The sequence below is a fragment of the Coptis chinensis genome, chromosome 8 (genome assembly GCF_015680905.1).
Source record: "Coptis chinensis isolate HL-2020 chromosome 8, ASM1568090v1, whole genome shotgun sequence".
Classification (NCBI taxonomy): domain Eukaryota; kingdom Viridiplantae; phylum Streptophyta; class Magnoliopsida; order Ranunculales; family Ranunculaceae; genus Coptis; species Coptis chinensis.
In genome coordinates this window covers 5,143,992-5,204,939 of record NC_141463.1, presented here as the reverse complement: position 1 = coordinate 5,204,939, position 60,948 = coordinate 5,143,992, and the positions used below count along the sequence as shown (strand labels likewise).

At 36.3% G+C, this 60,948-nt stretch overlaps 1 protein-coding gene, 3 long non-coding RNA genes and 1 pseudogene across 4 annotated transcripts; 3 read left to right on the top strand and 2 right to left on the bottom strand.

Moving 5' to 3' along the window:
* The first annotated feature begins 2,248 nt into the window (after window positions 1–2,248).
* LOC147479502 (uncharacterized) lies at window positions 2,249–2,688 on the top strand. The gene is made up of 2 exons (XR_015203968.1): window positions 2,249–2,502; window positions 2,610–2,688. It is a non-coding gene; the product is annotated as an uncharacterized LOC147479502 (long non-coding RNA).
* Window positions 2,689–4,997: 2,309 nt separating this feature from the next.
* On the top strand, window positions 4,998–6,638 carry LOC147479501 (uncharacterized). The gene is made up of 3 exons (XR_015205698.1): window positions 4,998–5,302; window positions 5,800–5,931; window positions 6,477–6,638. It is a non-coding gene; the product is annotated as an uncharacterized LOC147479501 (long non-coding RNA).
* Window positions 6,639–22,631: 15,993 nt separating this feature from the next.
* Window positions 22,632–33,697, bottom strand: LOC147479499 (uncharacterized). Its single transcript, XR_015206200.1, has 6 exons — window positions 33,249–33,697; window positions 32,798–33,121; window positions 30,222–30,497; window positions 23,745–23,921; window positions 23,350–23,406; window positions 22,632–23,272 (listed from the first exon to the last, which is right to left on the bottom strand). It is a non-coding gene; the product is annotated as an uncharacterized LOC147479499 (long non-coding RNA).
* Window positions 24,111–25,394, bottom strand: LOC147479500 (F-box protein At4g00755-like; annotated as a pseudogene).
* A 7,417-nt stretch (window positions 33,698–41,114) lies between the features above and the next one.
* LOC147479498 (uncharacterized) lies at window positions 41,115–43,787 on the top strand. The gene is made up of 7 exons (XM_086578430.1): window positions 41,115–41,679; window positions 41,765–42,144; window positions 42,225–42,326; window positions 42,403–42,436; window positions 42,977–43,020; window positions 43,115–43,273; window positions 43,449–43,787. The coding sequence occupies exons 1-7, from the start codon at window positions 41,130–41,132 to the stop codon at window positions 43,785–43,787; spliced, it is 1,608 nt and encodes a 535-aa protein (XP_086434556.1). The 5' UTR covers window positions 41,115–41,129.
* Window positions 43,788–60,948: the final 17,161 nt, after the last annotated feature.

Sequence of the window (60,948 nt, the reverse complement as noted above, 5' to 3'; positions counted from 1 at the left end):
TCTCTTGGCCTTTTCCTTTTTAAATAACCAAGCAAGGTAGCCAACATGGATGTGCTTCATGTTAGAATCTTCATGTGTATTTCAAATACTTGTGTGTTGTTTAGTCCCACATTGATAAACCACCACTAGCAAGTGAGGTATTTGAGGTGAACCTCTAGCATAAGGGCGTGCCCTTAGGGTACAAAGGCTTTTGTATTAGGAGGGAGGACTCACCCAAAGCCACACACGCGCCCGCACCAAGCCGAGTCGTGTCGTGGGCTTGGGCTGTTAGTCTAGTGGATTATCAATAGCCTAAACTTTTTCTTTTTGAACAAGTTTCGGCTGGAGTTCCACTTACAGTTGGATTCTGTCTCATAGCTTGAGAGTTCTACTTCAACTTGGTTTTGTGAAACCGAATTAGAGAGGTGTCCTTCTCCATCTATGATACGATCATAACTCTATATAAACACTGCTGTGTTCATAGAGAGAGATCGATCACAGAACAGAGAGAGAGAGACGCAGAGGGAGAGAACTCGTGTATACAAGAAGTCGTCCTGCTGCTGCCTCGATATTGAGAGAGACAGAAGTCGTGCTGCTATCTCTATACACCAAATAAAGTAAATGTAACTTCGTGCATACTATCCCTTCATCTCACCCTACACGAATCAGAGAAACAGATAAGTCTTTCATTGCTTTCTTTATTCTCTTCTTCCTGTCAGCCGCCAGAGAGAGTTATATTGCTGTTCTAGAGGGTAGTCTGTTCTAGTGCAAAGTCGGGCTCTTTGTTAACCATTGAATCCGTGAGGAAGAAGGCGGACCTTTGTTGCCTTTCTGCACCATTGGAAGGGGAAAAATCTTTCCTTAAGGACAGCCTAATCCGCGCCTTGGTTATTACCTGTTATTCTGTCCTTGTCTTCTATTGTTTTCTTTTATATGCATACAACACTTCATTTGTTCTCTAGCTGTAATTTATACTTTATACCCGTAAAACAATAAAGCTTGTTGGTATGAAATCATAACTTCATATATCTATTATAATAAAACACAATGGCAGGACAAAGAGAGGTCGGGATCGCGTGGGGATCTGAGTTAGATGGGAATAGGTGTACGCTCTAAATCGTTTTGAAACATCTATGAGTAGTCTTTTAAAGCACATTAATATCTAAAAATGCCAATTAAAGTTGGAATAAAGGCATAAAATAATTCTTATTTATTGAGTTTAATTTCTATAAAATAAATGACAAATGGACTAAAGATTTGGCATAACCATTGGTTCTTCTAATTTAAGAGCATTAACGCCTACCCTTTCTTCCTCTCCCTTAACCCCCCCTTCCTAACATAAGCTCCATTAATAATCTCCATTAACCAAAAAATTCCAAAAAAAACAACCCTCTATTATATCTCCTAATTCCTCCTATCATTATATCTCTCGCACATATAACTCTTCGGTGAAATACTTTTACACATATCTCATGTTCTATCTCAGACCCTTTTTTTGTTAATTTATGTTTAGTTTTTAATTTAGGTAATGCGGTTGGGATTGTTTTGAATGAATTAAATGGATCTTTTATTTACTAACTTAATGAATTGAGGGGCTTCACTATAATTGTCACTTAATAGACGATCAGAAAAAAAAACGTATTTGGGACTGGGGTGAGGCTTAACAATAGAGAGAGGAAAAAACATGAACAATTATATTCTATTGGTTTCTCAGTGAATAATTGACCCGGACTCTCTTGGTTTCTCATGCCATAAATCCCATAATTCTCGCAGCCGTTACCTCTCTCCACCATCAAGTACCACTTAAAGTTACACTACGACAATGACTCTCTAATTAAGGTATCCTCTTCAAAACATTCGCGTTCTACTTCAATTTTCCTAATATTTTGCTACTCCCACATCCAAACCATCAATACGTAACGTCTTATGCTCGAAATCTCCATTTACTAGAATTTAAGGTCTACCCATTCGATTCTTCTCCTTCAGTCCTTCTTCCATTTTACTGCCATTCCAAGCTCTATAAATATACTTATTTCACCATTCTTTTTTCTCAATAGTTTTTATTGCCACCCTATTGTTTCAACATATACAGTGATATTTTTCTTTACATATTATTACAAATTTGACCAATTCATTACGATCGATTCGTTGTTTACATTTACCAACATATTATTCCTATCAATAAACGACATCTCCTTTCTCCATGGTGTCAAGCACAATATTGTTTTCTTAGAGAAATCTTACGGTATACTCCTTGCGGCTCCACAGTTCCAATTTTGTTTTATGAGATATTTGAATGTGGGCGGCTATGTATTTGAGAATTGTTATAGTTACTCTATTTTGATGTGTTGTGTCTTCTTTTTAATCGTTATGAAAAAATATACACCCTTTTATCACAGTTATGTGGAAGACTTGACACAGTTTCACTATTTTTTTATTTGTTTGAAGTATTGCACCAATATGCATAACATTTCTCAGCAATTACAAGTGATTTGAGGCTTTTGCAAACATTTAGGAGTTCAGGTATGTGTATTTGCTTTCCTTTTTAAAAAGAAAACCCCTTTCAGATCATTACTGTGAAACTTTTCATTGAGTTGAAGCTTATGTATGATCCTGCTTATTGGCCATAGCTTGGGCGCTTTTGATGTTCGGAATTAGAATCTATAATTTTCCCGGATTATGGACGCTTGAAAGAAATGGGAAAGCCAGGGTATGTTGTATATAATATTTTGAGAAGCTGATGATGATATCTTTGGCATGGTGGTAAAACTATCATTTTGTTCTTTACTTCTCAAATTTAAACAAATTGTTATTGTTAGACTAATTTGACACGTCTTTGGTTTTAGAAAAAGAACTTGGATCCTTATTGCGGGACAAGGATATTATTGTTCTTTGGTGTTTTTTTTTTTATTGCAAATCATGGTTTATGGATTTTCAATGAGATTTTGAAGTTTGTATTTTACTTGCAAGGAAACAATCTTGATGACTATAAGAAGCTAGATTAGAAGCTTTGGGGAATATCCCTACAGAACATAAAGGTGAGTTGAATGATTGATGTCATTAATAGATAATGATGGAGAAGGAAAGAGTATGCGCATGACAGGAGGTGGAGGGTATTAAGCATCGTGGCTGGTCAAGTTGTTCCTATCTAAAGGTTATATGGTTCATGCCACTGTCAGAGACCCCAAGTACAGACTCTCTTTACCTGTACTTAGGGCTAATGATACACTACACATGCAAATTCTCTTCCTCAAATGTTAAAAGTCAATTTCTATTTTGGTTTTCAGTGTACTAAAAGATTTAGGGGTTTGGTTTTTAGATTGCCAATTCGCTTAAAATTGTGTTTTGGGTGTGTACGTATGCAAATTCTAAAGTGGATTGGATTGTGACCAATGTCCGGTAAGTTATTCTGAGTTATTGTCAGATTATATTACAATCAATAATTGTACTTTGTAGTTGTAAATTTCATTTGCATTCACAGTAGCTATAAGTTAAAATTACTTTTTTAATTTCATTATTATAGTTGGATTCATCATTGTTTGCAATTAAATTCTTAAAAGTGAGTCTAATTTTCCCAGTTACTTTGGCGAAATGTAATAGATGGGGGGACATGTACGTGTACGTTCTGGATCAGATAGTTTTGAAATGAATTAAATAATAAACTAAATTATATAAATTAAATGATTATTTTATTAACGCACTTAACTGACTTTAGCTGTAAGTTTTAATTTCTTTTTTAATTTCATTATTATAGTTGGATTCATCATTGTTTGCAATTAAATTCTTAAAAGTGAGTCTAATTTTCCAGTTACTTTGGCTTAAATGTAATAGGATGAGGGATACACGCGGATAGTTTTGAAATGAATTAAATAATAAACTAAATTCTGTAAATTAAATGATTCTTTTATTAACACACTTAATTGACTTTCAAGGGTTTCACTTAAAATTTGTACATATTGAATTAAATCTTTAATGAATTTAAAAGTATTATTTTATGTTTTGAAACTTAAAGTTATATCTTAACTACTATTTAATTACGAAAAAAGTAGCAATATTTTTGGGTTTTGAGGTTGAATTGGGCTTTGGATTCGATTAACATTAGAAAACAAATAACCCCCAACTTCCTATGACCCCCACTGCATATTGCAAAAGGAAATTAAATGCAAACTTTTATTAGAGTATTTTTGTCATTTTCACAAGGAATTAAATGTATTTTTACCGCTTTCATTAAGGTAATGTACAAGATTTGAATGTCCAAATTGAAAATACTAGGAAAACTGAGAAGGTACCCCCACGTCTAAATTGAAAAAATGGCCTGGACCTTCTCTCTTCCTTTCAGTCACTGCTCTGTCGGTCTCTCTACAACCTCTTAGGTATTGTTCTTCTCCCTCTAATCTCTTATTTTTCTATTTTCTCGACTGATCTCTTAAATATTCTTCCTGTTAAATCGTTGTTATCGTTTTCATTTGTATGGGAACTAAATGAATCCCTCCCCTCTCAGGTAATCTCCCTCTTTATCTAAGTTAGAATGACGAAAAAGATTTTTTTACGAAAAATGATAATAGAAAAATAGAAAAGTCATTGTTCCTGTTTTCACATATTTGTTGGTTAATCTCATTATGTTTTATTTTCCTTTTTGTATAGTCTTGAAATTGAGATCTTTCCTGTTTATATTTCGATAGGTTTGTATATTTGTCCATTGCAATTAGAATAGTTTCATTCACTTAACGCTTTGTGAAATTGATGAATGATGGATACCAGAACAATTCCAGAAAATAGTTGACAAGGAGTTCAAGTGTCAATTGGTTCGTTTTCATTCTATTTAGTAATCTTTCTAGAACCCTTCCCCCACAACAATAACAACGTAATCTTCCATTTTTTAAAAGCTCTTTTCTTAAAGTTCTGATATGAGATTTACCTATTTTGTTCAAGTTTATTGAAAATTGTTCTTTGCACCATGTTGTTTGTTTTCTTCAATTTGTTCAAGTTTTTTTTTTTTTTTTTTTTTTGATTGGTAAGCCTGTTTTAAATGAGATCAGTGACTCTTTGATGCTGGCGGGGTTCGAGTCCCAGACCTTTGGTATCATCATCCAAAGGTTTTACCGACTTTGCTAGGCGGCACCTGCCAATTTGTTCAAGTTGCATTCTTAGTGGTCTACATTCTACATTTTAACTATTACGAATTAATTGCAATGTATGTGTTTTGCAAGTTCAAATATGATATTTTTTGTTTGTCTGAGAAGTAGTTGTAAATATGTGATGAATAGAAGAGAAAGCCAATGAACTTTGGGTTGATTTAGTAGCAACCATATGACATTTCCAGGTAAAAACTTTAATCCCCTCCTTAACCTTAAGTAGTGACGCTTTATCTTGCTTTTGAAGCGTGCTCTAAATTAGTCTGTTCATACTCTAAAATAAACTTTTTAAGAAAACTTTGGCCAACTTGCAGCAATTGCGCCATAGCTCTTGACCAAGTAAACTATGGTATGATTCCTCATGGTTACATACTTTGGATTACAACCTGTAGTTGGTTGCATTGATTCACCATCCTCACTAAAAAGGGTGAATTCCTTAGCTTAATTATTGGGATTGGGCAGACCGTAGACCCCCATCACAATGTATTTCTGCAAGCATGCTAGCCTGTTAGATGATTGTTGCGTTTATTTGTTAATTTAATAATTTGTTTGTTCCGTTCTCTATTAACGACTGTGTTTGGTATACCGTGAAATTGAAGTATATACTAATTGCATATGATCAAAAAGTTTACCATCTTACTATTCTAATTACACTTCTCTTAATAAATTATTTTTTCAAATTTAGGTTTGAAGGCTTATGAACGCAGTTTTAAGTGTTACAATGGACTACGCACTTATAGTGGAAGAAATATATAGTGGCTAACTAGGGACATTATCAAAGATCCTTATGAAAGCTCAACCACATATTTTAAAAGAGGTTTGTATGATTTCGTTGCTTTGTATGTGAGCTAGGATTTATGTATGATCATTCCAATTTTAAGGGATTTCATCATTAGTCGGTTTACTGTATGAACCAAGCTATTAGGTCTTCCACTCTTCTTTTGGTCAGCATCTCCATAATGAGCACTTCATGAAGTACGTATAGAGTGTGAAGTTAACTATTGATTCAAAAGGATCGAATTCTCTATCTCTCATTAGTGGCCTGAGCAACTGTTTTTGGGTTATTATTAAGTTGAATTATGTTGCTATTGAAGAGATTCTTTGGAATTTGGATTATCCATAAGGTGACCTTGGGTGATGCGACTAAAGTTGTGTTCCATGTTTTTGTACAGAAAGGTTGCTGACACTTAGAAAGCAAAAAGGTGACAGCATGTGGTCCCGTGACACACCACTTAGACCATCTAATGTTCTCAGTTCCTTCTTAAAAAAAATTATTTTTAGACACGAAGTGCGTAGGTTAAGGAGGTCAGCTATACAAATTAATGTGGGCAGTGGATATTTAATAAGAAATGCATGTTACAGGTGGCTGAAGTAGGAAGGGTGTACTCTTTGAAGAGCTTATAAAACTTGTAGTAACAATGTGGGTTTGCCAGTACTTGGGATACAATTTGGGTATGCAAGTACTTGGGATTTAAGAAGGTGCATATTGATTCCAGCTCCGTGAAAAGATCTTAGGGCATAGGAGATCTTAGGGCACATGACTTTTACTGTAAATCATTCATAGTGTTATTATCACAGAGTCACCTATGTACTTATCATTTTCATTGTAGTATTATATATAGACATTGTGGTCAAACTTGACTCCTAAAGAGTAGTTAACACCAACAACAAGATGGACAAACCACAATGGTACTGTACAATAATCTGGTAGCAGCAGAAGTACACTTATAGATATATACACCACGTAACTGTTGTGCATTCTTTCAAAGAGTCCAACCAAGTTGTAGATCATCCATATATCTAAACTTTATATGTCTTGGAGAGTATTGTAATTGTACATCTACTGGATTTCTAAAGTGAATTGTGGAGGACTTATAAGGTACCATGTACTTGAGAGTTTAATTTTATGCCAAAACCCGACCATTTTAAAAATAAAATAAAAAAAAAAATAAAATAGTTAATAGTGATTTTTTTTTTTTTTTTTAATTAAATTTATATTTCATCTCCTATATATTTAATCTATTTACTTACCATAAGTCATTTGTGAATGTAAAAATAATAATAATAAATTAAAGGTGAATATTGAACCAGTCCAATAAAGATTCTGTAGTAATTTGCTATAACTTTGTAATAGTGGAGCACCTGGCCGGTGTAGTGCTTTGATTTGGGAAGAAATTTAGTGTTTGAAATTAGAATGACAACGAGATCGTATATAAAATTGAAGAGTAATACAGTTTGGATTACGATATTTGATATTTGTCGCCAATAAAGTCTTTAAAAGGCCGGCGCTCTTCTTTGTTTCGAGAGAACTTACTTGCTTAATAATAATAATAATAATAACAAACAAACAAACTTGCTTGCTAAAAACATTTGAATAAAAATGTGTCGATACACAAAAGCTCAAAGTAATATAATTAAAAATAGTTTAATTAAGAAAGAAATTGCATGTTAAAATTGACGTCACGGATAACATTGCGTGTTAAAATTGACATGTCACGGATAAAACTAAACAAATGATATTGAGTGAATTTATAAAATTACATATTAACTTTTTTTTTTCTAACAAAAATATGCATCAAAAAATGTAAAACAACTGTGCCGAAGGCACGGGTTATACCTAGTTAAATAAATATATGAAAGGTTAACCATGTTTTTACTACTTTAAACCAAATTCTTATGTAAGCTACTATGTAAAATATTTCTTTGCTTGTCAACGAGCTATTGTTTTTTAAATCTCAATCTGAGGTTTGATTGACTTCAGTTTTTGCAGAAAGATTGTGTTAGAATTTAATATCAGCAATATATACCATTAAAGTGGTAAGACTTAGGCCTGTATACACATGATCGTGTGTGATTAAGAAATTGACAGAACAAAACTAACACACATCAATATGAGTGATTGAAGCTGAGGCGCGCACTGCGCGCTAGCGCTACACCAACTTTGCTATTGATTCCTTTCCAAATTAAGCTGATCATCCATTGAGAAGAAGAGCATAAACATTTCATGCAACTCCGTAGAACGAGAATGAACTTGGTAGGAAGGACTATTTAATTATTTATATTGAACCTATGCTACTTACCTCACCATACTCCCTTTTTTGCACTGTACCAAAGGAGGAAAATATTTAGGCTCCAGAAATGTTTACAAATCGCATAAAAATGCTAAGCCTAGGAGAAACTTAATGTGATCCTTGGTCAAGAAATTGGACTATAATTCCATACTAGTTTTCGAACCCGTCCTACGAACGAGTGCCGTTATATTAAATTATTATGAAAAATATTAGTAACTAAGTAAAGTTATGAGTTATGAATATTATATTTATCACTCATCTAAATTTATTTGTTAAAGTAAGCAAGTAAACTACCTTCACAGGTAAGGATTGCCTGTGCTATGAGTTTTTCTTCCTCGATAGTGATCTATGGTATGTATAAATTCCTCTTACTTAATCCGTGAGCGTAGCGAACTCTTGAGGTCGGTTTTAAAAGTCCCACTAAAATCTACTTCGTTGGTGTCTGTCTGTACCCCCAACAAACCTAAAAAAAAAAAAAAAAAAACCTTTCCCCCTTACAGATTCCTCCCTCCAAATTTTCTCTCCTTATCTCTCATCTCATCTCGAAAAATATTGGGTTCCAACTCTATTCCCGCCCATCGAATTTTCTCGCTCGGTTTCTCGCTGTTCTCACTTGTTTGGGTTATTGATGAATTGAGTACGCTGGTCATTTGCTTAATGACTTTGTGCTAGAGAATCTTGACTCTCCGCTTAGTGCGAAAGTGGAAATGATCTGCTGAATGCCGCGTTAAGTTTCTTAAAGGTCTGAGCAATGCAATGACTCTGGAATTGTCTTTGTGGGAGCTTGAGGTATGTTTCTCATTATCGTATTTTGGCATCCAAATAAGGTTCTAATGCACTAACTTTTATATTCGTAGAGTTCAATTTCAATGCCATTGTCTTCTAGCTAAAGAAGTTTAATTGATTCATAAGTTAATTTACTTAACAATTTGAAAATGAAGTACATAAGTATAGTTACTTCTTTTGGTGTCCGTATACAACTCGATAAATGCACATTAACTATGACTGTGTTACTTATTACGTCATATCTTGCCTTAGGTACCACTTACCTCGATCCTTCCTCAAACCTACAGGAAACCTCTTAGTTTTCGTTGAGGAAATCAGTGGGAGCTTGAGGTATGTTTCTCATTATCGTATTTTGGCATCCAAATAAGGTTCTAATGAACTAACTTTTATATTCGTAGAGTTCAATTTCAATGTTAATGTCTTCTACCTAAAGAAGTTTCACTAACTTTTATATTCATAGAGTTCAATTTCAATGTTAATATCTTCTAGCTAAAGAAGTTTAATTGATTCATAAGTTTATTTACTTAACAATTTGAAAATGAAGTACATAAGTATAGTTACTTCTTTTGGTGCTACATTAACACTGAGTTAACATAGTATCTCATATTTCTATAATTGTAAGATATTTGAAAGTGACTATGAACTATAGTTGTATTTTCAAGGGTATCCTGATGTATTTGAAATCTGAGATGTAACCTGCCTATAATATCCTCATTAAAAGTTGTAGTAAGACTGCCATCTAATGGATACAGCATAGAGTCCCACACAATGTCCACGATTGGGTAGATATAGAAATTGGGTGGTGTTGCTGTATCTTGGGGAGGTTCAAGAAACAGATTGTAATTTGACTCAACAATGTTGTCATAAATGAATAAACACGAGAACCAACCATGACATTTAGAAGGTTGTGTTGTCTCCTACTGCTTATGGAGATAAACAAAATTCAAGAGTTTTAAAAGACGGTGAGAACTAATTCAAGAGTTTTAAAACAAAATTCAAGAGTTTCAAGAACTAATTTGTGTAAATGTTTCTCTTAAATTCATTTCGTGTAGCTATTATTCTCAGTTTACGTCTTAACCCCATTTTTTTTTTTTGGCTCATGGGTTTAACGCCTATGGTTTTGGGCTGCAAGACTTGGCATTCTCTCCAGTTTGAAGTCGAAAGCACTCCAGTCACCGTTTGCCAAAGTTTGGTGGGCAAAGCAGGAGTGCCCTGCACATAAGTCAATCTAGAATAGAGCTAAGAGTCTGCTGCAAGTGTGACACCAATTGGTTGTTATGATTTTTTGCAATAAGTCTAGATTAGAGAAGGCTGCACTATTTCCATTGCAATTCATTGGAAATTCCCCGTATTCTCTAACTTCTTCTTGTTGACACCACCCATTGCTTCCATAGCGACATCCATCACACGTAATGCACCTTTCCTTTCCTTTAGAGGTTTTGTATAATTTGGCTAACTCACGAGATAAACGGGCCAATTAATAAAACTAAATAGGATTACCTACAACTATTTTCTTGGATATGTAGTTCTCCAGGATAGATAATTGTGAGGTGACTTCCTCAAATATAAAATATCTAATAAAATCTCAAGTTCTTTTATTTCTATATATGCTTTTCACTATAAATATGTTTCCTAGATCTCATGTGATTCAGTGCACTGCCATTGTACTATTTTAATTTTTACAATTACTTTTGATTTCTTTCTCTAATAAAATAAGATCCTTAAGTTTGTACAGTTGCTGTGTGATATTATGCAGGATTGCAGAGGATGTCCATACTCTATGGAAAGGTGAATTGTGAACTTGGTTGAATCCCGTCAGTATCACATTTATTATGTGTACTTCCTCTGCCCGTATTTCTTTATGTATATCATTCATGCATATTCTACCATGTCATGTCCCAATAACCCAATAGAAGGGCTGCAAGTAGACTTACGGCTAGTGGGTTATACTGCTAGTGCCGGTGTCGAAAGCCCCAACCACATCACCAACTAAAGATCCATTAGTGTTTACACTTGTGGGGAGGTTTGAAGATGTGGAACCAAGCCTTATTAGATACATAAACCAAATCTCATATGCATGCGTACTTGCATAGTAAGCCTTATCATCGAAGTAACTTTGATTATTTCACAATATATATTCATTTATTGATATAAGTATACTATGTACAACAAAGTTTAATTATTCTCTTATATATATATATATGTTCAAAAAACCCAAATATATATAGCTAACCATTTTCTTCTATCTTTACAGCTGCAACATTTGGGGCTCTGGGTCTTTTTGCTTTTATGTTAAATATTTGAAAAGGAAGCGGTATGTTTTCATTCAAATTTGTGGTATTCCCGACTAACCGTTTTCATTGCAATATGTTCCCAAAGCTAACCCTTATTTGTTTTGTCCTTACTGGATTTCAGTTCTTTCCGGTTTTGTTTTGCTTCTAAGTCTTCCTGTTTCTTCGCAATATCTCAGTACAAAACAGCGGTATGTATTCATTCGAATTTGCTTTGCTCATTGTTTTAATTTGTTTTGATTTTGTAACTACTATTTCCATGGTCTCCAAGTAATGCGATTGGTAAAGGCAGTGTCATATGAGTCGTGTATTTTTTCGTTAAGATTCATGCCTTCTTCTTCTACTTAATATTTTACTATCTCCTTATATATTAGTTAGTATTACTGCATTAACAATAAGTTTGAAGTAGTTGCACTTTATAATTTTCATCCGTTTACTAAATTTTCCCTACCTTAACTTCCACTTAGACAAAACCAAACAAATTCCTCAGCGAAACTAAAAACTATTTAATGTTCTAGTTTGCCAACTATGTAGGGATTACAATTGACACGACAGAAGCAGGGTTCCCTCTCGTCCCTCCTTTTCCACTCTCGGTGTTTTAGTACCCAATGGAAGTAGTAGAGGAAGGTTTACCCGTACAACTGCACCAAATTGATAGGTTCTTTGGTAGATTTTATAGTCGTTGGAATCAACATGCTCCCCTACCACGTGCTCCCCTACCAACTACTACTCGGCTACGCCTTCATAATTGTGGGCCACGTAACTCTTTCGCCCAAATTTCAACATACCTCAGCAGGTTAAACTGCCTACCAGAAATTGCCTATCCAACTACTCGAAGACGTACAATTCGGTCTACTTCTTTTCAGCGTCTAAGGGTGCTACCATCTCAACCTCAAAGTTCTATGCATATTCGTAGGATACCTGATTAGCTAGAATCCTCTAGAAGTAATCACATGGTTAGAAACTATGAAGGAATCTCTTCAGCAAGGGAAAGGGTCAATGATCTAGATGAAAATTGCCCACTAATAGAATGGGTTCATAGACTGGGTAATCATGCAGAAAATTCTTTGCCAAGGGAGATTGTATCTGATTTAGCCGAAAATGCACCGTCTATTTGATGGGTTGACAATCTACTAGGTCAGGCAGCGACTTCAAGAGGTTATGACAGGGTTGGAAGTCAAGAAGATCAATCTTTGCAACTGGATACTGTATCGCCAGAATCCTCTATAAGTAATCACATGGTTAGAAACTATGAAGGAATCTCTTCAGCAAGGGAAAGGGTCAATGATCTAGATGAAAATTGCCCACTCATAGAATGGGTTCATAGAGTGGGTAACCATGCAGAAAATTATTTGCCAAGGGAGATTGTATCTGATTTAGTTGAAAATGCACCGTCTATTCGATGGGTTGACAATCTACCAGATCAGGCAGTGACTTCAAGAGGTTATGACCGGGTTGGAAGTCAAGAAGATCAATCTTTGCAACTGGATACTGTATCTAATTCTGATTCAGCCGACAATTGCCCGCTCATTCAGTGGCTCCGTAATCCGAGGGTTGCAGGCCCAGTTGATGATACTTGCCTACCACTGTTTCATGCAGAACCTTCAAGCCGTTATTCTTTGCAGAGACATTGCATTTCTAATCACGATGACATCTCCCTCCAAAGGCAAACAGTGGAGCAAAATCGGGCTAAAAATACTGCCAACAAAAAAAGAGCTCGTGCAAAACAAACAAGTGAGCAGCGTGCATCGACACAGTCAGTTGATACTTCTAGAAAAAAAAAGCACGCATTGGCCAAACCTCTGAGCAGAGAGATACTCATCGTGGCCTAGACACTGCTTTCGTAGAGCTTTGGCTCGTGGATTACAAATGGATGAAGTGCGACATTCCATACAAGCTCTACGTAGAGCTCGTAGAAGAACAACATTTGAAAGGCAAATCCCTGTTGAAAGGGTTGTTCAAAACGCCCTCAATGCGTTCCGTAGAAGAGTTGTTGGGCGAAGAGTTGCACGTCAAGCAATTGCCCGTCAAACAGTGGTTATTGCTCGTCATAGAGTTATTTCGCAGAGCGTTGTTCATCAAAGCCTTCCTGGTGTTCAATTTATGGTGGGTGAAGACAATATCCGTGAAAGCCCTAATCTACCACCTACTATGGACGACTGCATACCACTCTCCAACGCACAAGTCTTAGGAGATCATGCAATGATATTTCATGGGGTCGGTTATCCTTTATGCAAAAGAAAATTTCCGATCTAAAGATTTCTTCAGGTATTTCCTTTTCTTTGTATATTTTGTTGGAATATGTTTGTATTAAGTGAGGACCTCACCTATAATAACAAAGAATGCTGCAGGTATTTGTACCTCTTGCAAGTTGGATAACCGGACGAACCACGGCGTGGCATGTTTAGTGTTAACAATTCAATGGATCCGGGCATTGTGCCTCTGGAACTGTCTCGTTTGTCCGATCTAGAAAGAATTCTCATTGCCAGGGTGCACCCCATGATGTCTGTGTATCGTGTTAGGGGTCAACAATACAAGTACAGTGGTAATGTCATAAATTTTGCTCAAGATGTCAATATGATTGCCACTGTTCTCCCATTCAAGCCCGCTGATTTGTCTGCAATTCTTGTGGTTAATAGAGGGGGACCACATGCAAGCAAGGAATTCCGTGTTCGGCGAGAATTTGTTCGCACAGCATTAGCTTGGTTGAAAACTTATCATCGGTACTATAATGATATAATTATTGACAATGGAACTATAGAAGGACTACCTATAGATGGACAACTTGAAGACATACCACAGATGTGCCACCCTGTGGATGATACCGAAAATGGAGCTTCTGCCATACCGGGGGAAGCATATGAAGATGAGGGACCACCTGAATTGCAAAACCAGGATTTGCACATTGACGAGTTTCATGCTGTTGGAACCATTTCTATTGCAGCACAACCCAATCAACAAACACATCTCCAGAGGGCATTCAAAGTACCAAATGTAGATCAAACTAATGTTCATATGCCTTTTACAACTCACATCATTGATGAGTTCTCAACCCCTGGATATGTTGCTATGGCATTTCTAACTTTGTTTCCTTACGGAGATGCTGATTTACGACAAGCTCGCCAGCGAAAAGTCAATCCATTGCCGTACTTCCAATATCTGATGAAATATCATGATGGGCGTTTTGCTAGAGATTCTAGGTTCCGCTACTTTGCTTGGAACTCTCTTTCAAGGTGGCAGGCACTTTCTTTAGGTGATGTTTTTGTCAAAAATAATCCCGGGGATGCTGAGTTGTCAATTGAGGAAATTCGAAATATGGTTTCGTCCGGCGACAAGCAACTAGCTAATCGTGTCTCTTATTTTGCTAACAACATACGCGGTACTCGATCTTATTGGTATACAAGATTGAAAGAACTGACTGCCATGGTTAAACAGTTGGGTGCACCAACCATTTTCTTCACACTTTCAGTAGCTGGCGACATGCAATGGCGGAAGCATTACGTATTTTAGATCCTTCTAATGATCTTGAAAGGATGTCTCCTTTAGATAAAAGAAGGGGCGCGCATAAAGTTAATTAATGATAACCCAAATGTTGTCGCTTGGTTCTTTCAGGCAAGGGTGGAATTCTTCTTCCGGGATTATTTACGAGATGAGTTCTCTGTGGTTGATCATTGGTACCGGTTTGAATGGAAAAATCATGGTAGTGGTCATGTTCATGGATTTCTTTGGCTATCGGATGCTCCAGATGTTACTAACATTGGTACAAGTGCTATAAATAGAGCTAATCTCATTGAATATTTTGATAGACTTGTTTGCACTATGAATCCAGACCCAAGCATGTCTAGAAATATGCAACAGCATCCTTGTGCATGCACTTTGCCACTCGACTTACAACTTGATACAAACAAAGATGACTATGTTACATTGGTCAATTGGGTCATGCGACACTCTATATGTGGAAGTCATTGTTTGCGCTTACACAAAGCAACAAAACAAATGGTATGTCGCTTTAGATACCCATTTGATGTAATTGGTCAGTCGAAGATTGTAGAAGAGCCTCCCAACAGTAACATGTATCATTTTCTAGGGCATCGGAATGATGAACTTGTGTGTTCCCACAATCGAAAGATTTTGCAGACCTGGCGTGCAAACATTGATTGGTCACCTGTCCTTTCAGTGCAATCTGTTGTAAATTACATTGCTAAATACGCCGCAAAATCTGAACCAGCCTCAAAAAGTTTCAGAGATACTTTCAAAGAAATTGTTGAAGATTTTCGTCGACCCTGTCAAAATGCAAGATCTGCTTTCAAGCGCCTACTAATGAAGAGTGTCTCTGAAAGAGATATTTCTGCCCAAGAAGTATGTCACTTGCTAATGGGGTGCCCATTGACACGATCATCCATAATGTTTGTACTCTTAAATGTAAGCGAGAAGAGCATGCTAGCATCAATTGTACATCGTAGAAGAGTGGACGACGATGATGAAATTGTTGGAACAGATCCAACCTTTGTAGGAAGATATATGCAACGACCTTCTTGCTATGAAAATACTTCCCTCCTCAATATGGCAAAGAGTCATTACTTTAAGCAAAAGGTTTGGCACACATCTCGAGTGGCCGCAGTTGTGCGTTTGGTTCCGGAGCTAGACGGTGACATCCTACCAGGCATTGAAAAATGGGAATTATTTTGTCATCAACAAGTCTTAATTCATCACCATTATCGAACTCTCGAAGAAGCTAAGGGAGAATTTGCATTGTGGTCTGAAAGATACTATGACTTGGGTTTCGAAGCCGCTCATGGGATTATTCTTCCAGAACCGATAGATGAAGAGTTTGAAGATGGTATTGAGGTAGAGCTTGGTACTGAAGACTTACTTCGAGATGAGTGGATGATGGCAGCAGCAATGGGGCCCACGTTTGTCCCTGGGGAAAATGTGGAATTAGGAAGGAGAGACTTCGACATTTCACACGATTGGGCTGAAGGTTTACACCGATATCCAAATATTGAAATTGATCGAAAATTTGTGCATACTCTGCGTTGTGGCAATGAACTAAATAATGAACCTCAACCCGTTGTACCAGATAATGACTTATCTCATGAACAAAGAGTTGCTCATGATATGGTTGTTAGAGCACTACAAGATGGAGCATTTATTCGCTTAATTGTTTGTGGGGGAGCAGGCACAGGAAAGTCCACTCTCATAAATGCAATTGTGTATTCAGTTACTGCATTTTTCAGAACAAACAAAGCAGTACGTGTCATGGCTCCTACTGGAGTTGCCGCTTTTAATATTGGAGGTGCAACCATCCATCATGAACTCGCTATCACTATAGAACAGAAAGGTATTAAAGAAAATTCCAAAAAGATTGAAGGTGATCAATGTCGACGTATGCAGGAAGAATTTAAAGACACCAAACTTATCATTATCGATGAGTACAGCATGGTCGGAAGAAGTATGCTTGCAAATATTGACCGGCGTTGTCGAGATATTTTCGCAAAGAACGAGCCATTTGGTAATGTATCTATTATCCTCGTTGGTGATATGCGTCAATTACCTCCTGTATGTGACAGTGCATTATATGTCCAAGGTGGGTCTATTCAAAAACAACATGGTGGAATTGTGTATTCTACTTTCGAGAAATGTGTTCGGTTATCACATATATTTCGACAAGCAGGAGATGAGCAAGCATCATTCCGAGAAGCACTATTCAGACTCAGTAATGGAACTTCCACCGTCAGTGATTGACAATTATTTCTAACTCAAGATATTTCCTCCCTCAATATGGAAGAGATTAACACCTTCAAATATGCTTTACGTTTATTTCCAACAAAATAGCCTACACATGATTACAATCTCACCCGACTAATTGAACTTGGAAAACCAATTGCTCGAATTGTCTCAAAAAATAATTGTGATGCCACTACCAAGGCTTCGTCAGATGATGCAAAAGGTTTGGAGAAAGTTCTGTGTCTATCCCTTGGTGCACGTGTTATGCTTCGTTCAAACCTTGCCACAACAAATGGACTGGTTAATGGTGCAATGGGCACTGTTGTGGATATTGTTTACGGAGATGGTTGCAGATCACCGGAAGATATACCTCTTGCTGTTATGGTAGACTTTGACCACTATCGTGGTGCTAGATTCCGTCCAGATTCTAATACAATACCAATTACTCCACAAACATCTCATTGGAAGACAGGTAGTGCTTCGTGCGGTAGCATTCAAGTTCCTCTTGTACTATGTTGGCTATATAACAATTCACAAAAGTCGGGGGCTCACTCTTGATCGGGCTGTGGTGGTGGATATTGGTGAAAGGGAAAGCCCTCGGTTTGACTTTTGTTGCTTTGTCTCGCACAAGAAAGTTGTGTGATTTAGCATTTAGCCCTATGTTCTCTTTGGAGAGACTTCGAAAGATTGGAAAATGCATTGGTCTTAGAGGCCGATTGCAAGAGGAGAATTGTTTGTTGCACTTGTCTGCTTCAACCATTTGATGTTCTTGGAAAATCTGATCGTTGAAATGTTAATTTATTGTTTTAATCTCGGTACGTAGTATTCATCTTTCTAACTTTATTTCTATTTATGTTGTTTGCAAATTCACTTCATCAAGATGTTATATATTTCTCATAAATGAATATATAATATCGTTATCATGCTTAATTTTGTTGTTTGGATTTATGTAGGTTCTTCCACAAGTAATGTATAGGAGGACATTTTTTGATGGTTGCTGCAGATGGATTTTGTCACTTCAGCTACTGCCTTTTATATTATAGTTGTTTGGACTTTTGCTAACCCCCCTCTCTATGTCTTTTGAGTTGAGTTGAGTTGAGCAGTTTGTAAAGTAAATAATTGTGCAACTTCTTATATGTATAGTATTTTAGAACCTTTGGGATGTTGTTACTTTGGTTCTTCTGGTTCTTCAAATGTATGTTTCTAGATATGTCAGGTTTTTTATGATTTAATATTTAAAATACAAAGGAGACTCTGTCGAAATTTTCATTCGTAAAATATGTGTTATGATTTTTCTATGTGGAGAATGTAATATTTGCTTCTAAAGTAAATAACTGTGTAATTTGTTATACGTATAGTGTTTTAAAACCTTCGGTATGTTACTTTAGTTTTTTGATGGTGTTGTATATATGTATTTTTTGTTCTTCAAATAACTAAAGATAAAAACATGTTTCTTTGGAATGACAGGTTTTTGTGATTTAATGTTGAAAATATAAATAAGATTTTACCGAAAATTCCTTTCTTATTCATTTGGAGAATGTAATATTGTTTTAAAATTAAATATATGTTGATAGGATATTATGTGACTTATCTCCAAACATAAAAGGGCTCCATAGGGGTGCCTATCGTAATGCATGACTACTTAACATGAGAAATTCCCACAAATACTAGCTTCTTTTATTGTTGGGATAATGGTCTACTTCTTCACATTTACCGCACACGTAATTATTGATAGTTAATTTTGTGTACGTGTTAAAGCGTAACACATATTAATACACGATTGTTGGTTCAAGTACGCAATAAAATAACCGTAGTAAAAAGATTGAATCAATATTGTTACACTTGAATAAATTATCAAAAAGACTGTTAGACAATGATATAGTCTATTTTTCTTAATTTATCTGTCTAATTATCAAAAAATTAATCAAGTCGTGAAAATAAATAAATAAATAAATAAATAAATAAATAAATATATATATATATATATAAAATAATAATAAATGATATACTACGCTCACGCCCCACTGCAATGCAGCATACTAGTAGTGGTTAAGGCAATAAAGTATGATTAATGATCTTTTACTAATCCTATTATCTTTTTCATTTCATCAATGAAATAATTCACGGATCCAATTTCTTGATTTTAATAACTCTCAAAGACAAAATAAATTGGCCCGGTTTATTTTATATTTCTTAAATACCACTTTTACCCTTTCCTGTTAATAAACAAAATTACGAGTGAGAAAATCCAAAACCCCTTTCTTCTCCAACTGACTTGACTTTTTGATTCATGACGCACCTCATCAAACAACAAATCGAATCCCTTTCCTATTTTAATCAAACGAAATTACGAGAGAAAAAACCTAAAACCAAAGTCGAGAAATAGACGAAGTTGTGCGAAGCTTCAGTTATTTTAAAGAAGTTGAACAAAGATGACAACCATTATCAAACAAATCAAAGACATTGAAGATGAAGTATCACACCATTATCATATATATATATATATATATAAACCATAGTCGAAGTGTTGAACCTGTCTCATTTTTTAATTCCATCGACTGATTGAGCTACTCTTCATCTAATGCCTCAGGATGACAAATCTTTTATTGAAAGTAGTTTAGCAGAAAGTGAAAGAGTCCAGGTTTGAACTGTCAAATGCTTTTATTAAAGAAATAATGTGTGTCCCCCTTCCCTTTTCTTGAAAAATCTATCTATCTATTGTAGATGGAAGACATTACATTGTGTGAAGGTGTTCAAAAAGGGCACGGAATCACCAAAGATATCGCGACTTGGCGGTATGCTCCCACTGTTGAGAAAGCAATGCATCATTTTCATTGCTTGTTGTTTCAGAACCTCACCAAATGAATAATAATTATGTACATGTTTGATGTTTCAACGGGGTAAATAATATCTGTGAATCAAATGTATTCTATTTCATGTATCACATCAACAATTAATGTATCTGTGAGGTGTATATCGTCTATTTTCCCCGACGATTAGTATTGTGATAGGCTTTGGATGTCCAATAGAGTTATGCTGCTTGAAAGTTTTAGTTGTTACCCCTGCCGCTAATATAGATGGGATCTATGCTGCTTAACAACTTAGAGTTGAACCGAAAATCTGCGACAAAGTTTTTCAATTTTCTTAAACTATGATGCTGACATAGCACATCACATGCCAGATTGTAGCTCATGTAACAACCTATAGCCAGCTAATGTCGAGTGCGATGCATGTCAGAGTTGGATATTCGGTTGGTTTTTCTTAGTTTTATTGTAAAGAACCTTGCTGTCTGTGTAGACCTTAATTGTGACTTGGTCCTCAGAATACTTCTAGCGAGGACCTACGTAGACCATCAGTTAGTTCTTAAATTTTTCATGTGGCCCTATCTCTTGGCATAATCGGACGTAAGAAAATATGGAGAAGCCCTAGATAGCTTGTAGGTAGCTAAATATATAGAAATGAGTAGGTAGCTTGTAGGTTAGTGTTTTAATGTAATATCTTTGAAAATACGGGTATAAGCAAATTTAAACAGTATAAGCAACTTCGAAGCAATATGCAAACGGTTTAGCACTATAAGCTTTGCCTATATTGCTAGAAGCGAGTCCACAAAGCAAAATTATGCATTTTTATCGAACTTGTTCACGGAATACCCCAATGGCAACTATAGACAATTGTATTACATGTATATTTCTTTGAATTGTCGCTTGCATTTTTGTATGTGAACGGGGTTTTAAAGAAATGAAGAATTGCGAGGTTTGAGCGGACCGTGATACATTCAATACTTTAATTAGTGCTTATGGTCAATGTGGCTCGGGGATTGTCGCATTAAAATGTATGATGAGATAATCGAGTGGGATTTAGACCTTCGGTTACTACTTACAATTCACGAATGTGTTGGCCTGTAGAGGTGATTGGAAAGCAGGAGAAGCAGTGATTTTGGACATGAAGAGCAAGGGCTTCAAGTCTAATGAAACATCACTATCCTTGTCCTTGATGCTTCATTGTTATGCAAAGGGGAGGTGGAGGAATATTAGAGGGATAGAGGCAATTGAAGAAGAAATCTACAGTGGAGAGATCTTCCCAAGTTGGATGCTCTTGAGAACTCTCGTTCTTGCAAATTCCAAGTGCAGAGCACTGAGGGGCATGGAGAGAGCATTCAAAGAGTTAGGAAAGAAAGGATACAAACCTGACTTGGTCCTCTACAGGAAATGGTGCAGGAAATCCGTGAAAGTGGTTTGGAACCATATCTTATTACCTACAACAGCTTGATGGACATGTATGCACGTGGCAGAGACTGTTGGAAAGCAGAAGAGATCCTCAAGGGGCTATAGAAAGCTAAATTGAAACCAGACCTTGTATCTTAAAACTATGTGATCAAAGGGTTTTGCACGCAAGGACCCATGCAGGAGGCTCTAAGAACAATGTCAGAGATGATAGCTATGGGAATCAGGCCTTGCATTTTTATGTACAATACTTTTGTTGCTGGATACGCTTGTAAGGGAATGTTTGTGGATGTGCATGATGTAAGGATACAAACCTGACTTGGTCCTCTATAGGAAATGGTGCAGGAAATCCGTGAAAGTGGTTTGGAACCATATCTTATTACCTACAACAGCTTGATGGACATGTATGCACATGGCGCAGATTGGAAAGCGAAAGAGATCCTCGAGGGGCTCTGAAAGCTAAATTGAAACCGGACCTTGTATCTTAAAACTATGTGATCAAAGGGTTTTGCATAAAGACCCATGCGAGGGAGGCTCTAAGAACAATGTCGAGATGATAGCTATGGGAATCAGGCCTTGCATTTTTATGTACAATACTTTTGTTGCTGGATACGCTTGTAAGGGAATGTTTGTGGATGTGCATGATGTGATCAGTTATATGATGCAGCAGAACATTTGAAAAAGTTTCAACCACAATAAAAAATATCTATCCAAATGAAACAACAACTAATATCTTTAATCGTAGAAACATGTCTGAGAACCTTGTACAAAAAACATCAGAATTGTCCATAGGAGTAAAATTTTATACCAACAGCCAACCACATCTATTAACTAAACTGTTGACATTACCATTACATATTAATGACAACAGAAATCTTTCCTAACCATAAATATTTTCTCAAAGTTCATACTGCCAATTCCAAGTTGGTTCACTGCAGTGACAAACTGTTGATGGAGCTCAACTGACCACACTACACATGGTTTCTTAGATGTAGAAAGGTTGTCGTTTTCCAATTCTCCTTCATCTTCATCTTCTTTAGCATCTTTCCTCTTCTTCTGAATTTTCCAGTTGCTATCGGTTCCTTCATTAGCAGATGAAGCATATTCAACATCATCACCCATTTCGTTTATGCCCATCGGTTTCCTCCATGCTAGGTGATTGTTGAGAATCTCTACTTCCACTCCACCTTTTTCTAACGACATCTTTGCCATACATTTTTCAACTCTTCGGTCTTACGGGCTTAATCAAATAATCACGGGCTCCATGCTTAACTCCTCTCATTACCGCACTTCTCCTCCCATGCCAGACATCATCGCAAAAAGAAAGTTTGAATTTGTCTCTAAAGTGCAAGAGTCGACATCCTAATAATAGGAAATGGTACTCGCGATAACGGGAAGGTCCATTTCGGTCAAATGTTCAAGGAGTTTGAATCCGACACTATTTTCTTATGTTCAAGGAGCTTTCATAATCAATTAACTCTGCAAGATATTCCATTCAATGTAGTCGTTCTCATCCACCAATTGCATCAGTTGTTGCATCTGTGATCTTCCATTCTTTTCAACATTTCTTAATCTGGCACGTGCATTGTATATGTGTTGCAACTTAGAAGAATTATTTGGATCTCGCTCTTTGATGACATTAAGAACCTGTTTTGGCTTGACTCACGTAAGGTCATTTGAAACAAAACCTTTTGCTCCTCAGGTGTTCGCCTACCCCCATATGTATGACCCCCTAAGTCGGTCTTCGACGGGTGGTTGTGAAGACCACATTCAACACTCACCTTCCACTTATCATCACACCCAGGCAAGTAAATCCCCCTAAGCAAGAAGAGACAATCACACTTCTTTGTGCCACTCTTTATCTTTCTTTTCTTTTTCTCATGTTGATCCTTGACTATTTTCTTATGTATACCAAACTTCCCACTCCTTTCACAACCAAGGAACAACCTGGGTGTCCTTCCTTTTGAAGAATGATCAGATTTCTTGATCACAACAATGGAACCAGTTTCCATCCCTATTCTCCCAGTCCATCCGATAAGTTCTTCACGACTCTCAAAGACCTACAATTCAAATAAAAAACATATAATTTTAACAAATCATAAAGAGAAAAACTAGTACTTATAAGAAGGAAAAGTACCCTGTCAGTTATGAAATGTTCTGTCAGATCAACATTCATAAATTGCGACTCCATATCCTACAACATAATAATAAACGAAATATCATCAATAAACAAAAAAAAAAAAAAACACTAATGTGTTGACACAATGGTTTGTATGTGAAGAATTTGTCCATGTTCGACTGATTTGAATCACACGGTGGTCAATAGAGCATTCAATTCATTTTATATAACAACAATAATAATAACACCATGTTGATACCAATTAATTCAGCAAGAACAGTGCGAACGTAAAATGAATCTTAGATTTGAAATCGTTGAAATCCAAAATGGGGTAAAGGTTCAATAAAAAAAACACAATCCAATAAATTAAGTGGAAAGAATTTGGAGAAATTGATTAAGAGTTTAAGACATACCTGGTTGCGAGTTCTTAATTTTGTCGAAGATCCAAAGTGTCGATCAGAGAAAATGCACACATTAGAGAGGCGGACTCAATTCTTAATCTGGTATTGTAATGTCTAACTCGCGCAAAATCCGGATAAAAAACTGCCAGAATCCCTCCCTTTCCCTCCCAAGGTGAAGCATAGAGCATCCTGCCAGAATCCAAAGGAATAACTTGGAATGCATGTTGATGATCGAATTCCTCAGAAGAAAAAATTAATCTATTACTAAACTTTCATTGGAATCATTTTACGGCATTACGCCCATGAAACCACGGTCCAAGACTCACCTCATCCCCCTTACCAAAAAAAAAAAAAAAACAAAAAAACAAACAAACACACCACACACACAAACGCAACATTCCAGAAAGGGAAATATTTCATTCGATGTTCATAGACCCGCAAAAATTTTATGGGCTCACAATCAGATTATGAAAATGAAAAATAATTTAGTTACAGGACTAACCATATGTAGAATAAGCCATCCAATTCTTGTCTCTAAACCCTACCTAACAACTCAATTTGCAGAATTCCACCTATGCATGGTACAGGGTGTGGTAGCTTAAATTTCTGTAAGCAACTTTCCTATGCATGCCAAAAACAATATAAAAAATAAATGTAAGATTAAAAAAAATAAAATAAAATAAAAAATCTATGTAGCATAATCAAAATATTATTTTATATTGACATTCAACCAGAATCTAGCCAACACTTCTCAAAACAGTGTCTCTGTATTTACTCTGAATTCTACTCTTGAAAAGTGTTAAGATATTAAACAACTATTCCATGCTAAGCTCAACGGAGAACAAAGGGAAAACTTTAAATGTATCCGGTGGGTAAAAGTCTTGGAAGTTTCGGACATCAAGATTACTAACCATTCCATACTTCAATGCGAACATTCTTAAGGTTAAAACATGTCTTGTCGATATCCAAGTAAGATACATATTACGATCGTGTAATTGGCCATAGCCTAAAGTAGAAGAAGCTCTTCTTTTGCCTATCATCTTACTTTCTTAATTTGCTATTTAAGTCACAATAAAGCCATATAGAGACCATTCAAGATGTGTAAAGAAAAGCTCTACTTGAGCTGCAACTCACTTTGAAGTCATTGGAAATTGGGTGAAACATATGTCCACACAAAGTAGTCATCAGTATGAACTGCATCCACAAAACCTGTTTCCATTTCTAGTGGTGACTTAAGATGGCCCATTCTGAATCGAACAGCCTTTGCGGAATATATAGGAAAACCATATTGGAAATACGTTGGGTAAAGAGCAAAACTGGTATTAGTAAGGAAATGGATGAATGTCAATAACCGCTAAAAACGAATGAACAAAAATCTAAAGGAAAACCTTGGAATGGTTGTATGTTGATTTCTGTAATAAACCACAACTTTGAGGACAATCTATATGTTAATCTCTCAGGCATCCCAAAATCACTTTCTCCTTCACTTCACCAGTAAGAAGCTCTGTCATCAACTCTATCCCTCGGTTCTAATGTGTTTTCAATGCTCTCTTCAGGATAATTATCAGTGTTGGTTGCGCTAATGGCCTTAGCTATGCAATCTGTTGTCCGGGTTTTGCGATTTAGGTTGGGTGGTAGAGAAGAGAGAGTGGGAGAGAGAGATCAGTTCGTGCGAGAGTCGCGGGTTTTGTTGGGTTTCCATTTTGAGTTGGAGCAGTTTTTCTCTCGGCAGTAGTTTTTCTCTGAATGAGTGAGCGGAAGTTTTGGGGTTTTGAATTAGTGAGCGGAGAAGAAAGAGGGTCTGGTGGGTTTTCGTTTTAATTTCATGCAACTATTCTTAGTTTTTGCAATTTTTTCCTCCCGATTTATCGTAATTAGTCTGGACACGTGGACGCTCTAGCAACGCTTTCTCAATTGAGGAGGGGGGAGCTATAATATATATACTAGCTTTCGAACCCGTCCTACAAACGGGTGCCGTTATATTAAATTATTGTAAAAAATATTAGCAACTATGCATAGCTATGAGATATGAAAATTATATTAATCAGTCATTCAAATTTCTTGCACCACTCTCTATAAAAAGAAAGCACCAAATATTGATAAAACTCATCGACTTCTTTTTGTTGTTAGGTTTAATAATAGAAGTTTGATTGAAGTTTTGTGAGAATGCCCAATATGACGAAGATAATATTGAAGCTACTTGAATAGCATGACATTCTTAATCATAATAAAAAAAGTTATGATAAACACTACTTAAAATGCAAAACGATATTTGTCGAGACATTTATTCCCCCTACATATAATACAAACATGTTTTAGGGTTATTAGTTCAATGCATTTGCATCAAGTTTCTGATTTTCCATTAATTATTCTTTGAGGTTAGTTCAATGTAGCACGTTGCATTCGGTTTCAATTTCTCATTAATTATTCTTTGAGGTTAGTTCAATGGTGTATATTAAGTTTCGATTTTCGTTAATTATTATTTGAGGTTAGTTGGTGCAATTGCATCCACTTTATAATTTTCCGTTAGTTATTCATTAAGGTTAATTAAATACAGTTGCATCCAATTTTTGATGTTTTAGATTAATTACTCTTTGTGATTTGTTCAATACATCGCATTAGGTTTCGATTTCCGTTAATTATTTTTCTAGGTTAGTTCGATAGTTTATAATTTCTAGTTATTTATGCTTTGAGATCAGTGCGATACAGTTACATCCGGCTTCCGATTTCAAGTTCACTATTCTTTGAGGTTATTTCAATGCATTTGCATCCAATTTCTGATTTTCCGTTAGTTAATCTATAATTTTAGTTTAATGCAGTTGCATCCAGTTTATGATTTTTCATTAATTATTATTTGAGGTTAGTTCAATACAGTTGTATCCAATTTCCGATTTTATGTTAATTGTTTTTTTAGGTTAATTCAATGCATTTGCATCAAGTTTCTGATTTCATGTTAATTATTTTTTAAGGTTAGTTCAATGCATTTAGATCAAATTTATAATTTCCTGTTAATTATTCATTTAGGTTAGTTCAGTGTAGTTTCATCTCTTTTTCAATGTTTTGTTAATTAGTCTTTGAGATTAGTTCATTGCAATTGCATCTAGTTTCTAATTTTCCATTAATAATTCTTTAAGGCTAGTTCAATACATCTGCATCTAGTTTCTGATTATTTATGTTTTGAGGTTAGTTCGATGCAATTACATCCTGTTTCTGATTTCCCGTTAACTATTCTTTGACGTTATTTTAATGCATATTTGCATTTAGTTTCTGATTTCCCACCAATTATTCTATGAGGTTAGTTCAATGCATTTGCATTCGATTTTTGATTTTACATTAATTATTTTTTTGAGTTTAGTTCAATGCATTTGCATACAGTTTATGGTTTCCCATTTATTATTATTTGAGGTTTGTTTGATGTATTTGCATACTGTTTACGATTTTCCGTCAAATATTTTTTAAGGATTTGCATCCAATTTCTAATTTTCCGTTAGTTATTATCTGATGTTAGTTTAATGCAATTGCATCCAGTTTCCGATTTTTAGTTAATTACTTTTTGAGTTTAGTTTATTGTATTTGCATAAAGTTTTCGATTTCCCGTTAATTACTCTTTGAGTTCAGTTATGTATTTGAATCAATTTTGGTTTCCTTTTAATTATCCAATGTGGTATGTAATACCAACTTCTCTACTTGATCCATCTGTAGTGTCCTTGCAAACATGACATAAAAATAAATTATGTTTGATTTACTATGTGGGATCATCAAAGATTATCTAGTTCGATTTACCATTAATTATTCTTTAAATTATGCATGACTCACTATGTGGAATCTGCAAAGATTATCTGAGCGGGTGTTATTATATTAATTATTTTAAAAATATTTGCAAATATGCATAACTATTATATATTAATATTATATTGATCACTCATCCAAATTTCTTATAGCGTGAAAATCTCACTCTTTTCATTAAAAAAACTCACCTTTGATAAAAACCCTTTAACTTCATTTTGTTGTTTAATAATATAAATTTGATTGAAGTTTTGTGAGGTTGCCTAATAAAGGCGAAGTTCATATATATTGAAGCTACTTGAATAATAAAGGAGTTACCATAAATCGGAAAGAGATAAGATAAACACCATTTTAAATGCAAAACTATACTTATTAAGACATTCTCACAACATATATAATCTAACTATGTTTTTGAGGTTAGTTCAATGCATTTGCATCCGGTTCGATTTTCCGTTATTTATATTTTGAGATTAGTTCAATGCGGTTGAATCAATTTCGATTCTCGTTAATTATTCTTTGCAGTTAGTTCAATACATTTGCATCCAATTTCCAATTCTCTATTAATTGTTCTTTGAGGTCAACTTAATGCATTTGCATCCGGTTCGATTTCCGTTAATTATTCTGTGAGATTAGTTTAATGCATTTGTATACAGTTTTCAATTTCTCGTTTATTATTTGATAAGGTTGCATTTGCATCTAGTTTTTGATTTTCCGTTAATTATTGTTTGTGGTTAGTTCAATGAATTTGCATCCAATTTCCAATATTCCGTTAATTATTTCTTGAGGTTAGTTCAATGCATTTGCATCTAGTTTATTTTTTAAGATTAGTTCAGTGCAGTTGCATCCGATTTCCGATTTTCCGTTAATTATTCTTTAAGATTAGTTCCACGCATTTGCATCATGTTTCTAATTTATAATTAATTTTTCTTTGAAGTTAGTTTAATGCATTTGCATCCAGTTCCCGATTTCCCGACAATTATTTCTTTTATATTAGTTTGATGTATTTGCATCCAAGTTTTGATTTCCCGTTAATTATTCTTTAAAGTTAGTTTAATGCAGTTGTATCCATATTCCGATTTTCTATTAATTACTTTTTAAGATTAGTTTAATGCTTGCATTTGCATCCAGTTTCCGATTTCCGGTTAAATATTATTTGAGGTTAGTTCGATGCATTTGAATCTAGTTTTTGGTTCCCCATTAATTGTTATTTGACGTTAGTTTCATTCAGTATTATATATGTTTTGAAATATTTGTCATTATTGGTTTGTCGTTATTTTTTTTTCCATTTTCTATTATATATTTTGTGATGTTATTTTTTGTATAATTTAATTTTTCACATGTAATTTGTTTTGATTTGGTATATAATTTATTTAAGCCCAACGTCCACTTTAACTGAAAATTATATATATATATATTGTGGCCAGAATTGTAATATATATTTAGTGTTGAAAATTTATAAATTTATAAATTTAATTGGAATCTGCCGTAATTATTGTGACCAGAATTGTGATTTTTGGAATCTTTAACTATGAATAAATGTTGAAATCCCATTGTGAATGACGCATCAAATCGAAAGGGTTTTAGGAAAATTGTTTTTGGTGGAAACTATTGTTTTTAGCAATTTAGTTTTTTTGTCTCATATTTTTTTTCGTAATTAGCTATATTTTTTGGGAAAAGTTAGAGACTTTATAAAACTCTAGATATGATTGTTTTTGTGAAACTTTAGATGGAATTGGTTTTTCGTAATTAGTTATAGTGTTTAGAAAAAGTTAGAGACTCTATAAAACTTTATATGGGATTGTTTTCTTATTTATATCTTACTTTTTTATAAGTAGTAATAGAGTTTAGAAAAAACTGGAGTCCATGCGAGTGTTCCAAAAAATAGATTGGTGAGGGTGTAACTAATATATATATATATATATATATATATATATATATATATATATATATATATATATATATATATATATATAAAGAATTGAATATGTCATAATTATTGTCGAATTGTGATTTTTAAATCCTTAACTATGAATAAATGTCTAAATCACACAAATGGATGGCCGAATCAAATCGAAAAGAGTTTTAGAAAAAATCGTTTTCGATTGGAAATTATTGTTTTTAGCAATTTAGTATTTTTTTTACTATTTTTTTTTTCTTAATTAGCTATATTGTTTAGGAAAAGTTGGAGATTTTGTGAAACTCTAGATGTGATTGTTTTTTCATAATTAGCTATAGTGTTTAGAAAAAGTTAGAGAGTATGTAAAACTCTAGATGGGATTGTTTATTTATTTATATCCTACTTTTTTATATTTAGTAATAGAGTTTAGAAAAAACTACTTTTATATTTAGTAATAGAGTTTTTTAAAAATTGGAGCCTTTGTGAGGGTATAGTTATAATATATATCTAAGGATAAAGATAAATATTTGTTTCCTATTTTATCTCCTATTTTTTCTTAATTAGCCTTTGACACGTGGACACTCTAGAAACGCTTCCTCAATTGAAGAGGGTAGAGCTATAATATATATATATAAAGATAAAGATAGAGATAATCTATTTCATAGTCGTCCAAAACGGAGACCATGAACTTGGACAAAGATCCCTTTATCAACAAATTAACATAATATTTATCATAATATTTTATAACGCAGCATTATAGACTACGATATGTGTTTGAAAACTATTTAACAGCGAGTAAATTGTACCTGTCTCCCTGTGCATGCTCCATTAAATCGAGATTCCATTGAGTTACTCTTTGCATTGCGGCGTATCCTCCAGTTGCAAAGGCTCTAAGGAGATTCAAAGTCACAACAGATTGGCAGTATGCCACCAACCTATGAGGATCCGGGGTCCTATCCTTCTCAGTAAAAGCATCCCCATTTATATTATCCCCTCTGTACCAAACTTGGTAGCTTAACTCCATCCCTGTCCTCAAAATTATCTGATCTCGGCATTGCAAATTGCCTAACCATTCTCCCAACCTAAAATAGAATTACCTCAAATTACAAAACATCTTCCATCTAAAACGTATCCATGAAATTTGTAAAAAGAACATTTAAGTCAAACTTAATTGAAGTTTAAATGCAACTGGAATAATATATCATATCGGTAAGGTGAATGATCCGGAAGTAAAATCGTTTATAGAGAAGTATTTACTCCCTGCAAATCAGAGATTGCCAGCAAAGGAGCTTCTAAATTAAAGGACCCTTTCCTGCAAGTTGAAGGATTTTCTGATGTTCAATTCATAATAAAGCAGCCTATGTTTCTGTTTATTCGAGTTCACCAACATGCAAAGTTCTTGAGCGTTTGAAGCTTAGTGAGATACTGAGATCTATCATGTTGATATTTGAGTCTCAAAATTCAACTGTTACGACAAAAGCTAAAGGTATGATATGTCGACAAACGAACACAATAAGAAGTGTTCACTACAAGAAAACAGATTTTTGCCCACGGTCTAAAACCGTGGGAAAAGAGCTTTTCCCACGGTTTTGGGCCATCACAGGACCGTGGGCTTTTTGTGCGTCGGAAATAGTCTACCCACAGTCATGACCGTGGGTAAAGCATACCAATAGCGACGGTTAAAACCCGTGGCAAAAGGTCAGTTTTTCCGACAGTTTTGGTCCGTGGGAAAAGGTCAGTTGTTCCGACAGTTTTAGTCCGTGGGAAAAGATAAGTTTTTCCTATGGTTTGGGGCCGTGGGATCTGATGTTTTTGCTACGGCTTTAGACCGTGGCAAAGTTATTTTTTTTTAAAAAAAAATAATAATTGATATTTCAATTCTTATATCTTTTCACCCACAATCCACAAATAACCACCCATCACCTAACAAAGGTCTTACACCTCCAAATAGCCACCAATCACCATAACCATCCTACACCTCATTAATTATCCCAAAAGATATATAAAAAAATTCGCAAAGCCAAAGATTAAATTAACTAAGATCTTGAAAACATGCATACTAGGTATATAAAAGTTAATCATCCATGCATGCAAGTTAATGCTAAACACCACGTCAAGAGAGTAACCCGACCTTAAAGATGTATTTAAAATTCCAAGAGGAAAATAATAGAATGAGCGACTTCAACGCTCAGTAAGTAGTTTGTATAACCTCTAAATTATCAATTTCCACAACTAATATGCTGAAAATAAATAAAGCAGATGTTACGCAGTGGCAACAACATAACTAATGATAAAATGGTACAATTTAAGCAATGTACCACTGAACATTACCAAATTCGTAAAAGGAGACTAGCTCCTCACTCCAAAGTAAAAGTACAACCACTAGACTAGGTGAGTTCTTACTAAATAAAACTTTTGCCAAATATCAAATGCCTGCTAGCGCCGACCAGCCAGGCAAAACAACCGTAATGGGTCACCTGCTAGCACCGACCAGCCAGGCCCCTAACAGAAATCAAATGCCTGCTAGCGCCGACCAGCCAAGCCCGTACTAATTACTAAATGTCGGCTAGCGCCGACTAGCCAAGCAGTTAGTAATCACCAATTAAACCAAATAGCCACCTAAAACTATTGGCTACCACCAACCAGCCACCTAGTTACTAACAATACAATTAACAATTTAATATGTCGAATATCAATGATTTCAGACTATAAAAGAAAATACCAAATTTTCTTCGTCATTACAAAGTATTAGGCCATAGAAGAGTACTAAGAAATCTGATTCGAAAATTTACAATATAAAAGTGATTCCAGTTAAAATACAAATCAATTACGACCATAACAAAAGAAGTTGGGGTTCATGTCACTAAGAGAAACGACAACTAAGTATATGACGCACTGAATTCGGTGGTTGGGTTCACATCTTTTCGTTTTCGATCTGGATCGACAAGAGTACTATATATGGTTAAAATTCTCTAAGAATCGGATGATCATAGGACCAACAGATGACATAAAGATCTCATTGATGCATGATGAGAACGTCTCAAACAAACACTAACTTCTTTTTTATGTTGTTTGTTTTTCTTTTCTTTTTCTCTTCATGTACATAATATGATACCTCATCCTTAAACTTTTTATATTATCAATATAACACATCCATTTACCAATCAAAAAAGGAACCGTATACTGAAATTCAAAGTATAGTTATGACAACAAAAGTTATTTTACCTGCATGTAGTGCCACTTACCGAAAGCATACATATTAATATAGAATATGCTTATGAACATCTTCATATTAACAAAAAACGAAAAGATGGACAGCTATTTGCATTCTCTTCAGGCCAGTTAAACATGCAGAGGAATTTATAACTATATGAATAATTACCTGAAAACGGGTCAGTTCCACCAAAATATGTCTGATTTCATCCTTAAAGGAAGAAAGTCTGTGCTGCATCTTCACATCTTTATGCATGATAAGAAGGATATAAGCAATTGCACTAATTCTATTTGACCGGTCAAGTGCTGATAGGCTGCCATGATGAGAAGGAATTGTTGTTCTAATCTCAGCAATTGATGATACCATCAGATGCAAGACAAGATTCAGAAGTTTAGCACTTTTATCAAACAAGACAAAACATGGTACAATGTAATATTTGCAGAAGCGCATCTGGTCAGAGTTGGCAGCCTCGTGAATATTTTCTGGAATAAACTGCATCATAATCAGAAAGACTTGTCAGTTTCAATTTTTAAAATAAACTACATCCATTTACCATTTAAGATAATGCAAGTACATAGTAGAAAGAAGCAATTCACACATAAAAAAGAAGGAAACTTACTTTCTCAATGTTCTCCCAGATGGCATACTTGCAAGCTCGCTGGCATATCTCTGTGATATCGGCTCCACTAAAGCCTTGAGTATACTTTGCAAGGGCATTCAGAACGTTCTGTCAGCACATCTCTACAAAAAATCCAGATCACACCAATGGATATTCACACAGAAATACAAAAAGATCCTGAATTCAAGCTCATGCGGAAAAACAAAATTCAATTTAACGTTGTTGGTTGTTTTTTTAGAGAAAGGATCGGAGAAGGAATATGTGAATTGCCATCTTTTCTCGTAATATGTATAAGTGGGGTGGGGAATTGATTGGCAAAGGTCTATTGAGTTCGACAATTTTCTGTTTTTTTTGTTTTTTTTTTACTCTGTGAGAGAGTTTGGGGTTTTTTTTTTGGGTTTACCTCTTCTCGTTAGTGAAGAAAGGCCAGCACAAAAAAGGTAGATGAATTTTTTGGCTCCTGATTTCACGTAATTAGCTTTCCCTATTTTATCGTAATTAGCTTTGGCCACGTGAACACTCTCAAAACTCTCTCTCAATTGATGAGGGGAGAGCTATAATATATATATAGAGAGATTCCACTTTTAAATAGGGTCTAGAGTCTAGGCGAGCTTGGTTTGAAATTCATTCTTGTCAGGGCATCTCCATTGGGCGTGTAAAATCTCACCTCCACGGCTCCGCCTAGGTGCCATACAACTCTAATTGCACACAAATGTCTAGAGCTTAAATGTCCACACTTTATAGTTCCCAATGGAGAAACGTAAAAAATTTGGATTTTAAACTCGAATGTCTACATACCTCTTTAAATCACTCCAAGTGACGTCCGAGTTTAAAAATTATAAATTGACAATTTAGAACTAAATAGGGACGTTGGACATTTCTCCAAATAACGTACGGACATATTTTAAATTCGCGCATCACTCCATGTGACGCTGAGCATTTTAACAACTTGTCTATGGGTGGGAATTCCCCCACTTGCTCTATTAACTACTTACTACTAACGTTTTACAACCCCCATTAGAATGAGTTTTTTTAAGTTGGGGTGTAAATTTCACACCTTATACCCCATTGGAGATGCCCTTAGAATATAGATAGACATTGTAATTGCAATTAGTTGAAAAAATATAATTTAGATTTCAATAACTGATAACCAATAAAGACAGACCCATGGTTTTCGAAACCTATTTTTTGAAATGAATTGGATCAGATTGGTCCCAATGCAAGTAAAACCCGACCAGTTCCTAGTTGAGAAAAGTCCTAAAAAATACTATAAATCTAGGGTAATCTTGGACATACCCAACAAAACACTCTCGTACCCCTTGGACATACCCAACAAAACACTCTCGTAACCATAACTAACATAAATTTTTGGCATACCCCAATAACTGTCTAAATCCAATAATATCTCCCATATATTTTTGGGTATTTTTCATAAAGGCAAAAAGATTTAAAAAAAGAAAAACAAAATAACTACACGCCTATTTGTACCTTTTATTAGTGAAAGTTTCTTTTTACATTCTTCTTAGTCTTTTTGTATCTTCTACACAGTTAAAAACAAAAAAGAAAAAAAAAAAGAGACGATGGAACAAAAAGTCGATAGCAGCGGTGTAGTAGTATTAGCCAATCATAATACTCCAAATAAACAACTAGGATTATTATTACCACCTGCAAATCCCATAGTTCAACTCCAAACAAAATTTAAAGTCTTAGAATCCGGCTTCCGTGCATGACTCGCTAAACAATCATTACCAGTCGAAGCCGCTGTAGTCACTGCCACAAGTGCAGTCCAAGGCGCTGCTATTGGTGGATTTATGGGCACTCTCACTTCTGATGTTACGTCTGCATTTCCAACTCCTCCTGAAGTTGCTCTTAATCCTCAAGCCATGGCTTCACTTCAGCAAGCCCTACCTTGCTACTTCTTTTGGTTAAAATCAACTAGTTCAGGTGAATTTTGAATATAATTGATGGGTTTGGGTTATTCAGGCTTTGAGTGGTGGACCGATGGTGCAAGCGCGTAATTTTGCTGTAATGACAGGTGTCAATGCGGGTATTTCTTGTGTTATGAAAAGAATCCGTGGCAAAGAGGATGTTCATTCTAGGTATGCTTACTTGGTAAAAAACCTTGAGACATTTGAAATTTACTAGTAAGAGTTAAATGACAAGTATTTGTGTGTTACCAATTGAATGATGCTAGACACTAGGCGCTGAGGTGTGAGCCTTGGCCAGTGTAGGCACACTTTTGAGTGCATAGTTCTACATAATTGTGGTTGGAATTGTAAACCTATAGGGTGGGTTGAAGGTGTAACGGTGTCACGTTTCTTGGTTTGTAATTTGTAATTTTATTTGAATGCCATTTTTCACTAGATAAACTTGAGGATACAATTGTTAGGAGATGTGGGTTAATGTGTATAAAATCTATTTTATTCATGGGTTTAATACAATTGGCTGTGGAATGTGAGAGCTACTCATTCAATATTCTTATGCGTGCTTACTGAACATCAGTTTGGTGGTATTTCGATGACCCGAGACTTACTGCTGCTCATGTCTGGCTGATCAAAACAATTTCGCGGTGTGATTGCCACTTCAACCAGTCGATTAAAATGCACCTGATAAAAATAGTTTTTTTTTTTTTTTTCCCTTTATAATGTATGTTACATGGGCCATCGTTTTTCCTTCATTATTTTGGTATGATTGATTCAAATCAAAAGTGGGTGTTTGCATGTTTATTGATGAGATAAAAGAATAAGAAGTTATTGGGGGAAAAAAAAAATCTTCTGAATCACGTAGAGTAAATGACTTATTTTAGTCAATAAATATTTTGGGTATGTCTAAATGTCTAATAAAAAAGAAGGGTAAGTTAGGAAGCTAAATGTGTCTAAAATTATTATTTTTATTTATTTTAAAGTTCGGGGGTACAGGAGTGTTTTGTTGGGTATGTCCAAAATCAGGGTGATTTTGGACACACCCATAAAAACACTCACGTACCCTAACTAACATAAGTTTTTGTCATACCCCAATAACTGCCTAAATCTAATAATATTTCTCAAATTAATTTGGAGTATTTCCAATAAGGGCAGAAGGCAAAATTATTAAAAAGAAAGAAAAGTTTCTTTTCACATTCTTTTTCACCCCTCACTGTATCTTCTACCAAAAAAAGTCTTGCAAACACAGATTTAGTCTCATACTTATTAAACATGAACTTGCTTTTAAATTACGAAGTCATCTCTTTTAGTGTTTATAACTTTTGTCTTGCAGCAACTCAGAATAGTTCTGTAATGAATTTGGAATTGGGTCTGTTGAGCCTTAATTGGTTGTCTGTTTGGCTTTCAACACCAAAGTTGTTTGATGAAATACCGCATTGAGGAGAAAAGTCGTGTTACTGATTTTGCGTGCGCAAGGTTGTGAAGATTGCCTATGGAAGTGCATGTCTTTTGTTTTGGATGTGGTTAGGCTAGGAGAATGGAAATTCGAATTTGGTGTGGTGAAGTTAATCTTGTTTGGTTGTTTGGCTGAGAACAATTAATGTTCTTTGTTGTTGGGTTATAGATTATACTCTCTGAGTGCTTGTTTTGTTATGAGAATTATTATTGGTGAATGGTTGTTTGAAGTGGACGCTTGTTGTATGAATTTGGGCATAGTCACTTGACCTTGAACCTTTTATTATCTTCATGTTTTAGGGTAAGCAACACATGATACTAATAATATTGCACCACTATATTCAAAAGAAAGTGTTACGGCAGAGTGTCTTAGTAGGGGGTAGTTTTCTCAAGAAAACTTCCTAGCAATAGTTGGTGATCAAATTCTAGAAGCTATTATTGGACAGTGTTTATCATGTAGAATTTCAGCTACAGGTTCTCTATTGCAAGTTTGCAACTATTTTTTTTTTTTCAATAATCTAAGTTTGCAACTAACTTAGTTTGAGGGTATATGAAACTTACATGAGCTAGAATCTATAGGCCATCAACTCTACCAAGCGGGTGGTGCAGCGGTCCTGAACAAGTTTCCTAACTCTAACGTGACAAACTATTTAGCAAAACATATTATTTTCTTCTTTTACATAACTCCTGTATGGAAATGAGCTAAAAAAATGGTCTGGAAAAACGAAAGCAGAAACTAGCCATAACATAACTCTTAGTGCGGCAGATAAAATTGTGTTAAGCAACACAAAATAATATTGAAAGCAAATAAGATGGTTTATGATATAACTGAATGGGAAACACAAACGTAAGTATGTACTACAATTTACTTAGTGTTTCAGCAAGATTTGCCAAAACACACCAGTTGAGGGTTGTGAGTAATGTTTTTTGGAGATGGTGAAGGAGATGGTGATTGGGGAAAGATGAGACTGGAGTTCGGTTTTGAAGTTGCCTACGTACCCAAAGATATTGCTTGGGATCAAGTCTCGATCGCGTAGTTCTGGAAAAATGACGAAGGTTGTATTTTATAGGTAGCATTGGTGATAGTTACTTCCTCGTTCTCCAATATTCCAATCGTGGGATGAAGTTGGAGAACTGGCGGGAGAACTGTCCAATCATGGGATGAAGTTGGAGAGCTGGCGGGACAACTGTCAGCTCGTGGGATGAAGTTGGAGAACTGGCGGGACATATGTCAGCTCGTGGAATGAAGTTGGAGAACTGGCGGGACATCGGTCAGCTCGTGGGATGAAGTTGGAGAACTGGCGGGACATCTGTCAGATCGTAGAATGAAGTTGGAGAACTGGCGGGAGAACTGTCAGCTCGTGGGATGAAGTTGGAGAACTGGCGGGACATCTGTCAGCTCGTAGGATGAAGTTGGATAACTGGCGGGAGAACTGTCAGTTCGTGGATTGAAGTTGGAGAACTGGCGGGAGAACTGTCAGCTCGTGGGATGAAGTTGGAGAACTGGCGGGAGAACTGTCAGTTCGTGGATTGAAGTTGGAGAACTGGCGGGAGAACTGTCAGTTCGTGGATTGAAGTTGGAGAACTGGCGGGACATCTGTCAGCTCGTGGAATGAAGTTGGAGAGCTGGCGGGACATCTGTCAGCTCGTGGGATGAAGTTGGAGAACCGGCGGGACATCTGTCAGTTCGTAGGATGAAGTTGGAGAACTGGCGGGAGAACTGTCAGTTCGTGGATTGAAGTTGGAGAACTGGCGGGAGAACTGTCAGCTCGTGGAATGTAGGCTTTCAGCATGGGCTTTTTCATAGATGGGCTCTGAGCGTGGGCTTGTTTATAGTTGGGCTCTGAGCGTGGGCTTGTTTATAGTTAAGTTCTGAGCATGGGCTCTGAGCGTGGGCTTGTTTATAATTGGGCTCTGAGCGTGGGCTTGTTTATAGTTGGGCCCTGAGCGTGGGCTTGTTTATAGTTGGGCTCTGAGCATGGGCTCTGAGCGTGGGCTTGTTTATAGTTGGGCTCTGAGCGTGGGCTTGTATTGAATTGGGCTTATATTGGGCCACATTTGTGGGGGCCGGAACATCGCCCTCTCTTTGTTACATGGGCAAAGCCTGTGTGGCAAAGAATTTTAATTTTTTTTTTTTTTTTTTTTTTTTTTTTAGGGTGAAAAAATTTATGTTTTGGATTGGGAGTTTGGGACTTGAGTAATATTATTCAACTGAGTTGTACGGTCACTCTTGAAGGCTCCTTTAAGGTCCTTTAAGTAATATCATTTTAGATTCAAAGGCAGAAGGAAGAAACAAGTATGTGCAGCTGTTGCGTCTGTTGTAGAAAAGTTCAAGAGAAGTCCTTATAGCTATACTTGGGCAGCCTGATCTTGAGACACGTGTCGGTGTAGGCGGTTATGGATACTGCTATAGTAGCGCTGAATGTGAAGAAAGGTGCTTATGCACCTCTTCGGAGTGCTTTTGAGCTTGACCAAATCATAGAGTTTGTGAAAGAGGCAGGGCGTGGTGGGAAGGGAAATTTACCTCTAGAGAGTTCTCCCATGATTGTCGAGACGGAACCATGGGATGGTAAAGATGGTGAAATCATCGAAGAAGATGAATTTTCCCTTGAAGAGCTCATGGGTGGAGACACTGCAAGCAAGGAGAATTGTAATTGCTTCTTTTAGTTGCCGTTGTCATATGTAGAGTACCAAGCACGCTGGTCCTTTCATGTGGTAAACAGGCAAGATGTATTTGAACTTGAAAGTTGGAAGCAAGACACGCAATTTGTAAGAGCAGATTTTGCAAAGTAGACAACAATTGCAGAAAGTTGAGCATGGCACAATTATGCGTGCAAGATGAGTCTTGGTAAGCTAGCTGACATCATGATCAATGGGGTTGAAGGGCCTAATGCACCGGGAGGACCCAAATGATTTTACTGCAGGACAGTTGCCAGCCCTCAAAAGAATCTCTTACAGTACGTTGACAAGGGCCATAGCTTAGCAGTTCTTTACAGTATTTCTTACTTAGACGACCTGCTCGTGCTACAGGCAAGAAAGCAAATTCATATACGATTCGATAACTGCAGATAAAAGGCAGCACCCAATACTGTACATGTTCAAGGCATCATTGCTGAACACTACACAAACCGTTACCATAAATAACTAAACACCCATAAAATTTCTAGTTCCAGCCGCTACGGTCAATTCCATCTGTTCTTGCTTCTAAGAACCTATCCATTCAAATCATGAGGCCGATCACAATAATATGGTGATGGTTTCTGGAGTAACACTCGCACACCATACAACTTTTTAGAAGACCTGATAAACCCGACTCCAAGAGATTTTTGTGAATAGGGATGTTCACACTCTATGTCGTTCCATTACAAAATTAATATGACTCCCAAGTTTTAAACTAGTCTTCTGTCCCAGCGGCAATTTTAAAAAATAGAATGTTATGAAACCAGTGGCAATTCGAGTTTACTATTGGCAGCGGCAAATCAAGTTTACTATAGCCAGCGGCATACAGCGGCAATTCAATACTAGAATCCCATTAATGGCCCCTATAAACCGTTGGCTTCCTTAGTAACACACACCTCCCAAAACCAATGAAAACAGTGTGGCGCTTTTCCATCAAACAATTTGAGCTCCAACTTTCCCCAGAGTTCTTGTGGCCATTGTTAACAGAGACACCACCAGACCCAAGTTCACACATGGTGCTTACATTACCTTTGTGGTGCCACCAACAAGCAGAATTGCACTGATAAGGCAGCGGCAATTCGAAAAAAAATAGCAGCGGCATCCAAAGTTCTTCAGTGGCTATTCAAAGGATCAGCGCACCAGCGGCTATTCTATGGATCAGCTCACCAGCGGCTATTCAATGGATCAGCGCACCAGCGGCAATGCGAGCGGCATTATTGGATCGGCTATTCGAGCGGCAATTCAAACTTTTAGTTTTGATCGGCAAATCAAGAAAATTAATAGGTCGGCAGTTGTTATATAATTGTTGGGTTGTTAATTTGAACTTGGTTCACATTAGTATCGGATAGAATGATTGAACTAAGCTAATGACAGGCGAACTAGGAAACCGAGTGTTGGATGTATTGGGCTTCAGCAGAGAGAAGAGAGTCATATTGGTTTAGTATTCTCTATATTAGAATGTAAATATAAAAGAGAACTTGATGTCTTAAATACTCACAGACTTAAAAGATTGAGAAAGTTGGGCTTGAGAAGAGAAGAATAAAAGTTCCTGTATTCTTCTTCACATTCTTGTTTTACCTGTGCAGCAAGGTAAGCTCTATTCACGTTAACACACTTTTTCTTTTTTTTTTGTTTGTTTTATTCATAACGTCAAGTTATGAACAGTAATGGTTTTTTTTTTTTTTTTTTTTTTAAAGGAATGTATATTAGGGTTTGGATCGCTGTAGTGATCGCGAAACAGTAAACCATTGTTTTTGAGAGAAGGACTAATCGATTTTTTTTTTTTTTTTTTTTTTTTTTTTAACAGTATTGAAAATATTTGATAATGGAGAAGAATTATAACTTGAAGAGGAGATGGGGTGATAAGGGAGATTTTAATATGAATAGGGTGGCGAAGGGAATTGATGCTGATAGTTTGAGAGCAATGTATGATATCGGAGATGATGTTTCAATTGAGTATGTTGGTAGCGATATCGACCAAAAATGTGAAAAGGATGAGATAATTTTATTGTTTTCACATTTTTGGCTTGGTTGTAGTGTTCCATTTCGGAAATCAGTTTCCGAGTTATTAGCTCGATGGAGAGTACATCCTTTACAATTATCTCCTGGCTATTGGGCTATATTTGCCCGTGTAGTGAGAATTTGTAAGGTTTATCAAAATAGTATGTCGTCAGACCTTTTGTTTGAGTTATTGAAGCCTCTGCGGCAAAACAAGGCCTCTTCAAAAAGTTATGCATTGGGATATCATAACCATCACAACCAGAATTATCGGTTTTATGGGATGCCTTCGAACTACAAGAATGCGAAATTGTATGGTTTTAAGATTAAAGGCAATTGGAGGTTCGAAGATATTGATTATCCTAACAATATATCAGGTAAGATATAAACTTAATATTCTTATAATTATAATTTTAAATAGTTAGCATCACATTTTGATTATCTTTTTTTTTTTTTTTATAGGGGATTTTCTGAAGTTTCCAAATAAATCCGTGTTTAGCAGCGAGATGATAAAAAAGAAATTTGTTAGTTTGTTTAGTCATAATGCAGATGTCTATGATCTTTCGTTTCCAGACGATATAGTAGATTATTATCATGATTTAGAAACTAGACTGCTGAATGAGCCTAGGGAATTAGCACCTTACTGTGGCTCAAAGAAGAGAAAGAATATTATTGTGGATGATAGCAGTGAAGATGACGAAGAAGTAGAAGGAGATGACTCTGAGGATAGTGGACAAGAAAATATTAGAAAGAAGAAAAGAAATGTACGTCCAAAAAAGAAGGAAAAGAAAACTGGGGATAACTCAAGTAAAATTGAGGAAGAGATTGATAGTCGAGAACTGGTACGTATATAATATTTCTTTTAAAATATCATATATGTAATACCTATAATATGTTTTGGAATGATGTTTCATTGTCACAGGTTTTTTGTCTTCCTGTACATAAAACTACTGATGTGCTTGATATTGATGATGATGATGATATCGGTGGGGAAGCGATGACTAACAGTATATCTGGACTTGATGTTAGTGTTGATCTTGTTTCTGTGATTTTGAATAATATTCGTTATTTATTGTTTAATGGTTCTTTTGGTAATGTAGATGGAAAAAGTTGACGATGGTGGAGATACAATGGGTTCTTACATTTGTCAAAATCAATTTTGGACTGCCAACTTCTTTTGGTGGAAGTTGTATTGGAGTTCCAACACCTGTTGTTGGCACCAATGCTGGTGTAGCAACTTCTGCCGATGGCACCACTGCTGGTGTGTCGAGTTTAGTATCAAGCATTGTTTGCACTAGTCTTTGGATTGCCGACCGTTGTTAATACCGATGGTATGTTAACGTAAGTGTCAACGCATTGTTGGTACAAATCTTTGGATTGCCGACATCTGGCCGACACCGATGCGGTGTGTCAACCGAAGTGTCTACTTTTGTTAGTGCCGACATCATTGTTGGATCAACTGTACCTTCTTCGTTCTTTGCCGAGGGGATGAGCGGTTGTTCTACAACACCTATGCTCATCACTCGGGCGATCGCAAGCCTTGGCAATTGAAGGTTAGATGTTGAATAGCTATTTAAATAGTATTTACTGATTATTATATATTATTATTTTAAATCCTTTTGTCTAATATTTCAGATCCAGAGTTATTGTGTTTGGATTATCAACGAAGTGTAGATTTTGGAAAAACCGTTAATATGTTGAATTCAAAGCTTGCAGAGGTAATTTTTAGTGTGTGTGTGTGATTTTTTTTTTTTTTTTATTTTTTTTATTTTTTATTTTTGTTTTTGAGTAACACTTTATTTTTTCTATTAGGCGTCGAAGCTTGGGGATTGTGCTAAAGAAATCTTAGAAGCAAAAGAAAATTATAAGATTAAAACTAGTGAATATGCGAGATTGAGAAATATTTGGAAAGAGAGAGAGCTCATCTATCAGGAGAATGAACGTTTGAGAGGAGTCATTTTGAGAAATGAAGTAGTTTTGCACGACTATGAGATGAAAATGAATATCATGAAAATTTGAAGTGTCAAACGAGAATCAAGAAATTGTTGTTCTCAAGGAGCGAAGGTTTTGAGTGATGAAGTTGCAATTTTAAAATGTGAGAAATTGGAATTGTCAAAACAAGTTTTGCTTGAGGTGAGGGGATTAGAGGAGCTACAAGGTACTATTGGAAGAGAATGCATTTTTGAAAAAGGAGTTAGATGAATGTCATGAGAGGGTGGAAAATTTTAGAGTAGGGTGTGAAGAGAAGGATGATATAATTGAGAAGCATGCAGTTGAAATTAAGAAATCTGGGGCGGTGTTGCGTGAAGCATCGACAAGTGTTGGACTTTGGAAATCAAGAGATTCTGAGAAACGGGAAAAATTGCAGCAGCTGTCAAATTATTATACTATGTGTTATAGGAAGTTGGAAGATGTATCTCCGTCGGATCTATTAGGTGTTCCAGTTCCAGTGGAGGATAGCATTATGCCGCAACTTCTTGAGTGAAGTTTTTATCCTTTATTGTTATGATGATGTGAGGTTAGGTTACGGTTTTTTCTTTCTCAATTATGTTTCTTTTTCCCTTGTATTCATGATATTTGGTTTTATCTATTTTTATTAGATTGGTAATCAGAATAGGTCGGTCAAAATATATAATAGTTGTGTAATCTGGTTTTGAGGTAGGTCGGCAAAATAGATATAAGTATAAGGATACGCGTAATTGGGGTCGCCGCCCCATAATATATAATAATAACGTAATGAAATTTGGGGTGTGCCGCCCCCGTAGAGTAATGATAACGTAATGAAATTTGGGGTGTCGCTGCCCCATAGTGTAATGATAACGTAATAAAATTTGGGGTATCGCCGCCCCCATAGTGTAATGATAACGTAATGAAATTTGGGGTGTCGCCGCCCCCATTGTAATGATAACGTAATGAAATTTGGGGTGTCGCCGCCCCCATAGTGTAATGATAACGTAATGAAATTTGGGGTGTCGCCGCCCCCATAGTGTAATGATAACGTAATGAAATTTGGGGTGTCGCCGCCCCCCATAGTGTAATGATAACGTAATGAAATTTGGGGTGTCGCCGCCCCCATAGTTTAATGATAACATAATGAAATTTGGGGTGTCACCGCCCCCATAGTGTAATGATAACGTAATGAAATTTGGGGTGTCGCCGCCCCCATATTGTAATGATAACGTAATAAAATTTGGGGTGTCGCCGCCCCCATATTTTAATGATAACGTAATGAAATTTGGGGTGTCGCCGTCCCCATATTATAATGATAACGTAATGAAATTTGGGGTGTCGCCCCCATAGTTTAATGATAACATAATGAAATTTGGGGTGTAAGCGCCCCATAGTGTAATGATAACGTAAAAGAAATTTGGGGTGTCGCCGCCCCCATATTGTAATGATAACGTAATGAAATTTGAGGTGTCGCCGCCCCCATATTTTAATGATAACGTAATGAAATTTGGGGTGTCGCCGCCCCCATATTATAATGATAACGTAATGAAATTTGGGGTGTCGCCGCCCCCATAGTTTAATGATAACATAATGAAATTTGGGGTGTCGCCGCCCCCATAGTGTAATGATAACATAATAAAATTTGGGGGGTCACCGCCCCCATAGTGTAATGATAACATAATGAAATTTGGGGAGTCGCCACCCCCAAAGTGTAATGATAACATAATTTGGGATATTTGATCTCTAGTTAAAACGAAAGATGGATCGAATTTTATTGAATTATAAAATGATTACAATGAATGAAAAACAAACATTCAACGATAAAACTTTTTCAAATGAAAAGCATTCCATGGCTTGGCAAATTTTTCTCCGGTGATTCGACGAAGGAAATAAGACCCTTTGGATGCTGGTCTATCAATAATGAACGGTCCTTCCCAATTCTCTGACAGCTTCCCAGATTCAATGAGCTTCTGTTTGCGGCTAAGTACCCAATCTTCTGGTTCAAAACTCTTGAGGCAAAGCTTTTTATCATATTTGCGTTTCATGGCTGCCTGATATTTTATTAGACATTGTAAAGCTTCTTCTCGAGTGTTATCAATTGAGTCTGCCACCAAAGTTAGAGCAGCATCATTGTTACCAGTTTGTACTGCTTCTGTCCTTGTAGTTGGTGCAATTAATTCTGTCGGGAGGACAGCATCCATGCCATAAGCTAGATTGAAAGGGGAAAGATTGGTAGAATGCTTTGGAGTGGTGCGATAAGCCCAAAGCACTGCTGGCAACTCTTTAACCCAATTTCCTTTTGCTTCATTAAGCTTCTTCTTTAAAGTCGAGAGAATCGTCTTATTGGTTGCTTACGCTTGTCCATTTGCTTGTGGATAATATGGAGCCGGAGAAATTATCTTTGAAGTTTTTAGTGAGGGTAAAATTTGTGTGAATTTCTTCCGCGATCGAATTGTTTACCGTTGTCGAGAGGCGATGTTAGATGGAATTCCAAAGCGACAAACGATGTCTTTCCATAAGAAACGCCCGTACATCCATTCTTTGAGATGTTGACAAGCGGTTGAGCTTCTACCCATTTAGTGAAATAATCAGTCGCAACCAATAAAAATCGTTACACTTCCGGGAGCCTTTGGTAGGGGTCCCACAATATCCAAGCCCCATTTCGAAAAGGCCAAGGGCTTAGAATTGGGTGGAGTTCCGTTGCTGGAAGTTTGCCCATATTTGCATGTTTTTGACATGGTATGCATTTTTGGGCAAATTCTGTTGAGTGTCTTTGCATGCTAGGCCACCAGTATCCTTGAGTCATGGCTTTATGTGCAAAACTACGTCCCCCAGAATGGTTTCCACAAAGTCCGGAGTGTATCTCTTCGAGAACTAGATGACCTTGATCTTTGGAAAGACATCTGAAAAGAGGACTGAAATTATTTGCTTTCCTATAAAGTAGGAGATTTCCTTTAGAATTTGGAATTATGACAAATTTCCGGGCATCTCTCTTAATTTTTGTAGGAAGTTTATTTAATCCTCAGGTAGAGTTCCATGTTGCAGAAATTCTAAATAAATAGGTCTCCAATCATCCGGTGAAGTGTCACCCGTCGATAGATTGGAGATCCAAATGTGGTATACGGAGAATTATGCGCCCGTGGGACTCATCTTCCATATCAACATTGATTTGGTCGGCATCATGTGTGGGTGGAGAATCACTCTCAACACGATGATCGGCCAAACCTTGATGGTCGGCTAAACCTTCTTGAGTTGCTTCCTCTGAGTGAGATTCTGAACTTGTGCCGGCCGATTGAGCTAGCTCTTCTCTCTTTCTTTTCCTTGTTGTTACGGCATTCACTTGCTCGAATTCGAATTTCCGAGATGTCGTCTGAAAATAGCATAGATGAGCAATATATAAGTTTTGAACATGTTCTTCTATGGCGGTTATGCTTGGAAAAGGTTGGAAATCAATATAGATTTTTCTTTCATTGTTAACATCAAACTTGCGGAGAGATAGGCTAAGGCATCGGCATGGCGATTATCATTGCGAGGCGTGGTGAACAACAATGGATTTGAAATGAATGGATAGCTCATGCATTTTTGGACATATGCAGCCATCCTATCATTTTGAGCAACAAAAGATCCGCCAAATTGATTCGCGAACGAGCTTTGAGTCAGTGAATAACTTCGATTTTTGTCGCCCGAGGTCAAGTGCGTTAAGCATTGCATAAAGAACCGCTTCATATTGACTTCATTGTTTGATCGCCAAAATCGAAGGCGAACAAATTTTTCAATTTTCTCGCCATCAGGTCGGATCAAAACACAACCAAGGCCTGAACCTGATTTGTTCTTGGAACCGTCCGTGTGTATGGTCCATAAAGTAGGGTCGGCACTTGTGGATGGAGCGGACGATCCTTGTTGTGGATTAGGAGGAGGTTCGTCAAACTGCTCTTCCATGGTCGGTATGTCATCGACAGGAAAATCGGCCATAAGTGATGCCATTGCGTGGCCTTTCTCAGATGATCGGGCTTTGTAGATAATTTCGTAGGCACTCAAATATGTTTCCCATTCTGCTAATCGGCTCGAATCAGCATTTCGAAGAACTTTTCTCAAAGGGTATTCAGTGTAGACATTGATGATACGTCCTTGAAAATAAGGCTTCAATCTTCGTGCACTATGGACAAGTGAGAGAGCTATTTTCTCAATCTGTGAATACCTTGTTTCTGGAGCTGTAAGGGTCTTACTTATGAAGAAAATTGGTTGTTCATTTTCATCATCAATGAATAAGGCTGACTCACGCCTATTTTCGATCTTCGCCAAATAGATGCCAATTGTTTGTCCGGTGGTCGGACTAGCAAGAATTGGCGGTACGTACTAGGTATTCTTTCATTTTTTGAAAAGCCACGTCCACACTCATCCGTCCATTTTGGGGATCCCTTAATGGCTTGGAAAAAGGGGTGGAGCCGATCCGAATATTTTGAGATAAATCTACCCAAAGCCGCTATCCCACCCGTAAGTTCTTTGGATTTGCTTCTTGGTTTTGGCGAGGGCATTTCGGTAATAGCACGGATTTGATCAGGGGTTAGCTTCAATGCCTCGTTTGGTCATAAGATATCCAAGAAATTTTCCGATGCTAACCCAAATCGCATTTTGATGGATTTAGACGATTGAATATGCATCGGCCGATCAAAATATTTTTGCAAGTGATGAAGGTGTGATGACTCTTCATGCGACTTGATGACCATATCGTCAATATAAGCTTCCATAAACTTGCCTAAGAAGTCTGAAAATGATGTATTAATGAATTTCGATATGTTGCGGGTGCATTTTTAGACCGAAAGGCATTACCTTATAGCAAAATAAGCCTTGGTGCGTTATGAAAGTTGTAAGTTCTTGTTCATCTTGACTAAAGCAATTTGATAAAATCCCATTGAGGCATCCATAAAAGAAATTCTTTTAAACCACGAAGTGGCATCAACCATTTCAGAAATACGAGGCAAAGGGATACGGGTGAACGGGACATTTTTATTGACATCGGTAAAAATCAACACGATTCTAAGTTTCCCATTTTTCTTAGGGATTGCTACTACATTTGATATCCATTTTGGATATAGTACAGCCTAATAAAATTAACACTTAGAAGTTTGTCGATCTCTTCTTTCACTTTGAGCTTTTCGATCGGGGCCCATTGAGGCTTCGATATTTGGCTTTTGTGTTTTGTCGATATCCACTGTGACATGCAAGTGAAGGATCAATCCGGGCATTTGTTCGACCGTCCATGCAAACACTGTGCAATTTTTCTTCAAAAGCTCAATGAGATTATCCTGTTCTTTCTTGGAAATTTCTTGAAATAAAAGTGGTTTCTTCTTCTTTGTTGCCGATCCATGCCGAGGAGTCTATCGATGGTTGGGGGCCACCTAAACGCTTGCTCCATAGGCGTTTACCCGCCAATGGAATTCTGTAATTGCTACTTTTTCCCATCGACATTTAGGATGGTGTTACCCTTGACTTCGAATCTTTATAATCTTCGAAAGTCTGGACTCATGGCACTTCAAAGTCGCTATCGATCACCGAACTTTGCATACCCTACCATCACACCGAACTTGATAGCGATGGAAAGTCGAAAGCGACAGCTCCCATTGAGTGAATCAATCTCTTCCCAGAATGACATTGTAGGAGAGTTACAATCCAAGAGAAGAAAATCAATTGTAACTTCCTTGTTCATTAATGTCACCGAAGAGAGCATCTACCAACCGATGTTCTTCTTTGTCCCATCGAAGCCAATGATAGGATTTGGATCGGGAACTATCATTTTATCGGGGAGGTTGAGTCCTTTGTAACAACGCTTGTAGATCACACTTGCCGAACTACTGTATCGATCATGATTTTCTCGCACACGGTGAATTCCAACAAAAGCTTGTATTACTGGCGGCATCATAATGAGGATGGTGCACTCCTATCGTCATTATCAGTCCAATGAGAGGTCCTTCCTCATAAGTTTTCATTACCCATTCCGTGGAGAAAATCATATCCACTATAAACATAGTGGTGGTGGTGAGATCATTGATCTTGGAGTGATTGAAATTCTTTATACTGGGTATTAGACATTGAATCAACTCACGGCATGACCGACTTTGATTACATTGTGTGCGGTAACGACTAAAGCTTGTTTCGTTTTACCCAAAGACATAATCCTCGGAGCATACCTTTCTCGATCAAACCTTGGATTCTACCCCTTAGAGATCGGCATTGTTAGGTTTCATGACCAAAATCATCGTGAAATTTGCACCCACGGGATTTGTCACGTGTAGCCTTGGTATCTTGGAGAGAGGAAAAGGTGGAGATAAGATATTCTTTCCCTTAATCTTCTCATAGATAACAGTACTTCTTCGTTGAGGCGGTAAGCTTTAACTCTGGAAGTTTCTTTTGTTCTTTTGCCGTTCCATTGTTGTGGCCTACCATCACTCTTGGACTTTTGATCGGTTGTTTGTTGAAACCCGATTTTTGACTCGTTCTGCGGCTTGCTTATTCGATCCCTATCTCTGTGGAACCCGTCGATGCATCATCCTCAACTTCGAATAAACCGTTGAGTTAGAGAAAAGTTCATAACGAGTTGTTGGGACGTCTTTTACAATAGAGTTGTAAATGCCGTCCCTATCATAATTAATGCCTTCCTTGAAGGCATAAATGACAAGAATATCGATGCATCCGGGATTTCAGCGGTACCGCTTTCGAAATCTCGCAACAAACTTATCGAGCTTTTCTTCTTTTTGTTGTTTAATCTTGAATAGAGAATCAATATGTTTCGGTTCTTTCCGGTTGTGGACGAAAATGCTAGGCAAACTTGTAAGCCGGATCGGTAAAATTGTGGATGGATCTTTACGGAAGCATGTTAAACCATCTCATCGACTCAATTCCAATGAGTGTGGGCCGGGAATAACTTGCAAAGAAGAGCATCGTCGTAAGTCCATAAGATCATCTTGTTTACGTAATTAACAAGATGCATCAAAGGATCTCCATCAATCTCATCATACTTTTCGAATTCTCGGGCTTGAAGTCCTTGTGATGAGCAGTTGTTTGGATTCGAGAGAGAAGGAGAATCGATACCACTTTCTATAGAGAGATTTGAATTTTGTTTTCTCGTGACTCCTTATCATTAATGCCTTGGTATCATCTCATGGAGACGTCGTTCAGAAAATGGAACATTCTCTCGACGATGGTCCCGACCGAACTGTGGACGTTTTGGCCAAGATTTCTTTGGAGGAGGGGGAGTGAGTTCCCGTCGACCCGTCCATGCAAGTGAGGGTGACCGAGCCAGTAGTGGAGATCGGTTCCTTCTTCTCCTATGGTGAACATCGGGAGAATACGGACGGAGTGCTGGACTGTCAGAACCATTTTCTTGACCTGTTGCAAGTGAGTCTCCATCTCCATCGCTACCATTGTCAACATACTTTGGCCGACAATGAGCTCTTGGATTAGGACTACAACTTGAGCGATTAGGTTGCGAACTAGAACTGCCTGGTGAATAGTCTTCTTTGTTGAGATCGGGCGATATTGCTATTCGCGACGAGGACTTCAGACTAGCTTGCCTACCCTCCTAGAGTTTGGGGTAGGAACTTCATTGGTTTTTCGTTGGTTGGGTAGTCTATCTTGCCGACCTATATGGATATTTTGCCGATCTCTCTTATGCGGTTCATTTCGGCAAAACCGGTTTTGTCATGAGATCTTTTGTGAGTTGGTGATCCCACGCGAGGTGGTCGTGCATCTAGGTCGGCAGAGGAGTTTGTGGATTCCTTACGATTACTTTGGAAAGTGTAGGCTTTCGTTGCACATTTTGTTTCTGCGAAGCCTTTTCGTAGCGACTTCGCCACGGTTTCTCTTGGTGCATGAGTTTGTACTTTCGGAGTCTTTGACAGAGATGCTTCAGTGTTCAAACGATCCCAAACACTTTTTGTCGTGGAGCCTGAATCATCTTCGAGAAGCTGACGCAGCTATTTCTTCAGATTGTTATTCTTGCTCTCCAATTGTCGGAGACGACGGTCTACCCGAGTTGATGGATCGATGCGTGAATACCCACTCTCGATCCACCTGAGATGGCGAGGACCATCGGACTTGGAAATGAATTCGCAGCCATGAAGGTGAATCTTGAACTTGTCGCGGTAAAAGGGATACTTTCACCGTTGTTTGTTTTTCGAGAAGCCATTGACGTAACTTTTGTTTTGTGGTTGAGGGTAGGAACACGAGGGCGGCCAAATATGTTTCGACAAGATTTGCAAAAAACACACGGTTGAGGGTTGTGAGTAATGTTTTTGGAGATGGTGAAGGAGATGGTGATTGGGGAAAGATGGCCCGGACTTCGGTTTTGAAGTTGCCTACGCACAAAAGATATTGCTTGGGATCAAGTCTCGATCGCGGATTACGGAAAAATGACGAAAGGTTGTATTTTATAGGTAGCATTGGTGATAGTTACTCGTTATTATCCATGAGCATAGTTTTCAACCGTAAAAAAATTATATAATGAAAATTTAGTGTTATAATATATTATGAGTATTATGAGCTTCAAATGGTATATAATATAATGGTGCATTTAGATTTTTTTTTTTTAAGGGATCGCTACCATAACTCTTCTAGCTCTCTCTTCTCAACCATGTCTAAAGCCCTCGTTGCCTTCATATCAAAGAATTGGGGAATGCAAAATGCAAGTGTTTGGTGATTGGCTAACTGCTTATCTGAATATGACTCAAAGGTTAGATACTTGAGTTCTTAAAGATGTTAGGACAAGCTAAAGCTGGCTTTTAGAATCCACCACTTTGACTACAGAAACATCTTCATTGTATATCATCTTCGTTGTATTTTGTGCTATTTTGGTCACCAAATTAAATCCTGCTACTTTGAGCAAATATGTTTTTTTTAGGGCTTTATGTTGGTTTACCAGAGAAGCTGAGGTTATTTGTTATTTTCATTGTTGAATTTGGGTGAATATACAACAATTCCTTATAACAACTATTGAAGCAACTGTGATGACACGGAGCAACTATCAAAGTTTTTGTTATTATCCTAAACTTGAATATATTAAATCTAAACATTATTGGTTTGATTTAATATCCTAAGACATACATGGACCAGGTTAGTGTGCATTCCTTTTCTGACTTTTCTTTAAGTGATGGATTTCAGCCTTAAAATAGAACCAATACATTCAATATAACACCCCGTCTTTTATTTGCATTTCCTATAATAATATTAATAGTAATAATAATAATAATAATGTAAATAGAAAACAGAAATAGGATATCCAGTAGTTTTGGAAAAAAAAAGCCCGTAAGTAAGTAGATAGGTTTAAAACCCTGGTTTTTCGGAGAGGTTTGAAAAAAACTAGAAAATAAGGGTTTCTCACATAGAGTTTTGAGAAAAAAAAAAAAAAAAAAAAGGTGAGAGTTTTACTGAGAGAAAAAAAAAAAAAAAAAGGGTTTTGAACGAGGAAGATTATCGTTTCAGCGTGGCGATGAGGCAATGGGGTTTGATTTGGGAGTTGTTCGATTTTAACAGTGAGTAGATACTTTATTTTTTTAGATAAATTTCTCGTTATTTATTAGAAAAAAATATGGGCTGTGTTCATACTGTGTTTTGTTACGGTTTCGTTATTCTACCGTTATTCTATATTTCTCTCCTCTTGTTTAGTTAGGGAATTTGATTATATGTTAGCATAGTAAATTGGTAAATAACTGGACTCTAAATTGAATCGGCCGAAACTCGGACATAGCATCAATGGCGTCGCCATCAGCAGCACCAAACCGTGTTTTGTTTTTGAAGTGTGGTTTTATTGCTTTGTGGTAATGATAAATTGTAACTGTGAATGATGATTGAATTGGTGTTTGGGGTTGATGGGGTGAGGGGAAGCCTTGGAAACAGCCATAATGGCGTTCGACCAAGACCCCAAATCACCCTGCGTTTTTATTGTTTGATCAGTGTTTTGGTTGGGTTTTTGTTGAGAATTTGTTGTTGGGTTGAGATGGAGGTGTTGGTGGTGGATTGGGTGTTGGAGAGTGGATCATTGGAGCTTTACAGAGAGCTTTAATGGCGTCGTTCAAATTTCTTAAGTATAACAGAATCATGAATTGTTAGGATAGGTGTGTAGGGGTTTTTGCGAGGATGAAAACCGCGGGGTTTCTTTTGGCCATGGATGGGCGGCGGTGGCTGTTGTGGTGGTCGGTGGTGGAGGAAGTTTTGTTTGAGGAAGGAGATGAACAGTGCAACACGATTTGGGCTTGGGCCAAATAGTGTGGGCTCATATGTTTTAAAACTTTTGGATTTTATTTTTGGGCTTTAGTGTAGACTATGGGCCTTAGACTTTGGGCCTTTGGGTTAGAAGAGTTGGGGATGGTTGACTTTGACCGATTGACCAGAGTTGACCTTGACTGTTGACCAGAGTTGACTTTGACTTTGAACAGGGTTGACTTTGACCAGTTGACCCGAAAATTTGACTTTTTCATAAAATTATGATTCGGTCTAATAGGATAAGTCTAGGACTATAAACGTGTTTGATTTTTGGCTAAGACCTTTATAAATATACATGTGTGCGTGTATTTCTTGCTTTGTGATTTTAGGTCTTTTGAGATACACAACGTTATGACACTTATACATTCATGAAATTAATAGCAGCGTAAACCAAAATTAATTGAATCAAGATTTTCCTCGTTCTCTGAAATAATCTATGCAATAAAATACAATAATCGTAAACAAAACTTACCGCACCCTTTTAGAACTCTCCGCCTCAAGTTTTAGAATTTAGTTTATGGTGATGAAGAAGTCATATGTAGGTGGGCATTTATTGAATGTGCCATAAATGGCCGTTAGTGTTATATAAGGGTATTCATTGAATGTGTCATGAATGACCGGGTATTCGATGAATGTGCCATGAATGACCAGTTGTAGTTATTTTGCCCTAAAAGGAACTAAGGTATTAAGCCCTTGGGTTAGTTGTATTCCTTGAATGTCTTGGGAATGTAGGATTGGGTATTCCTTGAATGTGGCGAGGGAATGACCCGAGGGGCATTCATTGAATGTGCCATGAATGGCCAAGTTAGTGATATGATAGGTATTCATTGAATGTGCCATGAATGACACGAGTTTTTGTGCCCAAAGAGGCTGCGTGAAATATGTGTATGAAAGCCCGAGAGATGGCTATGATATTGTGGTATTGATTGGGAGAGAGGCACCACGAGGAATGTGTGATTTGGCAAATGTGTGGAGTGCAAATCGTGGAGTAGGTACTAAAGGGTGGGTGTATAAGAAAAGTAATTGATTAATTGATAAGAGAAATGGATTTGTTTATCTGAGTGTGCTTGGGTTTACCTTTGAATACATATAGAATATCTACATATGTGATATATACAAGTTCTAACTTTCTTGCGCGGAGGGTAGGACTTCATAATATTTTGTCTTGAGGGGGGTCCTACCACCCTTATCTGTGTAGGATATCGGTAAGTATAATTCAATTATTTAGATATTAAAATGAGTTATTAGAATGAGTTAATAAAATGGAGGTTAATAAAATGGAAGTTTTGCTTGGGAAGAAACTATGCGTTTGAGATACGGAACTACTTGTCTTCAAAATTTGAGAATGATTAGGTTATGATAGATTTAAAGTGTTAGTGGGATAAGTAAAGGTTTTGAAATGTTTATATGTAGTTAGTCTACTCATACCAGCAAATTCCATTTTGCTGACCCATGTTTGCTTTATTTTTAGCGTGGGTGTGTTCTTGGGAACATAGGTGGAAGGCAGTGGAACCGCGGCGTGTGATTGGGATTCGCATTGGGGCGGTCCGTTAGTTTTTCTTTTAGGTTTGATTTCTTTGTTGGAAGAATGTAATAACGTAGTTTACTTTTTTCATGGCATGAGGACATGGTAGTGATGAACTTTATTTGGAGAGTTGTTTGATGTTTTATTTGGAAGGATGTTATCTTAATAAAGAGATTTCGGATAATTATTGGGATTATTTTATTTTAAGTTGTTTCTTTTATGACATGGCTATTAGGGTTTGTATGTGTAGTATTCTCCGTCATAGTCTGGGTTTTTAAACAAGTGAACCTAGTGATGTTTGAGATAATTATATTTCAAATATTCACTTTGTTATTGCTTAGAAATTCGGGCTGTGACATTCAACCTCTGCAAGTGTTTGAAGCATGACTCTATGTCACTAATTTTATTGTTTCTCTGTCAGTGTAGTTTGTTTGGGTTTGTCAAAAAGAACCAGACAAGTGAAGATTTATCTATAAAAAAAAGGCTAAATCTATGGTGTGCGAGATGTATGGTGCGCCATTACATCTCAGCCACTCATACCAAGGGTGCGTGTGTATTTAATGGCAGAAGTACTGAATCAAAGGCCCATAATCACCTGCACACCATACGACCTGCGCACTGAAGACATGCTCTAAAAAAAAATGTTTGATTTGTGAAGAATAAATGGTTTTTAATTCTATTTAGTGTGTAAAGTTTTCTGTCGAGAATGGTCGTTGTATGATTGTTTAATAACCCACATTTATTTTTTGGAAGCCTCCGAGTTCTATAGCTCTACCAATAAGTTTAGGTCAATGTAGCAAATCAATAGACATGTTGATCTCTTATGCATTACCGAACCGTTGTTTTCCCTAATTCTTAACTGAAGTTGATAGTTTGAGAATGCATGAGGTATGAGGCCATGATGAAGGTTACATGCATATGGGCCATTCAAGGAGGTGAGTTGGAAAAAATTTATGTACGAGCAAATGGACTTTTATAGCACTATCGTAGCCAAGTAAAATACAATTTTTTGAGATTGTAGGTTGCACTCTTCAAGTTGTTTATGGTGTGTTCTTTAGGCACAATTATCATGTCCCACTATGATGAAAAAGATGTTTTAGCACCTCGAGTTGGACCCTGAGGTGGCCTCTTGGGAATGATAATGGGGATAGCCTTAATGCGATGGAAAACCCCAAAATTTCCACGAAAAATCCTTTGTTCACCTCCATTCTATACAACCGGCCATCTTTTGACAATATTGAATATCTCTGTTTATTCTTCTCATATGCTGGCTTTGAACACTCGAGACATACACAATAGTTATCTTTTTTATTTTATTTTAAATAAAGGAAAAATGAACGCTTCGATTACTTGGCCTAGATTAAAACCGATTGCGGCTTCTCGATTATTTGTGAAAATATCATTTTAATGTCAGGTCTGAGTATAAGTGGAAGCAAAAAAGATGTATAATCAATTGCTTCTTTATCGAGTTTTCTTTCCATATCTTTATTTAATCAATTTCGATGCACAAGCTCTATTAGCTACATGTAAGATTTCAACAAAATTTTGTTTTGTGCTTAATTTTATTTGACGATATGAGTATTTTGAGGTTAAATACTAAAAAATAAGCATTCTAAAGTTGGTTTTTTTTAAGTTTTTTTGGAATAAGGAAAAAACAAACTTAGATTAGACCCTTAGATTAAAACTAATTGAAAACAATTGTGGCTTCTCATATATGAAAATATCATTTTAATATGTCGTTTACAAGTATAAGAGGAAGCAAAGAGGTATAATTAATTACGTTCTTTAGTGGGTCCAAATGTTGCAGTTATTGGGGTTAGAAGCAACAAGTGCTATAAGGAAATGTCAGTGGAGCACTTTCGTGTCAGTCTTCCCCCACACTGATGACCAACAACGCAAGTTTTTATTTTTTAATGGATTTTGCTCAACGCTCTATCTTTGTAACTTTGTTTAATAGTCATAATAAATTATTGGCACTGGGAACTTTGATAAATTAATTTAATGTATGAGTTTCAATATAGTTTGGAAGTAAGATTTTTGATACATAATAATAAAATAAAATAAATTATATAAAAACGGTCTCTCTCATTGAACGGGTCCAAAAATCTAGTGTTTTAAAAAACGCTAGGCGGTAGTCTGGCGGTGGGAGAGCACCTAGCACCTAGGCCTTCTAGGCAGTGCCTAGACGAGCTAGGCGCTAGGCGGTTTTTTTTCCTAATATATCTTATAATATATATAGTAATACACACATATACTACAAGAAATGAAGAAAATCATTTACCATAACTGAAAAAATAAACACAAACAAAGATACTAGCTAGCTTAGTACAAAAATGCATAATGGTTGAAGAAGACCGACTTCATATAAAAACATACTCTTTCTTATAGTGGCATATAATTTACATTGGTCAGACTTTAGTCTTTTAAAGTCATCCAAATCTTAAGCTTGCACGGGTTTTTAATTTTCGATATTTAATCACTTAAAAAAAAAAAAAAAAAACCTTGACTAGACTGCCTAGAGGTCGATTAGTCCGCCTAGACCGGCTTACCTAATCGGTCCACCGATTTTTTAAATGACTTGGGCCTAGGCGAGTCGGTTGGGCACCACCTAGCGCTTAGAGACCGCCTAGGTGGCGGCCTAGACCGTTTGTTACTATTGAAACACGATCCCATGTAGATTTAATTTTATTAGGATATATTGGCGTAGCACATGATTAAAAATGGGTTTGGCACTAGTTGAGTTGAAATAAAATCCACATTAATTACTGACAAAAATGGTCGTTATATAATAATAACAAATTTACGTTAACTAACTATCTATGCGCAAACACAAATAATCAATTAACTAAATAAGTGCTTAAATCAATATTCCTACTCTCAATTCATTATGCAATATATAAAGAGTACGGATTCGTTCCACTCTTAACTCTCTAGACTTAAACGAATTCAACTAATCAAACACAAAGAAACAATGATGAGAGTAATATGTGATGTGAAATTTCTATTCTACGATTATATTATAGATTCAAATAAATCTAAATTAACTAAACTAATAAAAATAGGGTTTTGATGTAAGAGAAAGTTATAGAGAAGAGTAATCAATCCACCTAATAACTAGTTCATGCAAGAATCGAATTATTCATTGAAAAGAGATCATATTTAGGTTTTCATGCAAGAATTCAACCTAAAGCCTCAACCTTTATCATCCCTAGCAACAACCTACATCTCTATAGTCATTATTACTAGCATGTACGATTATTACAACCAAGTCTATCGACTTAATTACAACAATCTCTAGTTTAATTTATCATATGTTTATTTTGGAAGTCATACAATAAACTAAACTCATTGAAATACATACACATGAAATAATTCTACTAAGCAATCTATATTCTTCATTAGGTTTCATAATCACTCCCTCTAATGAGGGAGATTAGCCTAATATCATTATACTATCATTTCTAAAACAAGAGCAATAAGAACAAGTCATGATTGAATAAGTGATTTTACTTATAAATCTAATTGAACAATAAGATAATATTCAAAATGAATTAAAACTGAAATTAAAACTAGTGTATAAGTAAGATTATGAATAACTAATTATAAATTTAAGACAAACTAAATCTATGAATTTAATATTGAATTAGAAATTAAAACTTGAAATATAAACTAAGTATTTTATTCTAAAACTCAAATCTTGTTCTAACAACTAATTGGATTAATCTATAAAAACTAATTTAATGCAATAAACTAAGTATTTTTCATCATTCACTAAATAAAAACTAACTAAAAAAACTAATTAACTAAGTCAAAACTAAGTTTAAAACTAATTTTCTGAGCTAGAACTAGGTAACTTAAGAGCTAAGCTTTTGTCTCTTGATATAGAAAAGACAAGATCCACAATTTCGTGTATGGGCTTGGAGCCATGTTTTGGGCCGAAAAATCGAGCCCAAAGCACCGATCTTGAGTCCACAAAAGGCTTTTCAGCTACAAATGACTTCAACAGCCCTTTTCATCCACTTTTACTCCTTTGATTGGGTCAAGGCTTGGACCAATAGAAATCTCTTTCCGAGCCGGTCGTTTTGACATAAGGTAGGCCCGATTCAGTCCGAGTCAAAGATCTGACGCCCGAAAGTTCATTGACTTTTTGCGCTATTTTTGCTGCGTTGACTTTGACTTTTCAACTTTGACCAGGGCTTTAAAAGGTTTTTCTCCTTGAATCTTGGCCTTTAATCATAGAACTTCTTAGCAACCAACTTTTGCTTATTTATCTCATGAAAATGGGGGCGTTTACGCGCATATTCGACTCCAATGCACGAAATACATAAGAAACAATGCGGTACTAACTCTTACTTATTAATCACATAAATTGGTCTATAAGTAATATTGGTAAGGGTTAAAACTACAGTTTGGGCTCTTATCAAACCACCCCAAACAGCATTTTGCTTGTCCTCAAGCAAATATGAGAAATTAGAATAAGTGACCAAAAATGGAGTTCTAACTAATCTCGTTTAGCGAGTCGCGATTGCATTGACCATATGCAACAAGGCCTTAAACCACTAGGAATTCCTAGTGGAATGGCGTTAGCCTCGTGAGAGTTTTCCAGTGAAGGTACTCATAAACTTCATCTATAGTACAACGACTAAGAAATAAAACTATTGTTTCCTTATTTATGTCTCAATTATCTATACATCTCATTAGCAATGAATACAGAATAATCAAGTCGAAACCTAAGCTAATATATGGATAATAATCAAATCATCTTAAGACAAACAACTATACAATGAACTATAATATGAAATGCAATGGCAGGCCCGTTTCTGAAACTTTTGGGTAGCATGCGTAAGTAGGTTCTCACAAGGAATGTGTCAAAACACATAACACTCTGATTTTTCCACTCAAGTTTGCTAACTCTAGTGTGCAGTGGGCACATATTTCCTCATAATCTCAATGACAATCCAAAGAAGCCGAGGTCGATCAAACACATCTACCATTTACTATCACACCAACCTAATCCTAATTGAGCTAGAGGTCTTTATTAGGTGATACGAGCGTAGGTATTGGTTAAAGAAAGAAGGAAATGGATATTCAAAAAGACAAGTCTGAGAAAATAGGGTATTCATATTATGTAACTAGAGAAAACCTTATTCTTTTGTTTTTACGCTTTATTTCCATCCTTAGCCTTTTTATTTTGGCTTTTTAACTCATTTTATTCTATTTTTAGAGTTTTTATTTTATTTTCTTTTCTTTTCTTTGGATGAAAACTTCTTTTCTTTTTCCTTTTTGAAGCAACTAACTAATTTTTGTTTACACTGGTTTTTCTCTTCTCTTTTCTTCACTTATCCTATATCTCATACTTATCCAGATAGGTAGGCTGATTTTTTTTTATTTATTTTTTATTTTTTATTTTGTTTTATTGGGTGAAGGATTTGTGGTTTGTGAAAAGGCTAATGAAAGACTCAGTGGGGCGACTAGCGGATAATAAATTTCATATAGGTGTGAATTTCTGGCTATATCGATCCAAAGAGGGTCTAAATTCTCGCTTAGGATATGGTATGGTGATCAAGCAAGTGGATGTGTGATTTCTATACTCGGAATTTACTTCTCTCTTATGTCATCACTCAGATATTTCACTCTTCTGAGGCTTTTAGGCTAGATGCTCACAGGATATGTATTAAGTACTCTAACCTAGGTCTCAGAAAAATACCGCCAAGTACAATCAAAGATGTTCATACAAGATGTTCGTGAAAAGATGCAATGACTATTACCTACGAATTAATTTATGTTTCAAAATTAAATCCTCATTCAAGTACTACGTGAGATTTCTAGACTAATATCATCATGGAGAAGGGAACAATACTATTATCACTAAGTGTACAGTATAAACAATATTTATGATTTTTAAATTTTTATA

Excerpts from the sequence above, each read along its gene's own strand:
- LOC147479498 (XM_086578430.1), top strand. The coding sequence starts at position 41,130 with ATGGAGAAGAATTATAACTTGAAGAGGAGATGGGGTGATAAGGGAGAT. Across the intron at positions 42,327-42,402 it reads ACAGTATATCTGGACTTGAT|ATGGAAAAAGTTGACGATGG; the intron begins GTTAGTGTTGAT and ends TTGGTAATGTAG. Across the intron at positions 43,021-43,114 it reads TGAATTCAAAGCTTGCAGAG|GCGTCGAAGCTTGGGGATTG; the intron begins GTAATTTTTAGT and ends TTTTTCTATTAG.